We start from the raw sequence: 66,232 nt of genomic DNA on the forward strand, positions 1-66,232 counted from the left end.
TGCCCTGGGAGGGCTCGGGGAGCTGGTCTGGCCTAGATCGGGCTGATCTAGGCTTCCTCATGTTACCTGAGAGGACCTCCTGCCGAAGGTCCGGCGGTGGGGGGCATGGGAGCTGAGCCAGCGTCCACAACGTGTCCAAAGGTTCTCCCTCCGGGGTTTCCGGGAACCAGAGCCCTGGTCAGGCGGGAGAAAGCAGGAGAACATGTTTCTCTATCAAGCGTCTCCAGCCAAGTGAGCTGGCTTTGCGCACGTGGCTGCCTAGTTGCGGGGGTTCCAAGTTCTGTCGGGGCCTGTTGTCAAGGAAGTGACCTCATTTCCTGCAGTGCCCTTACCTGAGTGCCCCCCTCAGATACCACCCATGCAAACAGTCCTCTGGCCATGGCCTTGCTCACCCCCCTTCTCCATGCGACGTCGAATGCGTACCCAGGAACACCAACACACCCGTCTCCCAGGCTCCCTAGAGGGTCTGGGTGCAGCCGAGGTCCCAGCTTGGAGACTGACGCAGAAACAACTCCTCTTTCTTACCTGTTCTGCATCCTGCATAAGCCCTTGTGTCTCTCAGGGCCTGTCGGCCTCCTGTCTGCACACTGGGGAGGACTGGAGCGTGGACTTGCTAGAGATGTCCTCTGGCATGTGTCCTACCTTAGAGGACAACACCTCTCAAACTGGAGGCGTGTGTCACTGGCAGGCAATGCCTCCCACTTCGTGTTTCTTCCTCTTGCAACTTGCCCTGTGTCTACTTCTCTTAGGATCCCACCTTAGAGGCCATTTTTGCATCCAAGGTCAAGGTGTGTGTGCGTGTGTGTGCGTGTGTGTGTGTGTGTGTGTGTGTGTGTGTGCGTTTGTGTGTTTGTGTGCTCAGGTTGTGGAGGCCAAGAAGAAAACAGCTCCCACAATAGGGAGGGATTGGCAAGAGCTTCTCAAGATCTCATGGTTCCTAGTTTCAGAAGCCAACCCTCCGGGTGGGGTTCCAGTCTTGCCCTAGAAGGTCAGAACACACACTTACCCACTGGACTCACCCTGTCATGGGCCGTTCCCTACCCCTCTAGGGGCCTCAGTTTCCCAATTTCCCAGTGAGACATTCAATTCAGGACTGCATAGGCATGAGCTCAGCAGAGAGGTGGCCACCACTCCCTCCACCGTGGGTGTGAGGTGGGCAGAGCTACAGTCAAGGGTGCCCCTGACCCGGGCTCCTCCTCAAACAAGAACTGAGCAAATGCCCATCTACACTGCCGAATGCTCCCCCTCACCCCCACACCATCTCCAGATCTGTATGCACTTCCACCAACACAGCCTTCTCCAGAGCCCCCGGGGAATGCCTGTGTGCAGCCAGAGCCCCAGCCTTGAGGACGCAGAGCTGGCTTCCTCCCTGGCTCCACCTTCTTCGTCATCTGGGATTCTGGGCAAAGCATTGAAGTTCTGGGGTCTTCTCCTTCTCCCCTCACTGGCCACCCGGGATCAGGACTTCCTGGTCTAGACCTCCTGGTATAACCCCTCCTCTTGAGTGGGGACTCAGTTGAGCGATTCCACCGAGGATGGCAAAGCGATGCCAGTTCACTCCTGAGACTTGGATGTGGTCAGTGGCCAATTTCGTGTTTCCTCTGACCAGATGGCCTCTCCCTGTGTCATGGGACTGGGAAGAGGGGGCACCCTCGTCTTGTTCCTGATCTTGGAGGGAGAGCTGGTATCCTTTCAGCATTGTGCATGATGGTGGCTGTGGGCTGGTCACAGGTGGCTCTTAGTCTGTGGAGGTACGTTCTTTCTAGGCTCAATTTGTTGAGTGTTTATGATCAAAACATGCGTACTCTGGGAAATGCTGATTCTGCTTCAATGGAGAAGAGCATGTGACTTTGACCTTTTCCTCCTATGAATGTGGTGCCTGTCATTTACTGACCGAACCATCCTCCCATCCCAGCGATAAATTCCACTTGACCATGGTGGAGGACGTTTGTACTGTTAGTAGCGTTTGGCTGAGGGGGACTGGGTGGGCCCTTCTCTCCTCCATGGGTCGCTGCCTGGTCCTCCGAGGGCCTCCCTTCCGTCCTGTCTACCTCCCCCCTTCGGACATCACGTCCAGTGTCTCGGGACTCTCTCCTTTCCCAAACAAGGCTCCAACTGCATCAACAAAGCGTAGATATTCGAAAAGGCAGCTGACACCTAAAGAGAGTGTCTAAATTGCCTCCAAGAAACTCTGCATCAGGGCATCACTTCTAAAGAGAAATCGAGATGCGTGGACACAGACGGACACTACGGGGCAATTATGAGAGTGAAGAAGGGTCCAATTGTTCACCCCTGGGTTGCCTCGGTGGGTGTGCCGTGTGGCCGCTGAGAACGCGCAAGGGGATAGGTGTGACTACTCATAGCCCACTGTGGGGCATCAGGTACCACGAAGGAACAGCCCCAGGCTCCTTCCCACAACAAACCCTCACACACCCACACACCCACACCGCCCTCACACACACACACACACACACACACACACACTCACACTCCCCCCCCCCGGCACCAGAGCTCAATGAAGAGCACTGAAAAGCTGGTCACCCCTTGTTATGGCCACTCGTTTCTTGGTAGAAAAAGGGCATCGTTTCTTATTACTCATCTTTAAATCATTCTTTGACCAAATTAACATTAATTGTCTATCTAAAAGGTTAAAACTTTTGGTAATATATTTTAGTCCACAATACGCTTCTTATAAACGCCAACGTTTCATATGCGGTGAGAATATTTTTACAATTTGCACATTTTGAAAACGTTACCATGGCCCATCCAGGAAAGGGAAAGATTTGAAAGGGGTCTCCCGGGCCCCGAAATTTCCCTCGTTGTTTCCAGCTCCGGTGTCACACCTCCAGTGGGTCCCCATCCCCAGAAAGTGAAAAGAGGGAATAGCGGGGCATCCTCTTTGAGACAGAATCTTTGATCTCCGGGGGATTTTTCTTCTTAATGAAAACTGTTATTTCAAATTAAAACATCTGGAGTCACCCACCTCACACCAGACCCAGCCAGGCACAGAAGGCCACCTCTGGAAGGCTGGCACTTCCAGGCAAACTCCGGAGGAGGGAAACGCGCGGAGTCCGAGAGAAGGAAACGCAGTGGCTACCAGGGACTTGCGGTGGGAAGAAGGGAGACTGACTGCTTCCCAGGGACAGGGTTTCTCTTGGATAAAAATGGGCGGGAACTAGATGAGGATGACGTTGGTGTGATCTTGTGAGTGTACTTCATGCCACTTCAGCGAACAATTTAAAAACATCCAAGAATTAAACTTTATTGTACTGACGAGATAAAATATAGGGAAAGGTCAAGTAAAGAAAAGCGAAAAACAAAACTTTAAGACCCACGCAATGGATAGGGGAAGGCAAGGATTCTCCGGGGCTGCAGCTCAGGAGCTGAGGGTAGTGGCTGGGATGCTGCAAGTGCTTGTTGAAGGTCTTGAGCCGGCTGTGGCTCGGAAGATGCCTGTGCGGCTCTGAGCTGGGGTGGGCGCGAGAGGGAGAGATGGTGTTCGATCTGCAGGGTCTTCTGGATCTTTCGGTGGAGCTGCAGCTGGAGAGGGAAGAAGAGAAAATGCCACCCACATGAGCGCCTGCCCAAGTCACTCCAAAGGAAGGAAGCCTCTGCCGCCACTGAAGGAGTCTCAGTCCAAGAAGCAAGCCCCCGAAAGGCTTCCCAGAGTGGAGTCCGCGGGAAGAGTGATCTGAGCCCGCCCCTTGCTCCCAGCCGAACCCCAGCCTCTGGAGACTCTGCTCTGGGGGGCGCAGCGCCATCCCCTGTGCACATGCCCACATCACACACCTGAGTCCTCCTCAGCCTCAGTCTCGGCATCAGTGTGCTCAGGGTGCTCCAGCTGGGAAAGAAGAACGCGGGCACGGTGCTCCAGCTCCGAGCCGGGCATATTAAGGCCAACGTAGGCCAAGAGCATTTCCAGGCTGGGAACATCTGGGGGCTGGATAAAATCCTCAGGGTACCGTTGGAGCCAGGTGCCCAGAATGAAGGAGATGGCCCTGAGGACGGACAGGTGGGCAGCAGAGTCAGAGAAGGGTCGTTTCCTTGCACACTGGCCTCCCGCGCATCTCTGTGCGGGCCTGGGCTCCTGGGCCTCCCGCTCCTGGCTGTCCAGGGGCCAGTCCTACTTGGCGTCCACCTCCAATCTGGCAGTCTTGGCAGAGGTGGGCCAGGTCACCATGGAGGGGCTAGGAAAAGGCCTTTGGAAGGGAGAGCCCTGTGCGATGGTGGCGTCACCACTCCTAGTCCTCAGGGAAGCCTGACACACTGCTTGGAGCATCTCTCTGCCCACTGCCCACTGGAACGTCAGCTCCGTGAGGGCAGGGAACGGTGCGGTCCCCTCTTTTCATTGCCCTCCCTGGCACACAGGAGCTGCTCCCAGAATATTTGACCAGGGAGGGAACAGCGGACATTGTCTCCCGCCCAGGCTTCCCAGGGCCCTCCTCTTGCCTCCAGCTTTCCCTCCTGGGCCTACGTGCTGCCCAGTTCACCAAGTGTCCCATGAGGGTCATGCTCCCCCGCCCCGAATCTCTACCAGGGAGGGGCTTATGTGGCCCCGGAGCACTCCCCGAGCCCCCTGAGCAGGAGCTGAGCACCCGCTGTTGAGGTTCTAGCAGATGAGTGAGCGGGACGCTGCAGGGAACTCCCCTCCAAGTGTGGACGCTGGGCGCCCTCCTAGGGATTCCAAAGCCCACTCACTTTTTCAGTTGGTCCAGGGGTCCGCCGTCCTCATCGCAGTGAGGAAGGACGCAACCGTATCTAGAAGACACAGGAGGACGTCACACGGACTGGACTGTGGATCAGGCCTGCCTGAGAAGCCTAGCGGCGCTGTCTGACTCCCGACGAGAATGGAGCCCTGGAGGGCACGGCTGCCGCCCGCTCTGTGCACGGGATTATGGTCGGTGCCTAGAAAACGTTCTGCACCTAGTGGGGACCTCTCTCTGTGTGTGATGAAGGAGGGAGCTCCAACCGGCCCCTCACTCCTGCTTGGGCGGGTCGGGGGCCTCGGCTCAGCCCAGGGATGGCTGCTCTGGCTTCACCCAGGTCAGGGACCTAGAAGGGCTCTCCCGTCTCCTTTTCCAATCGGAAGACGACAACTCAGTCCAATTCCCGGGGCCGGTGAGGGATGAGGCAGAGGCTTCGCCATAGGGAAGAGGAGTATCCTCAATGAGCACAACCACAGCCCCCGCTCCAGTCGACCCTCCCAGAGGGCTAGGCTTCTCGAAAAGCCTTTGCGTGCAGCACCTCCTTGAGTCCCTACAATATCCCCTGGAGGCTGATCCTCTGTTCACCCCGCCTTGCAGAGAGCAAACCGAGGCTCCGAGAGGCTCGGAAGCCTCACAGCTAGTAGGTGGCTGAATGCCCACGGTGCTGCGGAGGGGCACGGCACTCACCTTTGAAACAGAAGCTCCAGCACCTGTTGTGTGGTGGCAAAACCTCTGTACGTGCACAGGAAGCTGCGGACGTAGGCGGTGTCGCCATCCAGGAAGGCGGGCACCAGGTGCTCCACTCGATTCTGCCGCGTTGCAGCCTGCACGGTCCACACCAGGCGGCACGCTTGGCTCTTAGCTCGGGATGGATTTTCAGCCTGGGGTCGGACAGAGGGGGCACTTGCCATCAGAGGCCGCACCACTCCTGGGCCCCAGAAGTGTCGGGGCCTGGAGGTCAGACCGAATGCCCAAGCCCTCGGTGACTTGTGGCCAGAAGTGGGCATCATTGCCCAGGGCAGGGAAGAATTCTCGGGATTCCAAGTAGGATGTGAGGTGGAGAAGGATTCAAGCTCTTGGTCTCCTAGGTCTTTGTGCTGGCAGAGAAGTGACAGCCCCTCCCTGGATGAAGAGCATCATCCCTGGGGTGGCTGACCGACGGCCCATTCTAGAGAGGAGAGCACAGAGGCTTTTCGTGGGCTGGGAGGGATCAGGACAGGAGGACAGGCAGGGTGACCAGGGCGGTGCTGTGGAAATGGCAACAGAAGGTGCCGGTTCAGTGAAGGGCTGAATCACGGGGCTAACGGGTCTCCCTTCTGGAAAGTTGTGCAGCCTGCTGAGGCCCGACGCCCTGACCTCGAGAGGCCACGTGGACGTGTTCCCCTGGACAGCAAAGGCAGAGGAACAGAAAGAACACTGTGAGCCCCATGTCCTTTTGGGCAAAAGCGTGCCTATCCATCAGGAGGCTGCGTCCGACTGGGAGACGGTGGGGAAGGATTGTCAGGCCACGTGGACATATGAGCATGGGAGTTCAAACAGGAAAATCTCTACCAAACACGAAAGTGCTCTTGAATGCCCGTGAGCTGATGTGCTAGAAATGTCTCTTCTCGGCTACACCCCTGTGGACAGGGACGTCTCCTCTGGCCAAGACAGGGGCCGGGCCCGCAGGGGAAGGTTGGGGGAAGAGATGGGGATTCAGATTCCTTTGGGAGCAGGGCTCCAGGCAGGAGCCCCGGGCCTGTCTCGGGGCCTTCGAAGACCTGGGGTCCTCAGCGCTGTCTTGGGGGCCCTGGGGGTTGGGTCTCCCCGGCACCTGCACTCACCCTGAGCCGGCCCTGGCCTCGGTTGGCAGTGTGGGGCACCTTCCTGTCCTGCAGGGTGATGGAGTCGAGGGCGCCGTTGCTCAGCTGCTGGCCCGTCTCCTGAGCGACGCTCTGGAAAGACAGTGCCCGGCAGCCAGGCGGCAAGCCTCAGAGACCCGACTGGCTGTCTTTGCTGGCTCTCACACCTCTGTGACTCTCTCCACTCTGGACACACATAGCCCGCCCCACAGTCCACACAGACCTCCAGCGAGGAGGGCAACACATGGCAGCCTGAGGGCCTGGCATTAGGAGGCCCCTTAGGAGTCCCCTTTCAGTCCTGACAGCCCCGTCCTGGCTTGGGAACGTGACGGGAAAAGCAGCTTATCGACTGCCCACCAACCTTCTCCGGCCAAGGGCAGATGCTGCCCACATGTCCCTCTGGCCCCCACACTCACGAGGACGGGACGAGGGCTGCCCTGGGAGGGCTCGGGGAGCTGGTCTGGCCTAGATCGGGCTGATCTAGGCTTCCTCATGTTACCTGAGAGGACCTCCTGCCGAAGGTCCGGCGGTGGGGGGCATGGGAGCTGAGCCAGCGTCCACAACGTGTCCAAAGGTTCTCCCTCCGGGGTTTCCGGGAACCAGAGCCCTGGTCAGGCGGGAGAAAGCAGGAGAACATGTTTCTCTATCAAGCGTCTCCAGCCAAGTGAGCTGGCTTTGCGCACGTGGCTGCCTAGTTGCGGGGGTTCCAAGTTCTGTCGGGGCCTGTTGTCAAGGAAGTGACCTCATTTCCTGCAGTGCCCTTACCTGAGTGCCCCCCTCAGATACCACCCATGCAAACAGTCCTCTGGCCATGGCCTTGCTCACCCCCCTTCTCCATGCGACGTCGAATGCGTACCCAGGAACACCAACACACCCGTCTCCCAGGCTCCCTAGAGGGTCTGGGTGCAGCCGAGGTCCCAGCTTGGAGACTGACGCAGAAACAACTCCTCTTTCTTACCTGTTCTGCATCCTGCATAAGCCCTTGTGTCTCTCAGGGCCTGTCGGCCTCCTGTCTGCACACTGGGGAGGACTGGAGCGTGGACTTGCTAGAGATGTCCTCTGGCATGTGTCCTACCTTAGAGGACAACACCTCTCAAACTGGAGGCGTGTGTCACTGGCAGGCAATGCCTCCCACTTCGTGTTTCTTCCTCTTGCAACTTGCCCTGTGTCTACTTCTCTTAGGATCCCACCTTAGAGGCCATTTTTGCATCCAAGGTCAAGGTGTGTGTGCGTGTGTGTGCGTGTGTGTGTGTGTGTGTGTGTGTGCGTTTGTGTGTTTGTGTGCTCAGGTTGTGGAGGCCAAGAAGAAAACAGCTCCCACAATAGGGAGGGATTGGCAAGAGCTTCTCAAGATCTCATGGTTCCTAGTTTCAGAAGCCAACCCTCCGGGTGGGGTTCCAGTCTTGCCCTAGAAGGTCAGAACACACACTTACCCACTGGACTCACCCTGTCATGGGCCGTTCCCTACCCCTCTAGGGGCCTCAGTTTCCCAATTTCCCAGTGAGACATTCAATTCAGGACTGCATAGGCATGAGCTCAGCAGAGAGGTGGCCACCACTCCCTCCACCGTGGGTGTGAGGTGGGCAGAGCTACAGTCAAGGGTGCCCCTGACCCGGGCTCCTCCTCAAACAAGAACTGAGCAAATGCCCATCTACACTGCCGAATGCTCCCCCTCACCCCCACACCATCTCCAGATCTGTATGCACTTCCACCAACACAGCCTTCTCCAGAGCCCCCGGGGAATGCCTGTGTGCAGCCAGAGCCCCAGCCTTGAGGACGCAGAGCTGGCTTCCTCCCTGGCTCCACCTTCTTCGTCATCTGGGATTCTGGGCAAAGCATTGAAGTTCTGGGGTCTTCTCCTTCTCCCCTCACTGGCCACCCGGGATCAGGACTTCCTGGTCTAGACCTCCTGGTATAACCCCTCCTCTTGAGTGGGGACTCAGTTGAGCGATTCCACCGAGGATGGCAAAGCGATGCCAGTTCACTCCTGAGACTTGGATGTGGTCAGTGGCCAATTTCGTGTTTCCTCTGACCAGATGGCCTCTCCCTGTGTCATGGGACTGGGAAGAGGGGGCACCCTCGTCTTGTTCCTGATCTTGGAGGGAGAGCTGGTATCCTTTCAGCATTGTGCATGATGGTGGCTGTGGGCTGGTCACAGGTGGCTCTTAGTCTGTGGAGGTACGTTCTTTCTAGGCTCAATTTGTTGAGTGTTTATGATCAAAACATGCGTACTCTGGGAAATGCTGATTCTGCTTCAATGGAGAAGAGCATGTGACTTTGACCTTTTCCTCCTATGAATGTGGTGCCTGTCATTTACTGACCGAACCATCCTCCCATCCCAGCGATAAATTCCACTTGACCATGGTGGAGGACGTTTGTACTGTTAGTAGCGTTTGGCTGAGGGGGACTGGGTGGGCCCTTCTCTCCTCCATGGGTCGCTGCCTGGTCCTCCGAGGGCCTCCCTTCCGTCCTGTCTACCTCCCCCCTTCGGACATCACGTCCAGTGTCTCGGGACTCTCTCCTTTCCCAAACAAGGCTCCAACTGCATCAACAAAGCGTAGATATTCGAAAAGGCAGCTGACACCTAAAGAGAGTGTCTAAATTGCCTCCAAGAAACTCTGCATCAGGGCATCACTTCTAAAGAGAAATCGAGATGCGTGGACACAGACGGACACTACGGGGCAATTATGAGAGTGAAGAAGGGTCCAATTGTTCACCCCTGGGTTGCCTCGGTGGGTGTGCCGTGTGGCCGCTGAGAACGCGCAAGGGGATAGGTGTGACTACTCATAGCCCACTGTGGGGCATCAGGTACCACGAAGGAACAGCCCCAGGCTCCTTCCCACAACAAACCCTCACACACCCACACACCCACACCGCCCTCACACACACACACACACACACACACACACACTCACACTCCCCCCCCCCGGCACCAGAGCTCAATGAAGAGCACTGAAAAGCTGGTCACCCCTTGTTATGGCCACTCGTTTCTTGGTAGAAAAAGGGCATCGTTTCTTATTACTCATCTTTAAATCATTCTTTGACCAAATTAACATTAATTGTCTATCTAAAAGGTTAAAACTTTTGGTAATATATTTTAGTCCACAATACGCTTCTTATAAACGCCAACGTTTCATATGCGGTGAGAATATTTTTACAATTTGCACATTTTGAAAACGTTACCATGGCCCATCCAGGAAAGGGAAAGATTTGAAAGGGGTCTCCCGGGCCCCGAAATTTCCCTCGTTGTTTCCAGCTCCGGTGTCACACCTCCAGTGGGTCCCCATCCCCAGAAAGTGAAAAGAGGGAATAGCGGGGCATCCTCTTTGAGACAGAATCTTTGATCTCCGGGGGATTTTTCTTCTTAATGAAAACTGTTATTTCAAATTAAAACATCTGGAGTCACCCACCTCACACCAGACCCAGCCAGGCACAGAAGGCCACCTCTGGAAGGCTGGCACTTCCAGGCAAACTCCGGAGGAGGGAAACGCGCGGAGTCCGAGAGAAGGAAACGCAGTGGCTACCAGGGACTTGCGGTGGGAAGAAGGGAGACTGACTGCTTCCCAGGGACAGGGTTTCTCTTGGATAAAAATGGGCGGGAACTAGATGAGGATGACGTTGGTGTGATCTTGTGAGTGTACTTCATGCCACTTCAGCGAACAATTTAAAAACATCCAAGAATTAAACTTTATTGTACTGACGAGATAAAATATAGGGAAAGGTCAAGTAAAGAAAAGCGAAAAACAAAACTTTAAGACCCACGCAATGGATAGGGGAAGGCAAGGATTCTCCGGGGCTGCAGCTCAGGAGCTGAGGGTAGTGGCTGGGATGCTGCAAGTGCTTGTTGAAGGTCTTGAGCCGGCTGTGGCTCGGAAGATGCCTGTGCGGCTCTGAGCTGGGGTGGGCGCGAGAGGGAGAGATGGTGTTCGATCTGCAGGGTCTTCTGGATCTTTCGGTGGAGCTGCAGCTGGAGAGGGAAGAAGAGAAAATGCCACCCACATGAGCGCCTGCCCAAGTCACTCCAAAGGAAGGAAGCCTCTGCCGCCACTGAAGGAGTCTCAGTCCAAGAAGCAAGCCCCCGAAAGGCTTCCCAGAGTGGAGTCCGCGGGAAGAGTGATCTGAGCCCGCCCCTTGCTCCCAGCCGAACCCCAGCCTCTGGAGACTCTGCTCTGGGGGGCGCAGCGCCATCCCCTGTGCACATGCCCACATCACACACCTGAGTCCTCCTCAGCCTCAGTCTCGGCATCAGTGTGCTCAGGGTGCTCCAGCTGGGAAAGAAGAACGCGGGCACGGTGCTCCAGCTCCGAGCCGGGCATATTAAGGCCAACGTAGGCCAAGAGCATTTCCAGGCTGGGAACATCTGGGGGCTGGATAAAATCCTCAGGGTACCGTTGGAGCCAGGTGCCCAGAATGAAGGAGATGGCCCTGAGGACGGACAGGTGGGCAGCAGAGTCAGAGAAGGGTCGTTTCCTTGCACACTGGCCTCCCGCGCATCTCTGTGCGGGCCTGGGCTCCTGGGCCTCCCGCTCCTGGCTGTCCAGGGGCCAGTCCTACTTGGCGTCCACCTCCAATCTGGCAGTCTTGGCAGAGGTGGGCCAGGTCACCATGGAGGGGCTAGGAAAAGGCCTTTGGAAGGGAGAGCCCTGTGCGATGGTGGCGTCACCACTCCTAGTCCTCAGGGAAGCCTGACACACTGCTTGGAGCATCTCTCTGCCCACTGCCCACTGGAACGTCAGCTCCATGAGGGCAGGGAACGGTGCGGTCCCCTCTTTTCATTGCCCTCCCTGGCACACAGGAGCTGCTCCCAGAATATTTGACCAGGGAGGGAACAGCGGACATTGTCTCCCGCCCAGGCTTCCCAGGGCCCTCCTCTTGCCTCCAGCTTTCCCTCCTGGGCCTACGTGCTGCCCAGTTCACCAAGTGTCCCATGAGGGTCATGCTCCCCCGCCCCGAATCTCTACCAGGGAGGGGCTTATGTGGCCCCGGAGCACTCCCCGAGCCCCCTGAGCAGGAGCTGAGCACCCGCTGTTGAGGTTCTAGCAGATGAGTGAGCGGGACGCTGCAGGGAACTCCCCTCCAAGTGTGGACGCTGGGCGCCCTCCTAGGGATTCCAAAGCCCACTCACTTTTTCAGTTGGTCCAGGGGTCCGCCGTCCTCATCGCAGTGAGGAAGGACGCAACCGTATCTAGAAGACACAGGAGGACGTCACACGGACTGGACTGTGGATCAGGCCTGCCTGAGAAGCCTAGCGGCGCTGTCTGACTCCCGACGAGAATGGAGCCCTGGAGGGCACGGCTGCCGCCCGCTCTGTGCACGGGATTATGGTCGGTGCCTAGAAAACGTTCTGCACCTAGTGGGGACCTCTCTCTGTGTGTGATGAAGGAGGGAGCTCCAACCGGCCCCTCACTCCTGCTTGGGCGGGTCGGGGGCCTCGGCTCAGCCCAGGGATGGCTGCTCTGGCTTCACCCAGGTCAGGGACCTAGAAGGGCTCTCCCGTCTCCTTTTCCAATCGGAAGACGACAACTCAGTCCAATTCCCGGGGCCGGTGAGGGATGAGGCAGAGGCTTCGCCATAGGGAAGAGGAGTATCCTCAATGAGCACAACCACAGCCCCCGCTCCAGTCGACCCTCCCAGAGGGCTAGGCTTCTCGAAAAGCCTTTGCGTGCAGCACCTCCTTGAGTCCCTACAATATCCCCTGGAGGCTGATCCTCTGTTCACCCCGCCTTGCAGAGAGCAAACCGAGGCTCCGAGAGGCTCGGAAGCCTCACAGCTAGTAGGTGGCTGAATGCCCACGGTGCTGCGGAGGGGCACGGCACTCACCTTTGAAACAGAAGCTCCAGCACCTGTTGTGTGGTGGCAAAACCTCTGTACGTGCACAGGAAGCTGCGGACGTAGGCGGTGTCGCCATCCAGGAAGGCGGGCACCAGGTGCTCCACTCGATTCTGCCGCGTTGCAGCCTGCACGGTCCACACCAGGCGGCACGCTTGGCTCTTAGCTCGGGATGGATTTTCAGCCTGGGGTCGGACAGAGGGGGCACTTGCCATCAGAGGCCGCACCACTCCTGGGCCCCAGAAGTGTCGGGGCCTGGAGGTCAGACCGAATGCCCAAGCCCTCGGTGACTTGTGGCCAGAAGTGGGCATCATTGCCCAGGGCAGGGAAGAATTCTCGGGATTCCAAGTAGGATGTGAGGTGGAGAAGGATTCAAGCTCTTGGTCTCCTAGGTCTTTGTGCTGGCAGAGAAGTGACAGCCCCTCCCTGGATGAAGAGCATCATCCCTGGGGTGGCTGACCGACGGCCCATTCTAGAGAGGAGAGCACAGAGGCTTTTCGTGGGCTGGGAGGGATCAGGACAGGAGGACAGGCAGGGTGACCAGGGCGGTGCTGTGGAAATGGCAACAGAAGGTGCCGGTTCAGTGAAGGGCTGAATCACGGGGCTAACGGGTCTCCCTTCTGGAAAGTTGTGCAGCCTGCTGAGGCCCGACGCCCTGACCTCGAGAGGCCACGTGGACGTGTTCCCCTGGACAGCAAAGGCAGAGGAACAGAAAGAACACTGTGAGCCCCATGTCCTTTTGGGCAAAAGCGTGCCTATCCATCAGGAGGCTGCGTCCGACTGGGAGACGGTGGGGAAGGATTGTCAGGCCACGTGGACATATGAGCATGGGAGTTCAAACAGGAAAATCTCTACCAAACACGAAAGTGCTCTTGAATGCCCGTGAGCTGATGTGCTAGAAATGTCTCTTCTCTGCTACACCCCTGTGGACAGGGACGTCTCCTCTGGCCAAGACAGGGGCCGGGCCCGCAGGGGAAGGTTGGGGGAAGAGATGGGGATTCAGATTCCTTTGGGAGCAGGGCTCCAGGCAGGAGCCCCGGGCCTGTCTCGGGGCCTTCGAAGACCTGGGGTCCTCAGCGCTGTCTTGGGGGCCCTGGGGGTTGGGTCTCCCCGGCACCTGCACTCACCCTGAGCCGGCCCTGGCCTCGGTTGGCAGTGTGGGGCACCTTCCTGTCCTGCAGGGTGATGGAGTCGAGGGCGCCGTTGCTCAGCTGCTGGCCCGTCTCCTGAGCGACGCTCTGGAAAGACAGTGCCCGGCAGCCAGGCGGCAAGCCTCAGAGACCCGACTGGCTGTCTTTGCTGGCTCTCACACCTCTGTGACTCTCTCCACTCTGGACACACATAGCCCGCCCCACAGTCCACACAGACCTCCAGCGAGGAGGGCAACACATGGCAGCCTGAGGGCCTGGCATTAGGAGGCCCCTTAGGAGTCCCCTTTCAGTCCTGACAGCCCCGTCCTGGCTTGGGAACGTGACGGGAAAAGCAGCTTATCGACTGCCCACCAACCTTCTCCGGCCAAGGGCAGATGCTGCCCACATGTCCCTCTGGCCCCCACACTCACGAGGACGGGACGAGGGCTGCCCTGGGAGGGCTCGGGGAGCTGGTCTGGCCTAGATCGGGCTGATCTAGGCTTCCTCATGTTACCTGAGAGGACCTCCTGCCGAAGGTCCGGCGGTGGGGGGCATGGGAGCTGAGCCAGCGTCCACAACGTCTCCAAAGGTTCTCCCTCCGGGGTTTCCGGGAACCAGAGCCCTGGTCAGGCGGGAGAAAGCAGGAGAACATGTTTCTCTATCAAGCGTCTCCAGCCAAGTGAGCTGGCTTTGCGCACGTGGCTGCCTAGTTGCGGGGGTTCCAAGTTCTGTCGGGGCCTGTTGTCAAGGAAGTGACCTCATTTCCTGCAGTGCCCTTACCTGAGTGCCCCCCTCAGATACCACCCATGCAAACAGTCCTCTGGCCATGGCCTTGCTCACCCCCCTTCTCCATGCGACGTCAAATGCGTACCCAGGAACACCAACACACCCGTCTCCCAGGCTCCCTAGAGGGTCTGGGTGCAGCCGAGGTCCCAGCTTGGAGACTGACGCAGAAACAACTCCTCTTTCTTACCTGTTCTGCATCCTGCATAAGCCCTTGTGTCTCTCAGGGCCTGTCGGCCTCCTGTCTGCACACTGGGGAGGACTGGAGCGTGGACTTGCTAGAGATGTCCTCTGGCATGTGTCCTACCTTAGAGGACAACACCTCTCAAACTGGAGGCGTGTGTCACTGGCAGGCAATGCCTCCCACTTCGTGTTTCTTCCTCTTGCAACTTGCCCTGTGTCTACTTCTCTTAGGATCCCACCTTAGAGGCCATTTTTGCATCCAAGGTCAAGGTGTGTGTGCGTGTGTGTGCGTGTGTGTGTGTGTGTGTGTGTGCGTTTGTGTGTTTGTGTGCTCAGGTTGTGGAGGCCAAGAAGAAAACAGCTCCCACAATAGGGAGGGATTGGCAAGAGCTTCTCAAGATCTCATGGTTCCTAGTTTCAGAAGCCAACCCTCCGGGTGGGGTTCCAGTCTTGCCCTAGAAGGTCAGAACACACACTTACCCACTGGACTCACCCTGTCATGGGCCGTTCCCTACCCCTCTAGGGGCCTCAGTTTCCCAATTTCCCAGTGAGACATTCAATTCAGGACTGCATAGGCATGAGCTCAGCAGAGAGGTGGCCACCACTCCCTCCACCGTGGGTGTGAGGTGGGCAGAGCTACAGTCAAGGGTGCCCCTGACCCGGGCTCCTCCTCAAACAAGAACTGAGCAAATGCCCATCTACACTGCCGAATGCTCCCCCTCACCCCCACACCATCTCCAGATCTGTATGCACTTCCACCAACACAGCCTTCTCCAGAGCCCCCGGGGAATGCCTGTGTGCAGCCAGAGCCCCAGCCTTGAGGACGCAGAGCTGGCTTCCTCCCTGGCTCCACCTTCTTCGTCATCTGGGATTCTGGGCAAGGCATTGAAGTTCTGGGGTCTTCTCCTTCTCCCCTCACTGGCCACCCGGGATCAGGACTTCCTGGTCTAGACCTCCTGGTATAACCCCTCCTCTTGAGTGGGGACTCAGTTGAGCGATTCCACCGAGGACGGCAAAGCGATGCCAGTTCACTCCTGAGACTTGGATGTGGTCAGTGGCCAATTTCGTGTTTCCTCTGACCAGATGGCCTCTCCCTGTGTCATGGGACTGGGAAGAGGGGGCACCCTCGTCTTGTTCCTGATCTTGGAGGGAGAGCTGGTATCCTTTCAGCATTGTGCATGATGGTGGCTGTGGGCTGGTCACAGGTGGCTCTTAGTCTGTGGAGGTACGTTCTTTCTAGGCTCAATTTGTTGAGTGTTTATGATCAAAACATGCGTACTCTGGGAAATGCTGATTCTGCTTCAATGGAGAAGAGCATGTGACTTTGACCTTTTCCTCCTATGAATGTGGTGCCTGTCATTTACTGACCGAACCATCCTCCCATCCCAGCGATAAATTCCACTTGACCATGGTGGAGGACGTTTGTACTGTTAGTAGCGTTTGGCTGAGGGGGACTGGGTGGGCCCTTCTCTCCTCCATGGGTCGCTGCCTGGTCCTCCGAGGGCCTCCCTTCCGTCCTGTCTACCTCCCCCCTTCGGACATCACGTCCAGTGTCTCGGGACTCTCTCCTTTCCCAAACAAGGCTCCAACTGCATCAACAAAGCGTAGATATTCGAAAAGGCAGCTGACACCTAAAGAGAGTGTCTAAATTGCCTCCAAGAAACTCTGCATCAGGGCATCACTTCTAAAGAGAAATCGAGATGCGTGGACCCAGACGGACACTACGGGACAATTATGAGAGTGAAGAAGGGTCCAATTGTTCACCCCTGGGTTGCCTCGGTGGGTGTGCCGTGTGGCCGCTGAGAACGCGCAAGGGGATAGGTGTGACTACTCATAGCCCACTGTGGGGCATCAGGTACCACGAAGGAACAGCCCCAGGCTCCTTCCCGCAGCAAACCCTCACACACCCACACACCCACACCGCCCTCACACACACACACACACACACACACACACACTCACACTGCCACCCCCCCCCCCGGCACCAGAGCTCAATGAAGAGCACTGAAAAGCTGGTCACCCCTTGTTATGGCCACTTGTTTCTTGGTAGAAAAAGGGCATCGTTTCTTATTACTCATCTTTAAATCATTCTTTGACCAAATTAACATTAATTGTCTATCTAAAACGTTAAAACTTTTGGTAATATATTTTAGTCCACAATACGCTTCTTATAAACGCCAACGTTTCATATGCGGTGAGAATATTTTTACAATTTGCACATTTTGAAAACGTTACCATGGCCCATCCAGGAAAGGGAAAGATTTGAAAGGGGTCTCCCGGGCCCCGAAATTTCCCTCGTTGTTTCCAGCTCCGGTGTCACACCTCCAGTGGGTCCCCATCCCCAGAAAGTGAAAAGAGGGAATAGCGGGGCATCCTCTTTGAGACAGAATCTTTGATCTCCGGGGGATTTTTCTTCTTAATGAAAACTGTTATTTCAAATTAAAACATCTGGAGTCACCCACCTCACACCAGACCCAGCCAGGCACAGAAGGCCACCTCTGGAAGGCTGGCACTTCCAGGCAAACTCCGGAGGAGGGAAACGCGCGGAGTCCGAGAGAAGGAAACGCAGTGGCTACCAGGGACTTGCGGTGGGAAGAAGGGAGACTGACTGCTTCCCAGGGACAGGGTTTCTCTTGGATAAAAATGGGCGGGAACTAGATGAGGATGACGTTGGTGTGATCTTGTGAGTGTACTTCATGCCACTTCAGCGAACAATTTAAAAACATCCAAGAATTAAACTTTATTGAACTGACGAGATAAAATATAGGGAAAGGTCAAGTAAAGAAAAGCGAAAAACAAAACTTTAAGACCCACGCAATGGATAGGGGAAGGCAAGGATTCTCCGGGGCTGCAGCTCAGGAGCTGAGGGTAGTGGCTGGGATGCTGCAAGTGCTTGTTGAAGGTCTTGAGCCGGCTGTGGCTCGGAAGATGCCTGTGCGGCTCTGAGCTGGGGTGGGCGCGAGAGGGAGAGATGGTGTTCGATCTGCAGGGTCTTCTGGATCTTTCGGTGGAGCTGCAGCTGGAGAGGGAAGAAGAGAAAATGCCACCCACATGAGCGCCTGCCCAAGTCACTCCAAAGGAAGGAAGCCTCTGCCGCCACTGAAGGAGTCTCAGTCCAAGAAGCAAGCCCCCGAAAGGCTTCCCAGAGTGGAGTCCGCGGGAAGAGTGATCTGAGCCCGCCCCTTGCTCCCAGCCGAACCCCAGCCTCTGGAGACTCTGCTCTGGGGGGCGCAGCGCCATCCCCTGTGCACATGCCCACATCACACACCTGAGTCCTCCTCAGCCTCAGTCTCGGCATCAGTGTGCTCAGGGTGCTCCAGCTGGGAAAGAAGAACGCGGGCACGGTGCTCCAGCTCCGAGCCGGGCATATTAAGGCCAACGTAGGCCAAGAGCATTTCCAGGCTGGGAACATCTGGGGGCTGGATAAAATCCTCAGGGTACCGTTGGAGCCAGGTGCCCAGAATGAAGGAGATGGCCCTGAGGACGGACAGGTGGGCAGCAGAGTCAGAGAAGGGTCGTTTCCTTGCACACTGGCCTCCCGCGCATCTCTGTGCGGGCCTGGGCTCCTGGGCCTCCCGCTCCTGGCTGTCCAGGGGCCAGTCCTACTTGGCGTCCACCTCCAATCTGGCAGTCTTGGCAGAGGTGGGCCAGGTCACCATGGAGGGGCTAGGAAAAGGCCTTTGGAAGGGAGAGCCCTGTGCGATGGTGGCGTCACCACTCCTAGTCCTCAGGGAAGCCTGACACACTGCTTGGAGCATCTCTCTGCCCACTGCCCACTGGAACGTCAGCTCCGTGAGGGCAGGGAACGGTGCGGTCCCCTCTTTTCATTGCCCTCCCTGGCACACAGGAGCTGCTCCCAGAATATTTGACCAGGGAGGGAACAGCGGACATTGTCTCCCGCCCAGGCTTCCCAGGGCCCTCCTCTTGCCTCCAGCTTTCCCTCCTGGGCCTACGTGCTGCCCAGTTCACCAAGTGTCCCATGAGGGTCATGCTCCCCCGCCCCGAATCTCTACCAGGGAGGGGCTTATGTGGCCCCGGAGCACTCCCCGAGCCCCCTGAGCAGGAGCTGAGCACCCGCTGTTGAGGTTCTAGCAGATGAGTGAGCGGGACGCTGCAGGGAACTCCCCTCCAAGTGTGGACGCTGGGCGCCCTCCTAGGGATTCCAAAGCCCACTCACTTTTTCAGTTGGTCCAGGGGTCCGCCGTCCTCATCGCAGTGAGGAAGGACGCAACCGTATCTAGAAGACACAGGAGGACGTCACACGGACTGGACTGTGGATCAGGCCTGCCTGAGAAGCCTAGCGGCGCTGTCTGACTCCCGACGAGAATGGAGCCCTGGAGGGCACGGCTGCCGCCCGCTCTGTGCACGGGATTATGGTCGGTGCCTAGAAAACGTTCTGCACCTAGTGGGGACCTCTCTCTGTGTGTGATGAAGGAGGGAGCTCCAACCGGCCCCTCACTCCTGCTTGGGCGGGTCGGGGGCCTCGGCTCAGCCCAGGGATGGCTGCTCTGGCTTCACCCAGGTCAGGGACCTAGAAGGGCTCTCCCGTCTCCTTTTCCAATCGGAAGACGACAACTCAGTCCAATTCCCGGGGCCGGTGAGGGATGAGGCAGAGGCTTCGCCATAGGGAAGAGGAGTATCCTCAATGAGCACAACCACAGCCCCCGCTCCAGTCGACCCTCCCAGAGGGCTAGGCTTCTCGAAAAGCCTTTGCGTGCAGCACCTCCTTGAGTCCCTACAATATCCCCTGGAGGCTGATCCTCTGTTCACCCCGCCTTGCAGAGAGCAAACCGAGGCTCCGAGAGGCTCGGAAGCCTCACAGCTAGTAGGTGGCTGAATGCCCACGGTGCTGCGGAGGGGCACGGCACTCACCTTTGAAACAGAAGCTCCAGCACCTGTTGTGTGGTGGCAAAACCTCTGTACGTGCACAGGAAGCTGCGGACGTAGGCGGTGTCGCCATCCAGGAAGGCGGGCACCAGGTGCTCCACTCGATTCTGCCGCGTTGCAGCCTGCACGGTCCACACCAGGCGGCACGCTTGGCTCTTAGCTCGGGATGGATTTTCAGCCTGGGGTCGGACAGAGGGGGCACTTGCCATCAGAGGCCGCACCACTCCTGGGCCCCAGAAGTGTCGGGGCCTGGAGGTCAGACCGAATGCCCAAGCCCTCGGTGACTTGTGGCCAGAAGTGGGCATCATTGCCCAGGGCAGGGAAGAATTCTCGGGATTCCAAGTAGGATGTGAGGTGGAGAAGGATTCAAGCTCTTGGTCTCCTAGGTCTTTGTGCTGGCAGAGAAGTGACAGCCCCTCCCTGGATGAAGAGCATCATCCCTGGGGTGGCTGACCGACGGCCCATTCTAGAGAGGAGAGCACAGAGGCTTTTCGTGGGCTGGGAGGGATCAGGACAGGAGGACAGGCAGGGTGACCAGGGCGGTGCTGTGGAAATGGCAACAGAAGGTGCCGGTTCAGTGAAGGGCTGAATCACGGGGCTAACGGGTCTCCCTTCTGGAAAGTTGTGCAGCCTGCTGAGGCCTGACGCCCTGACCTCGAGAGGCCACGTGGACGTGTTCCCCTGGACAGCAAAGGCAGAGGAACAGAAAGAACACTGTGAGCCCCATGTCCTTTTGGGCAAAAGCGTGCCTATCCATCAGGAGGCTGCGTCCGACTGGGAGACGGTGGGGAAGGATTGTCAGGCCACGTGGACATATGAGCATGGGAGTTCAAACAGGAAAATCTCTACCAAACACGAAAGTGCTCTTGAATGCCCGTGAGCTGATGTGCTAGAAATGTCTCTTCTCGGCTACACCCCTGTGGACAGGGACGTCTCCTCTGGCCAAGACAGGGGCCGGGCCCGCAGGGGAAGGTTGGGGGAAGAGATGGGGATTCAGATTCCTTTGGGAGCAGGGCTCCAGGCAGGAGCCCCGGGCCTGTCTCGGGGCCTTCGAAGACCTGGGGTCCTCAGCGCTGTCTTGGGGGCCCTGGGGGTTGGGTCTCCCCGGCACCTGCACTCACCCTGAGCCGGCCCTGGCCTCGGTTGGCAGTGTGGGGCACCTTCCTGTCCTGCAGGGTGATGGAGTCGAGGGCGCCGTTGCTCAGCTGCTGGCCCGTCTCCTGAGCGACGCTCTGGAAAGACAGTGCCCGGCAGCCAGGCGGCAAGCCTCAGAGACCCGACTGGCTGTCTTTGCTGGCTCTCACACCTCTGTGACTCTCTCCACTCTGGACACACATAGCCCGCCCCACAGTCCACACAGACCTCCAGCGAGGAGGGGAACACATGGCAGCCTGAGGGCCTGGCATTAGGAGGCCCCTTAGGAGTCCCCTTTCAGTCCTGACAGCCCCGTCCTGGCTTGGGAACGTGACGGGAAAAGCAGCTTATCGACTGCCCACCAACCTTCTCCGGCCAAGGGCAGATGCTGCCCACATGTCCCTCTGGCCCCCACACTCACGAGGACGGGACGAGGGCTGCCCTGGGAGGGCTCGGGGAGCTGGTCTGGCCTAGATCGGGCTGATCTAGGCTTCCTCATGTTACCTGAGAGGACCTCCTGCCGAAGGTCCGGCGGTGGGGGGCATGGGAGCTGAGCCAGCGTCCACAACGTGTCCAAAGGTTCTCCCTCCGGGGTTTCCGGGAACCAGAGCCCTGGTCAGGCGGGAGAAAGCAGGAGAACATGTTTCTCTATCAAGCGTCTCCAGCCAAGTGAGCTGGCTTTGCGCACGTGGCTGCCTAGTTGCGGGGGTTCCAAGTTCTGTCGGGGCCTGTTGTCAAGGAAGTGACCTCATTTCCTGCAGTGCCCTTACCTGAGTGCCCCCCTCAGATACCACCCATGCAAACAGTCCTCTGGCCATGGCCTTGCTCACCCCCCTTCTCCATGCGACGTCAAATGCGTACCCAGGAACACCAACACACCCGTCTCCCAGGCTCCCTAGAGGGTCTGGGTGCAGCCGAGGTCCCAGCTTGGAGACTGACGCAGAAACAACTCCTCTTTCTTACCTGTTCTGCATCCTGCATAAGCCCTTGTGTCTCTCAGGGCCTGTCGGCCTCCTGTCTGCACACTGGGGAGGACTGGAGCGTGGACTTGCTAGAGATGTCCTCTGGCATGTGTCCTACCTTAGAGGACAAGACCTCTCAAACTGGAGGCGTGTGTCACTGGCAGGCAATGCCTCCCACTTCGTGTTTCTTCCTCTTGCAACTTGCCCTGTGTCTACTTCTCTTAGGATCCCACCTTAGAGGCCATTTTTGCATCCAAGGTCAAGGTGTGTGTGCGTGTGTGTGTGTGTGTGTGTGTGTGTGTGTTTGTGTGTTTGTGTGCTCAGGTTGTGGAGGCCAAGAAGAAAACAGCTCCCACAATAGGGAGGGATTGGCAAGAGCTTCTCAAGATCTCATGGTTCCTAGTTTCAGAAGCCAACCCTCCGGGTGGGGTTCCAGTCTTGCCCTAGAAGGTCAGAACACACACTTACCCACTGGACTCACCCTGTCATGGGCCGTTCCCTACCCCTCTAGGGGCCTCAGTTTCCCAATTTCCCAGTGAGACATTCAATTCAGGACTGCATAGGCATGAGCTCAGCAGAGAGGTGGCCACCACTCCCTCCACCGTGGGTGTGAGGTGGGCAGAGCTACAGTCAAGGGTGCCCCTGACCCGGGCTCCTCCTCAAACAAGAACTGAGCAAATGCCCATCTACACTGCCGAATGCTCCCCCTCACCCCCACACCATCTCCAGATCTGTATGCACTTCCACCAACACAGCCTTCTCCAGAGCCCCCGGGGAATGCCTGTGTGCAGCCAGAGCCCCAGCCTTGAGGACGCAGAGCTGGCTTCCTCCCTGGCTCCACCTTCTTCGTCATCTGGGATTCTGGGCAAGGCATTGAAGTTCTGGGGTCTTCTCCTTCTCCCCTCACTGGCCACCCGGGATCAGGACTTCCTGGTCTAGACCTCCTGGTATAACCCCTCCTCTTGAGTGGGGACTCAGTTGAGCGATTCCACCGAGGACGGCAAAGCGATGCCAGTTCACTCCTGAGACTTGGATGTGGTCAGTGGCCAATTTCGTGTTTCCTCTGACCAGATGGCCTCTCCCTGTGTCATGGGACTGGGAAGAGGGGGCACCCTCGTCTTGTTCCTGATCTTGGAGGGAGAGCTGGTATCCTTTCAGCATTGTGCATGATGGTGGCTGTGGGCTGGTCACAGGTGGCTCTTAGTCTGTGGAGGTACGTTCTTTCTAGGCTCAATTTGTTGAGTGTTTATGATCAAAACATGCGTACTCTGGGAAATGCTGATTCTGCTTCAATGGAGAAGAGCATGTGACTTTGACCTTTTCCTCCTATGAATGTGGTGCCTGTCATTTACTGACCGAACCATCCTCCCATCCCAGCGATAAATTCCACTTGACCATGGTGGAGGACGTTTGTACTGTTAGTAGCGTTTGGCTGAGGGGGACTTCTCTCCTCCATGGGTCGCTGCCTGGTCCTCCGAGGGCCTCCCTTCCGTCCTGTCTACCTCCCCCCTTCGGACATCACGTCCAGTGTCTCGGGACTCTCTCCTTTCCCAAACAAGGCTCCAACTGCATCAACAAAGCGTAGATATTCGAAAAGGCAGCTGACACCTAAAGAGAGTGTCTAAATTGCCTCCAAGAAACTCTGCATCAGGGCATCACTTCTAAAGAGAAATCGAGACGCGTGGACCCAGACGGACACTACGGGACAATTATGAGAGTGAAGAAGGGTCCAATTGTTCACCCCTGGGTTGCCTCGGTGGGTGTGCCGTGTGGCCGCTGAGAACGCGCAAGGGGATAGGTGTGACTACTCATAGCCCACTGTGGGGCATCAGGTACCACGAAGGAACAGCCCCAGGCTCCTTCCCGCAGCAAACCCTCACACACCCACACACCCACACCGCCCTCACACACACACACACACACACACACACACACTCACACTGCCACCCCCCCCCCCGGCACCAGAGCTCAATGAAGAGCACTGAAAAGCTGGTCACCCCTTGTTATGGCCACTTGTTTCTTGGTAGAAAAAGGGCATCGTTTCTTATTACTCATCTTTAAATCATTCTTTGACCAAATTAACATTAATTGTCTATCTAAAACGTTAAAACTTTTGGTAATATATTTTAGTCCACAATACGCTTCTTATAAACGCCAACGTTTCATATGCGGTGAGAATATTTTTACAATTTGCACATTTTGAAAACGTTACCATGGCCCATCCAGGAAAGGGAAAGATTTGAAAGGGGTCTCCCGGGCCCCGAAATTTCCCTCGTTGTTTCCAGCTCCGGTGTCACACCTCCAGTGGGTCCCCATCCCCAGAAAGTGAAAAGAGGGAATAGCGGGGCATCCTCTTTGAGACAGAATCTTTGATCTCCGGGGGATTTTTCTTCTTAATGAAAACTGTTATTTCAAATTAAAACATCTGGAGTCACCCACCTCACACCAGACCCAGCCAGGCACAGAAGGCCACCTCTGGAAGGCTGGCACTTCCAGGCAAACTCCGGAGGAGGGAAACGCGCGGAGTCCGAGAGAAGGAAACGCAGTGGCTACCAGGGACTTGCGGTGGGAAGAAGGGAGACTGACTGCTTCCCAGGGACAGGGTTTCTCTTGGATAAAAATGGGCGGGAACTAGATGAGGATGACGTTGGTGTGATCTTGTGAGTGTACTTCATGCCACTTCAGCGAACAATTTAAAAACATCCAAGAATTAAACTTTATTGAACTGACGAGATAAAATATAGGGAAAGGTCAAGTAAAGAAAAGCGAAAAACAAAACTTTAAGACCCACGCAATGGATAGGGGAAGGCAAGGATTCTCCGGGGCTGCAGCTCAGGAGCTGAGGGTAGTGGCTGGGATGCTGCAAGTGCTTGTTGAAGGTCTTGAGCCGGCTGTGGCTCGGAAGATGCCTGTGCGGCTCTGAGCTGGGGTGGGCGCGAGAGGGAGAGATGGTGTTCGATCTGCAGGGTCTTCTGGATCTTTCGGTGGAGCTGCAGCTGGAGAGGGAAGAAGAGAAAATGCCACCCACATGAGCGCCTGCCCAAGTCACTCCAAAGGAAGGAAGCCTCTGCCGCCACTGAAGGAGTCTCAGTCCAAGAAGCAAGCCCCCGAAAGGCTTCCCAGAGTGGAGTCCGCGGGAAGAGTGATCTGAGCCCGCCCCTTGCTCCCAGCCGAACCCCAGCCTCTGGAGACTCTGCTCTGGGGGGCGCAGCGCCATCCCCTGTGCACATGCCCACATCACACACCTGAGTCCTCCTCAGCCTCAGTCTCGGCATCAGTGTGCTCAGGGTGCTCCAGCTGGGAAAGAAGAACGCGGGCACGGTGCTCCAGCTCCGAGCCGGGCATATTAAGGCCAACGTAGGCCAAGAGCATTTCCAGGCTGGGAACATCTGGGGGCTGGATAAAATCCTCAGGGTACCGTTGGAGCCAGGTGCCCAGAATGAAGGAGATGGCCCTGAGGACGGACAGGTGGGCAGCAGAGTCAGAGAAGGGTCGTTTCCTTGCACACTGGCCTCCCGCGCATCTCTGTGCGGGCCTGGGCTCCTGGGCCTCCCGCTCCTGGCTGTCCAGGGGCCAGTCCTACTTGGCGTCCACCTCCAATCTGGCAGTCTTGGCAGAGGTGGGCCAGGTCACCATGGAGGGGCTAGGAAAAGGCCTTTGGAAGGGAGAGCCCTGTGCGATGGTGGCGTCACCACTCCTAGTCCTCAGGGAAGCCTGACACACTGCTTGGAGCATCTCTCTGCCCACTGCCCACTGGAACGTCAGCTCCGTGAGGGCAGGGAACGGTGCGGTCCCCTCTTTTCATTGCCCTCCCTGGCACACAGGAGCTGCTCCCAGAATATTTGACCAGGGAGGGAACAGCGGACATTGTCTCCCGCCCAGGCTTCCCAGGGCCCTCCTCTTGCCTCCAGCTTTCCCTCCTGGGCCTACGTGCTGCCCAGTTCACCAAGTGTCCCATGAGGGTCATGCTCCCCCGCCCCGAATCTCTACCAGGGAGGGGCTTATGTGGCCCCGGAGCACTCCCCGAGCCCCCTGAGCAGGAGCTGAGCACCCGCTGTTGAGGTTCTAGCAGATGAGTGAGCGGGACGCTGCAGGGAACTCCCCTCCAAGTGTGGACGCTGGGCGCCCTCCTAGGGATTCCAAAGCCCACTCACTTTTTCAGTTGGTCCAGGGGTCCGCCGTCCTCATCGCAGTGAGGAAGGACGCAACCGTATCTAGAAGACACAGGAGGACGTCACACGGACTGGACTGTGGATCAGGCCTGCCTGAGAAGCCTAGCGGCGCTGTCTGACTCCCGACGAGAATGGAGCCCTGGAGGGCACGGCTGCCGCCCGCTCTGTGCACGGGATTATGGTCGGTGCCTAGAAAACGTTCTGCACCTAGTGGGGACCTCTCTCTGTGTGTGATGAAGGAGGGAGCTCCAACCGGCCCCTCACTCCTGCTTGGGCGGGTCGGGGGCCTCGGCTCAGCCCAGGGATGGCTGCTCTGGCTTCACCCAGGTCAGGGACCTAGAAGGGCTCTCCCGTCTCCTTTTCCAATCGGAAGACGACAACTCAGTCCAATTCCCGGGGCCGGTGAGGGATGAGGCAGAGGCTTCGCCATAGGGAAGAGGAGTATCCTCAATGAGCACAACCACAGCCCCCGCTCCAGTCGACCCTCCCAGAGGGCTAGGCTTCTCGAAAAGCCTTTGCGTGCAGCACCTCCTTGAGTCCCTACAATATCCCCTGGAGGCTGATCCTCTGTTCACCCCGCCTTGCAGAGAGCAAACCGAGGCTCCGAGAGGCTCGGAAGCCTCACAGCTAGTAGGTGGCTGAATGCCCACGGTGCTGCGGAGGGGCACGGCACTCACCTTTGAAACAGAAGCTCCAGCACCTGTTGTGTGGTGGCAAAACCTCTGTACGTGCACAGGAAGCTGCGGACGTAGGCGGTGTCGCCATCCAGGAAGGCGGGCACCAGGTGCTCCACTCGATTCTGCCGCGTTGCAGCCTGCACGGTCCACACCAGGCGGCACGCTTGGCTCTTAGCTCGGGATGGATTTTCAGCCTGGGGTCGGACAGAGGGGGCACTTGCCATCAGAGGCCGCACCACTCCTGGGCCCCAGAAGTGTCGGGGCCTGGAGGTCAGACCGAATGCCCAAGCCCTCGGTGACTTGTGGCCAGAAGTGGGCATCATTGCCCAGGGCAGGGAAGAATTCTCGGGATTCCAAGTAGGATGTGAGGTGGAGAAGGATTCAAGCTCTTGGTCTCCTAGGTCTTTGTGCTGGCAGAGAAGTGACAGCCCCTCCCTGGATGAAGAGCATCATCCCTGGGGTGGCTGACCGACGGCCCATTCTAGAGAGGAGAGCACAGAGGCTTTTCGTGGGCTGGGAGGGATCAGGACAGGAGGACAGGCAGGGTGACCAGGGCGGTGCTGTGGAAATGGCAACAGAAGGTGCCGGTTCAGTGAAGGGCTGAATCACGGGGCTAACGGGTCTCCCTTCTGGAAAGTTGTGCAGCCTGCTGAGGCCCGACGCCCTGACCTCGAGAGGCCACGTGGACGTGTTCCCCTGGACAGCAAAGGCAGAGGAACAGAAAGAACACTGTGAGCCCCATGTCCTTTTGGGCAAAAGCGTGCCTATCCATCAGGAGGCTGCGTCCGACTGGGAGACGGTGGGGAAGGATTGTCAGGCCACGTGGACATATGAGCATGGGAGTTCAAACAGGAAAATCTCTACCAAACACGAAAGTGCTCTTGAATGCCCGTGAGCTGATGTGCTAGAAATGTCTCTTCTCGGCTACACCCCTGTGGACAGGGACGTCTCCTCTGGCCAAGACAGGGGCCGGGCCCGCAGGGGAAGGTTGGGGGAAGAGATGGGGATTCAGATTCCTTTGGGAGCAGGGCTCCAGGCAGGAGCCCCGGGCCTGTCTCGGGGCCTTCGAAGACCTGGGGTCCTCAGCGCTGTCTTGGGGGCCCTGGGGGTTGGGTCTCCCCGGCACCTGCACTCACCCTGAGCCGGCCCTGGCCTCGGTTGGCAGTGTGGGGCACCTTCCTGTCCTGCAGGGTGATGGAGTCGAGGGCGCCGTTGCTCAGCTGCTGGCCCGTCTCCTGAGCGACGCTCTGGAAAGACAGTGCCCGGCAGCCAGGCGGCAAGCCTCAGAGACCCGACTGGCTGTCTTTGCTGGCTCTCACACCTCTGTGACTCTCTCCACTCTGGACACACATAGCCCGCCCCACAGTCCACACAGACCTCCAGCGAGGAGGGCAACACATGGCAGCCTGAGGGCCTGGCATTAGGAGGCCCCTTAGGAGTCCCCTTTCAGTCCTGACAGCCCCGTCCTGGCTTGGGAACGTGACGGGAAAAGCAGCTTATCGACTGCCCACCAACCTTCTCCGGCCAAGGGCAGATGCTGCCCACATGTCCCTCTGGCCCCCACACTCACGAGGACGGGACGAGGGCTGCCCTGGGAGGGCTCGGGGAGCTGGTCTGGCCTAGATCGGGCTGATCTAGGCTTCCTCATGTTACCTGAGAGGACCTCCTGCCGAAGGTCCGGCGGTGGGGGGCATGGGAGCTGAGCCAGCGTCCACAACGTGTCCAAAGGTTCTCCCTCCGGGGTTTCCGGGAACCAGAGCCCTGGTCAGGCGGGAGAAAGCAGGAGAACATGTTTCTCTATCAAGCGTCTCCAGCCAAGTGAGCTGGCTTTGCGCACGTGGCTGCCTAGTTGCGGGGGTTCCAAGTTCTGTCGGGGCCTGTTGTCAAGGAAGTGACCTCATTTCCTGCAGTGCCCTTACCTGAGTGCCCCCCTCAGATACCACCCATGCAAACAGTCCTCTGGCCATGGCCTTGCTCACCCCCCTTCTCCATGCGACGTCGAATGCGTACCCAGGAACACCAACACACCCGTCTCCCAGGCTCCCTAGAGGGTCTGGGTGCAGCCGAGGTCCCAGCTTGGAGACTGACGCAGAAACAACTCCTCTTTCTTACCTGTTCTGCATCCTGCATAAGCCCTTGTGTCTCTCAGGGCCTGTCGGCCTCCTGTCTGCACACTGGGGAGGACTGGAGCGTGGACTTGCTAGAGATGTCCTCTGGCATGTGTCCTACCTTAGAGGACAACACCTCTCAAACTGGAGGCGTGTGTCACTGGCAGGCAATGCCTCCCACTTCGTGTTTCTTCCTCTTGCAACTTGCCCTGTGTCTACTTCTCTTAGGATCCCACCTTAGAGGCCATTTTTGCATCCAAGGTCAAGGTGTGTGTGCGTGTGTGTGTGTGTGTGTGTGTGTGCGTTTGTGTGTTTGTGTGCTCAGGTTGTGGAGGCCAAGAAGAAAACAGCTCCCACAATAGGGAGGGATTGGCAAGAGCTTCTCAAGATCTCATGGTTCCTAGTTTCAGAAGCCAACCCTCCGGGTGGGGTTCCAGTCTTGCCCTAGAAGGTCAGAACACACACTTACCCACTGGACTCACCCTGTCATGGGCCGTTCCCTACCCCTCTAGGGGCCTCAGTTTCCCAATTTCCCAGTGAGACATTCAATTCAGGACTGCATAGGCATGAGCTCAGCAGAGAGGTGGCCACCACTCCCTCCACCGTGGGTGTGAGGTGGGCAGAGCTACAGTCAAGGGTGCCCCTGACCCGGGCTCCTCCTCAAACAAGAACTGAGCAAATGCCCATCTACACTGCCGAATGCTCCCCCTCACCCCCACACCATCTCCAGATCTGTATGCACTTCCACCAACACAGCCTTCTCCAGAGCCCCCGGGGAATGCCTGTGTGCAGCCAGAGCCCCAGCCTTGAGGACGCAGAGCTGGCTTCCTCCCTGGCTCCACCTTCTTCGTCATCTGGGATTCTGGGCAAGGCATTGAAGTTCTGGGGTCTTCTCCTTCTCCCCTCACTGGCCACCCGGGATCAGGACTTCCTGGTCTAGACCTCCTGGTATAACCCCTCCTCTTGAGTGGGGACTCAGTTGAGCGATTCCACCGAGGACGGCAAAGCGATGCCAGTTCACTCCTGAGACTTGGATGTGGTCAGTGGCCAATTTCGTGTTTCCTCTGACCAGATGGCCTCTCCCTGTGTCATGGGACTGGGAAGAGGGGGCACCCTCGTCTTGTTCCTGATCTTGGAGGGAGAGCTGGTATCCTTTCAGCATTGTGCATGATGGTGGCTGTGGGCTGGTCACAGGTGGCTCTTAGTCTGTGGAGGTACGTTCTTTCTAGGCTCAATTTGTTGAGTGTTTATGATCAAAACATGCGTACTCTGGGAAATGCTGATTCTGCTTCAATGGAGAAGAGCATGTGACTTTGACCTTTTCCTCCTATGAATGTGGTGCCTGTCATTTACTGACCGAACCATCCTCCCATCCCAGCGATAAATTCCACTTGACCATGGTGGAGGACGTTTGTACTGTTAGTAGCGTTTGGCTGAGGGGGACTGGGTGGGCCCTTCTCTCCTCCATGGGTCGCTGCCTGGTCCTCCGAGGGCCTCCCTTCCGTCCTGTCTACCTCCCCCCTTCGGACATCACGTCCAGTGTCTCGGGACTCTCTCCTTTCCCAAACAAGGCTCCAACTGCATCAACAAAGCGTAGATATTCGAAAAGGCAGCTGACACCTAAAGAGAGTGTCTAAATTGCCTCCAAGAAACTCTGCATCAGGGCATCACTTCTAAAGAGAAATCGAGATGCGTGGACCCAGACGGACACTACGGGACAATTATGAGAGTGAAGAAGGGTCCAATTGTTCACCCCTGGGTTGCCTCGGTGGGTGTGCCGTGTGGCCGCTGAGAACGCGCAAGGGGATAGGTGTGACTACTCATAGCCCACTGTGGGGCATCAGGTACCACGAAGGAATAGCCCCAGGCTCCTTCCCGCAGCAAACCCTCACACACCCACACACCCACACCGCCCTCACACACACACACACACACACACACACACACACACTCACACTCCCCCCCCCCGGCACCAGAGCTCAATGAAGAGCACTGAAAAGCTGGTCACCCCTTGTTATGGCCACTTGTTTCTTGGTAGAAAAAGGGCATCGTTTCTTATTACTCATCTTTAAATCATTCTTTGACCAAATTAACATTAATTGTCTATCTAAAAGGTTAAAACTTTTGGTAATATATTTTAGTCCACAATACGCTTCTTATAAACGCCAACGTTTCATATGCGGTGAGAATATTTTTACAATTTGCACATTTTGAAAACGTTACCATGGCCCATCCAGGAAAGGGAAAGATTTGAAAGGGGTCTCCCGGGCCCCGAAATTTCCCTCGTTGTTTCCAGCTCCGGTGTCACACCTCCAGTGGGTCCCCATCCCCAGAAAGTGAAAAGAGGGAATAGCGGGGCATCCTCTTTGAGACAGAATCTTTGATCTCCGGGGGATTTTTCTTCTTAATGAAAACTGTTATTTCAAATTAAAACATCTGGAGTCACCCACCTCACACCAGACCCAGCCAGGCACAGAAGGCCACCTCTGGAAGGCTGGCACTTCCAGGCAAACTCCGGAGGAGGGAAACGCGCGGAGTCCGAGAGAAGGAAACGCAGTGGCTACCAGGGACTTGCGGTGGGAAGAAGGGAGACTGACTGCTTCCCAGGGACAGGGTTTCTCTTGGATAAAAATGGGCGGGAACTAGATGAGGATGACGTTGGTGTGATCTTGTGAGTGTACTTCATGCCACTTCAGCGAACAATTTAAAAACATCCAAGAATTAAACTTTATTGAACTGACGAGATAAAATATAGGGAAAGGTCAAGTAAAGAAAAGCGAAAAACAAAACTTTAAGACCCACGCAATGGATAGGGGAAGGCAAGGATTCTCCGGGGCTGCAGCTCAGGAGCTGAGGGTAGTGGCTGGGATGCTGCAAGTGCTTGTTGAAGGTCTTGAGCCGGCTGTGGCTCGGAAGATGCCTGTGCGGCTCTGAGCTGGGGTGGGCGCGAGAGGGAGAGATGGTGTTCGATCTGCAGGGTCTTCTGGATCTTTCGGTGGAGCTGCAGCTGGAGAGGGAAGAAGAGCAAATGCCACCCACATGAGCGCCTGCCCAAGTCACTCCAAAGGAAGGAAGCCTCTGCCGCCACTGAAGGAGTCTCAGTCCAAGAAGCAAGCCCCCGAAAGGCTTCCCAGAGTGGAGTCCGCGGGAAGAGTGATCTGAGCCCGCCCCTTGCTCCCAGCCGAACCCCAGCCTCTGGAGACTCTGCTCTGGGGGGCGCAGCGCCATCCCCTGTGCACATGCCCACATCACACACCTGAGTCCTCCTCAGCCTCAGTCTCGGCATCAGTGTGCTCAGGGTGCTCCAGCTGGGAAAGAAGAACGCGGGCACGGTGCTCCAGCTCCGAGCCGGGCATATTAAGGCCAACGTAGGCCAAGAGCATTTCCAGGCTGGGAACATCTGGGGGCTGGATAAAATCCTCAGGGTACCGTTGGAGCCAGGTGCCCAGAATGAAGGAGATGGCCCTGAGGACGGACAGGTGGGCAGCAGAGTCAGAGAAGGGTCGTTTCCTTGCACACTGGCCTCCCGCGCATCTCTGTGCGGGCCTGGGCTCCTGGGCCTCCCGCTCCTGGCTGTCCAGGGGCCAGTCCTACTTGGCGTCCACCTCCAATCTGGCAGTCTTGGCAGAGGTGGGCCAGGTCACCATGGAGGGGCTAGGAAAAGGCCTTTGGAAGGGAGAGCCCTGTGCGATGGTGGCGTCACCACTCCTAGTCCTCAGGGAAGCCTGACACACTGCTTGGAGCATCTCTCTGCCCACTGCCCACTGGAACGTCAGCTCCGTGAGGGCAGGGAACGGTGCGGTCCCCTCTTTTCATTGCCCTCCCTGGCACACAGGAGCTGCTCCCAGAATATTTGACCAGGGAGGGAACAGCGGACATTGTCTCCCGCCCAGGCTTCCCAGGGCCCTCCTCTTGCCTCCAGCTTTCCCTCCTGGGCCTACGTGCTGCCCAGTTCACCAAGTGTCCCATGAGGGTCATGCTCCCCCGCCCCGAATCTCTACCAGGGAGGGGCTTATGTGGCCCCGGAGCACTCCCCGAGCCCCCTGAGCAGGAGCTGAGCACCCGCTGTTGAGGTTCTAGCAGATGAGTGAGCGGGACGCTGCAGGGAACTCCCCTCCAAGTGTGGACGCTGGGCGCCCTCCTAGGGATTCCAAAGCCCACTCACTTTTTCAGTTGGTCCAGGGGTCCGCCGTCCTCATCGCAGTGAGGAAGGACGCAACCGTATCTAGAAGACACAGGAGGACGTCACACGGACTGGACTGTGGATCAGGCCTGCCTGAGAAGCCTAGCGGCGCTGTCTGACTCCCGACGAGAATGGAGCCCTGGAGGGCACGGCTGCCGCCCGCTCTGTGCACGGGATTATGGTCGGTGCCTAGAAAACGTTCTGCACCTAGTGGGGACCTCTCTCTGTGTGTGATGAAGGAGGGAGCTCCAACCGGCCCCTCACTCCTGCTTGGGCGGGTCGGGGGCCTCGGCTCAGCCCAGGGATGGCTGCTCTGGCTTCACCCAGGTCAGGGACCTAGAAGGGCTCTCCCGTCTCCTTTTCCAATCGGAAGACGACAACTCAGTCCAATTCCCGGGGCCGGTGAGGGATGAGGCAGAGGCTTCGCCATAGGGAAGAGGAGTATCCTCAATGAGCACAACCACAGCCCCCGCTCCAGTCGACCCTCCCAGAGGGCTAGGCTTCTCGAAAAGCCTTTGCGTGCAGCACCTCCTTGAGTCCCTACAATATCCCCTGGAGGCTGATCCTCTGTTCACCCCGCCTTGCAGAGAGCAAACCGAGGCTCCGAGAGGCTCGGAAGCCTCACAGCTAGTAGGTGGCTGAATGCCCACGGTGCTGCGGAGGGGCACGGCACTCACCTTTGAAACAGAAGCTCCAGCACCTGTTGTGTGGTGGCAAAACCTCTGTACGTGCACAGGAAGCTGCGGACGTAGGCGGTGTCGCCATCCAGGAAGGCGGGCACCAGGTGCTCCACTCGATTCTGCCGCGTTGCAGCCTGCACGGTCCACACCAGGCGGCACGCTTGGCTCTTAGCTCGGGATGGATTTTCAGCCTGGGGTCGGACAGAGGGGGCACTTGCCATCAGAGGCCGCACCACTCCTGGGCCCCAGAAGTGTCGGGGCCTGGAGGTCAGACCGAATGCCCAAGCCCTCGGTGACTTGTGGCCAGAAGTGGGCATCATTGCCCAGGGCAGGGAAGAATTCTCGGGATTCCAAGTAGGATGTGAGGTGGAGAAGGATTCAAGCTCTTGGTCTCCTAGGTCTTTGTGCTGGCAGAGAAGTGACAGCCCCTCCCTGGATGAAGAGCATCATCCCTGGGGTGGCTGACCGACGGCCCATTCTAGAGAGGAGAGCACAGAGGCTTTTCGTGGGCTGGGAGGGATCAGGACAGGAGGACAGGCAGGGTGACCAGGGCGGTGCTGTGGAAATGGCAACAGAAGGTGCCGGTTCAGTGAAGGGCTGAATCACGGGGCTAACGGGTCTCCCTTCTGGAAAGTTGTGCAGCCTGCTGAGGCCCGACGCCCTGACCTCGAGAGGCCACGTGGACGTGTTCCCCTGGACAGCAAAGGCAGAGGAACAGAAAGAACACTGTGAGCCCCATGTCCTTTTGGGCAAAAGCGTGCCTATCCATCAGGAGGCTGCGTCCGACTGGGAGACGGTGGGGAAGGATTGTCAGGCCACGTGGACATATGAGCATGGGAGTTCAAACAGGAAAATCTCTACCAAACACGAAAGTGCTCTTGAATGCCCGTGAGCTGATGTGCTAGAAATGTCTCTTCTCGGCTACACCCCTGTGGACAGGGACGTCTCCTCTGGCCAAGACAGGGGCCGGGCCCGCAGGGGAAGGTTGGGGGAAGAGATGGGGATTCAGATTCCTTTGGGAGCAGGGCTCCAGGCAGGAGCCCCGGGCCTGTCTCGGGGCCTTCGAAGACCTGGGGTCCTCAGCGCTGTCTTGGGGGCCCTGGGGGTTGGGTCTCCCCGGCACCTGCACTCACCCTGAGCCGGCCCTGGCCTCGGTTGGCAGTGTGGGGCACCTTCCTGTCCTGCAGGGTGATGGAGTCGAGGGCGCCGTTGCTCAGCTGCTGGCCCGTCTCCTGAGCGACGCTCTGGAAAGACAGTGCCCGGCAGCCAGGCGGCAAGCCTCAGAGACCCGACTGGCTGTCTTTGCTGGCTCTCACACCTCTGTGACTCTCTCCACTCTGGACACACATAGCCCGCCCCACAGTCCACACAGACCTCCAGCGAGGAGGGGAACACATGGCAGCCTGAGGGCCTGGCATTAGGAGGCCCCTTAGGAGTCCCCTTTCAGTCCTGACAGCCCCGTCCTGGCTTGGGAACGTGACGGGAAAAGCAGCTTATCGACTGCCCACCAACCTTCTCCGGCCAAGGGCAGATGCTGCCCACATGTCCCTCTGGCCCCCACACTCACGAGGACGGGACGAGGGCTGCCCTGGGAGGGCTCGGGGAGCTGGTCTGGCCTAGATCGGGCTGATCTAGGCTTCCTCATGTTACCTGAGAGGACCTCCTGCCGAAGGTCCGGCGGTGGGGGGCATGGGAGCTGAGCCAGCGTCCACAACGTGTCCAAAGGTTCTCCCTCCGGGGTTTCCGGGAACCAGAGCCCTGGTCAGGCGGGAGAAAGCAGGAGAACATGTTTCTCTATCAAGCGTCTCCAGCCAAGTGAGCTGGCTTTGCGCACGTGGCTGCCTAGTTGCGGGGGTTCCAAGTTCTGTCGGGGCCTGTTGTCAAGGAAGTGACCTCATTTCCTGCAGTGCCCTTACCTGAGTGCCCCCCTCAGATACCACCCATGCAAACAGTCCTCTGGCCATGGCCTTGCTCACCCCCCTTCTCCATGCGACGTCGAATGCGTACCCAGGAACACCAACACACCCGTCTCCCAGGCTCCCTAGAGGGTCTGGGTGCAGCCGAGGTCCCAGCTTGGAGACTGACGCAGAAACAACTCCTCTTTCTTACCTGTTCTGCATCCTGCATAAGCCCTTGTGTCTCTCAGGGCCTGTCGGCCTCCTGTCTGCACACTGGGGAGGACTGGAGCGTGGACTTGCTAGAGATGTCCTCTGGCATGTGTCCTACCTTAGAGGACAACACCTCTCAAACTGGAGGCGTGTGTCACTGGCAGGCAATGCCTCCCACTTCGTGTTTCTTCCTCTTGCAACTTGCCCTGTGTCTACTTCTCTTAGGATCCCACCTTAGAGGCCATTTTTGCATCCAAGGTCAAGGTGTGTGTGCGTGTGTGTGTGTGTGTGTGTGTGTGTGTTTGTGTGTTTGTGTGCTCAGGTTGTGGAGGCCAAGAAGAAAACAGCTCCCACAATAGGGAGGGATTGGCAAGAGCTTCTCAAGATCTCATGGTTCCTAGTTTCAGAAGCCAACCCTCCGGGTGGGGTTCCAGTCTTGCCCTAGAAGGTCAGAACACACACTTACCCACTGGACTCACCCTGTCATGGGCCGTTCCCTACCCCTCTAGGGGCCTCAGTTTCCCAATTTCCCAGTGAGACATTCAATTCAGGACTGCATAGGCATGAGCTCAGCAGAGAGGTGGCCACCACTCCCTCCACCGTGGGTGTGAGGTGGGCAGAGCTACAGTCAAGGGTGCCCCTGACCCGGGCTCCTCCTCAAACAAGAACTGAGCAAATGCCCATCTACACTGCCGAATGCTCCCCCTCACCCCCACACCATCTCCAGATCTGTATGCACTTCCACCAACACAGCCTTCTCCAGAGCCCCCGGGGAATGCCTGTGTGCAGCCAGAGCCCCAGCCTTGAGGACGCAGAGCTGGCTTCCTCCCTGGCTCCACCTTCTTCGTCATCTGGGATTCTGGGCAAGGCATTGAAGTTCTGGGGTCTTCTCCTTCTCCCCTCACTGGCCACCCGGGATCAGGACTTCCTGGTCTAGACCTCCTGGTATAACCCCTCCTCTTGAGTGGGGACTCAGTTGAGCGATTCCACCGAGGACGGCAAAGCGATGCCAGTTCACTCCTGAGACTTGGATGTGGTCAGTGGCCAATTTCGTGTTTCCTCTGACCAGATGGCCTCTCCCTGTGTCATGGGACTGGGAAGAGGGGGCACCCTCGTCTTGTTCCTGATCTTGGAGGGAGAGCTGGTATCCTTTCAGCATTGTGCATGATGGTGGCTGTGGGCTGGTCACAGGTGGCTCTTAGTCTGTGGAGGTACGTTCTTTCTAGGCTCAATTTGTTGAGTGTTTATGATCAAAACATGCGTACTCTGGGAAATGCTGATTCTGCTTCAATGGAGAAGAGCATGTGACTTTGACCTTTTCCTCCTATGAATGTGGTGCCTGTCATTTACTGACCGAACCATCCTCCCATCCCAGCGATAAATTCCACTTGACCATGGTGGAGGACGTTTGTACTGTTAGTAGCGTTTGGCTGAGGGGGACTTCTCTCCTCCATGGGTCGCTGCCTGGTCCTCCGAGGGCCTCCCTTCCGTCCTGTCTACCTCCCCCCTTCGGACATCACGTCCAGTGTCTCGGGACTCTCTCCTTTCCCAAACAAGGCTCCAACTGCATCAACAAAGCGTAGATATTCGAAAAGGCAGCTGACACCTAAAGAGAGTGTCTAAATTGCCTCCAAGAAACTCTGCATCAGGGCATCACTTCTAAAGAGAAATCGAGACGCGTGGACCCAGACAGACACTACGGGACAATTATGAGAGTGAAGAAGGGTCCAATTGTTCACCCCTGGGTTGCCTCGGTGGGTGTGCCGTGTGGCCGCTGAGAACGCGCAAGGGGATAGGTGTGACTACTCATAGCCCACTGTGGGGCATCAGGTACCACGAAGGAACAGCCCCAGGCTCCTTCCCGCAGCAAACCCTCACACACCCACACACCCACACCGCCCTCACACACACACACACACACACACACACACACTCACACTGCCACCCCCCCCCCCGGCACCAGAGCTCAATGAAGAGCACTGAAAAGCTGGTCACCCCTTGTTATGGCCACTTGTTTCTTGGTAGAAAAAGGGCATCGTTTCTTATTACTCATCTTTAAATCATTCTTTGACCAAATTAACATTAATTGTCTATCTAAAACGTTAAAACTTTTGGTAATATATTTTAGTCCACAATACGCTTCTTATAAACGCCAACGTTTCATATGCGGTGAGAATATTTTTACAATTTGCACATTTTGAAAACGTTACCATGGCCCATCCAGGAAAGGGAAAGATTTGAAAGGGGTCTCCCGGGCCCCGAAATTTCCCTCGTTGTTTCCAGCTCCGGTGTCACACCTCCAGTGGGTCCCCATCCCCAGAAAGTGAAAAGAGGGAATAGCGGGGCATCCTCTTTGAGACAGAATCTTTGATCTCCGGGGGATTTTTCTTCTTAATGAAAACTGTTATTTCAAATTAAAACATCTGGAGTCACCCACCTCACACCAGACCCAGCCAGGCACAGAAGGCCACCTCTGGAAGGCTGGCACTTCCAGGCAAACTCCGGAGGAGGGAAACGCGCGGAGTCCGAGAGAAGGAAACGCAGTGGCTACCAGGGACTTGCGGTGGGAAGAAGGGAGACTGACTGCTTCCCAGGGACAGGGTTTCTCTTGGATAAAAATGGGCGGGAACTAGATGAGGATGACGTTGGTGTGATCTTGTGAGTGTACTTCATGCCACTTCAGCGAACAATTTAAAAACATCCAAGAATTAAACTTTATTGAACTGACGAGATAAAATATAGGGAAAGGTCAAGTAAAGAAAAGCGAAAAACAAAACTTTAAGACCCACGCAATGGATAGGGGAAGGCAAGGATTCTCCGGGGCTGCAGCTCAGGAGCTGAGGGTAGTGGCTGGGATGCTGCAAGTGCTTGTTGAAGGTCTTGAGCCGGCTGTGGCTCGGAAGATGCCTGTGCGGCTCTGAGCTGGGGTGGGCGCGAGAGGGAGAGATGGTGTTCGATCTGCAGGGTCTTCTGGATCTTTCGGTGGAGCTGCAGCTGGAGAGGGAAGAAGAGAAAATGCCACCCACATGAGCGCCTGCCCAAGTCACTCCAAAGGAAGGAAGCCTCTGCCGCCACTGAAGGAGTCTCAGTCCAAGAAGCAAGCCCCCGAAAGGCTTCCCAGAGTGGAGTCCGCGGGAAGAGTGATCTGAGCCCGCCCCTTGCTCCCAGCCGAACCCCAGCCTCTGGAGACTCTGCTCTGGGGGGCGCAGCGCCATCCCCTGTGCACATGCCCACATCACACACCTGAGTCCTCCTCAGCCTCAGTCTCGGCATCAGTGTGCTCAGGGTGCTCCAGCTGGGAAAGAAGAACGCGGGCACGGTGCTCCAGCTCCGAGCCGGGCATATTAAGGCCAACGTAGGCCAAGAGCATTTCCAGGCTGGGAACATCTGGGGGCTGGATAAAATCCTCAGGGTACCGTTGGAGCCAGGTGCCCAGAATGAAGGAGATGGCCCTGAGGACGGACAGGTGGGCAGCAGAGTCAGAGAAGGGTCGTTTCCTTGCACACTGGCCTCCCGCGCATCTCTGTGCGGGCCTGGGCTCCTGGGCCTCCCGCTCCTGGCTGTCCAGGGGCCAGTCCTACTTGGCGTCCACCTCCAATCTGGCAGTCTTGGCAGAGGTGGGCCAGGTCACCATGGAGGGGCTAGGAAAAGGCCTTTGGAAGGGAGAGCCCTGTGCGATGGTGGCGTCACCACTCCTAGTCCTCAGGGAAGCCTGACACACTGCTTGGAGCATCTCTCTGCCCACTGCCCACTGGAACGTCAGCTCCGTGAGGGCAGGGAACGGTGCGGTCCCCTCTTTTCATTGCCCTCCCTGGCACACAGGAGCTGCTCCCAGAATATTTGACCAGGGAGGGAACAGCGGACATTGTCTCCCGCCCAGGCTTCCCAGGGCCCTCCTCTTGCCTCCAGCTTTCCCTCCTGGGCCTACGTGCTGCCCAGTTCACCAAGTGTCCCATGAGGGTCATGCTCCCCCGCCCCGAATCTCTACCAGGGAGGGGCTTATGTGGCCCCGGAGCACTCCCCGAGCCCCCTGAGCAGGAGCTGAGCACCCGCTGTTGAGGTTCTAGCAGATGAGTGAGCGGGACGCTGCAGGGAACTCCCCTCCAAGTGTGGACGCTGGGCGCCCTCCTAGGGATTCCAAAGCCCACTCACTTTTTCAGTTGGTCCAGGGGTCCGCCGTCCTCATCGCAGTGAGGAAGGACGCAACCGTATCTAGAAGACACAGGAGGACGTCACACGGACTGGACTGTGGATCAGGCCTGCCTGAGAAGCCTAGCGGCGCTGTCTGACTCCCGACGAGAATGGAGCCCTGGAGGGCACGGCTGCCGCCCGCTCTGTGCACGGGATTATGGTCGGTGCCTAGAAAACGTTCTGCACCTAGTGGGGACCTCTCTCTGTGTGTGATGAAGGAGGGAGCTCCAACCGGCCCCTCACTCCTGCTTGGGCGGGTCGGGGGCCTCGGCTCAGCCCAGGGATGGCTGCTCTGGCTTCACCCAGGTCAGGGACCTAGAAGGGCTCTCCCGTCTCCTTTTCCAATCGGAAGACGACAACTCAGTCCAATTCCCGGGGCCGGTGAGGGATGAGGCAGAGGCTTCGCCATAGGGAAGAGGAGTATCCTCAATGAGCACAACCACAGCCCCCGCTCCAGTCGACCCTCCCAGAGGGCTAGGCTTCTCGAAAAGCCTTTGCGTGCAGCACCTCCTTGAGTCCCTACAATATCCCCTGGAGGCTGATCCTCTGTTCACCCCGCCTTGCAGAGAGCAAACCGAGGCTCCGAGAGGCTCGGAAGCCTCACAGCTAGTAGGTGGCTGAATGCCCACGGTGCTGCGGAGGGGCACGGCACTCACCTTTGAAACAGAAGCTCCAGCACCTGTTGTGTGGTGGCAAAACCTCTGTACGTGCACAGGAAGCTGCGGACGTAGGCGGTGTCGCCATCCAGGAAGGCGGGCACCAGGTGCTCCACTCGATTCTGCCGCGTTGCAGCCTGCACGGTCCACACCAGGCGGCACGCTTGGCTCTTAGCTCGGGATGGATTTTCAGCCTGGGGTCGGACAGAGGGGGCACTTGCCATCAGAGGCCGCACCACTCCTGGGCCCCAGAAGTGTCGGGGCCTGGAGGTCAGACCGAATGCCCAAGCCCTCGGTGACTTGTGGCCAGAAGTGGGCATCATTGCCCAGGGCAGGGAAGAATTCTCGGGATTCCAAGTAGGATGTGAGGTGGAGAAGGATTCAAGCTCTTGGTCTCCTAGGTCTTTGTGCTGGCAGAGAAGTGACAGCCCCTCCCTGGATGAAGAGCATCATCCCTGGGGTGGCTGACCGACGGCCCATTCTAGAGAGGAGAGCACAGAGGCTTTTCGTGGGCTGGGAGGGATCAGGACAGGAGGACAGGCAGGGTGACCAGGGCGGTGCTGTGGAAATGGCAACAGAAGGTGCCGGTTCAGTGAAGGGCTGAATCACGGGGCTAACGGGTCTCCCTTCTGGAAAGTTGTGCAGCCTGCTGAGGCCCGACGCCCTGACCTCGAGAGGCCACGTGGACGTGTTCCCCTGGACAGCAAAGGCAGAGGAACAGAAAGAACACTGTGAGCCCCATGTCCTTTTGGGCAAAAGCGTGCCTATCCATCAGGAGGCTGCGTCCGACTGGGAGACGGTGGGGAAGGATTGTCAGGCCACGTGGACATATGAGCATGGGAGTTCAAACAGGAAAATCTCTACCAAACACGAAAGTGCTCTTGAATGCCCGTGAGCTGATGTGCTAGAAATGTCTCTTCTCGGCTACACCCCTGTGGACAGGGACGTCTCCTCTGGCCAAGACAGGGGCCGGGCCCGCAGGGGAAGGTTGGGGGAAGAGATGGGGATTCAGATTCCTTTGGGAGCAGGGCTCCAGGCAGGAGCCCCGGGCCTGTCTCGGGGCCTTCGAAGACCTGGGGTCCTCAGCGCTGTCTTGGGGGCCCTGGGGGTTGGGTCTCCCCGGCACCTGCACTCACCCTGAGCCGGCCCTGGCCTCGGTTGGCAGTGTGGGGCACCTTCCTGTCCTGCAGGGTGATGGAGTCGAGGGCGCCGTTGCTCAGCTGCTGGCCCGTCTCCTGAGCGACGCTCTGGAAAGACAGTGCCCGGCAGCCAGGCGGCAAGCCTCAGAGACCCGACTGGCTGTCTTTGCTGGCTCTCACACCTCTGTGACTCTCTCTACTCTGGACACACATAGCCCGCCCCACAGTCCACACAGACCTCCAGCGAGGAGGGGAACACATGGCAGCCTGAGGGCCTGGCATTAGGAGGCCCCTTAGGAGTCCCCTTTCAGTCCTGACAGCCCCGTCCTGGCTTGGGAACGTGACGGGAAAAGCAGCTTATCGACTGCCCACCAACCTTCTCCGGCCAAGGGCAGATGCTGCCCACATGTCCCTCTGGCCCCCACACTCACGAGGACGGGACGAGGGCTGCCCTGGGAGGGCTCGGGGAGCTGGTCTGGCCTAGATCGGGCTGATCTAGGCTTCCTCATGTTACCTGAGAGGACCTCCTGCCGAAGGTCCGGCGGTGGGGGGCATGGGAGCTGAGCCAGCGTCCACAACGTGTCCAAAGGTTCTCCCTCCGGGGTTTCCGGGAACCAGAGCCCTGGTCAGGCGGGAGAAAGCAGGAGAACATGTTTCTCTATCAAGCGTCTCCAGCCAAGTGAGCTGGCTTTGCGCACGTGGCTGCCTAGTTGCGGGGGTTCCAAGTTCTGTCGGGGCCTGTTGTCAAGGAAGTGACCTCATTTCCTGCAGTGCCCTTACCTGAGTGCCCCCCTCAGATACCACCCATGCAAACAGTCCTCTGGCCATGGCCTTGCTCACCCCCCTTCTCCATGCGACGTCGAATGCGTACCCAGGAACACCAACACACCCGTCTCCCAGGCTCCCTAGAGGGTCTGGGTGCAGCCGAGGTCCCAGCTTGGAGACTGACGCAGAAACAACTCCTCTTTCTTACCTGTTCTGCATCCTGCATAAGCCCTTGTGTCTCTCAGGGCCTGTCGGCCTCCTGTCTGCACACTGGGGAGGACTGGAGCGTGGACTTGCTAGAGATGTCCTCTGGCATGTGTCCTACCTTAGAGGACAACACCTCTCAAACTGGAGGCGTGTGTCACTGGCAGGCAATGCCTCCCACTTCGTGTTTCTTCCTCTTGCAACTTGCCCTGTGTCTACTTCTCTTAGGATCCCACCTTAGAGGCCATTTTTGCATCCAAGGTCAAGGTGTGTGTGCGTGTGTGTGTGTGTGTGTGTGTGTGTGTTTGTGTGTTTGTGTGCTCAGGTTGTGGAGGCCAAGAAGAAAACAGCTCCCACAATAGGGAGGGATTGGCAAGAGCTTCTCAAGATCTCATGGTTCCTAGTTTCAGAAGCCAACCCTCCGGGTGGGGTTCCAGTCTTGCCCTAGAAGGTCAGAACACACACTTACCCACTGGACTCACCCTGTCATGGGCCGTTCCCTACCCCTCTAGGGGCCTCAGTTTCCCAATTTCCCAGTGAGACATTCAATTCAGGACTGCATAGGCATGAGCTCAGCAGAGAGGTGGCCACCACTCCCTCCACCGTGGGTGTGAGGTGGGCAGAGCTACAGTCAAGGGTGCCCCTGACCCGGGCTCCTCCTCAAACAAGAACTGAGCAAATGCCCATCTACACTGCCGAATGCTCCCCCTCACCCCCACACCATCTCCAGATCTGTATGCACTTCCACCAACACAGCCTTCTCCAGAGCCCCCGGGGAATGCCTGTGTGCAGCCAGAGCCCCAGCCTTGAGGACGCAGAGCTGGCTTCCTCCCTGGCTCCACCTTCTTCGTCATCTGGGATTCTGGGCAAGGCATTGAAGTTCTGGGGTCTTCTCCTTCTCCCCTCACTGGCCACCCGGGATCAGGACTTCCTGGTCTAGACCTCCTGGTATAACCCCTCCTCTTGAGTGGGGACTCAGTTGAGCGATTCCACCGAGGACGGCAAAGCGATGCCAGTTCACTCCTGAGACTTGGATGTGGTCAGTGGCCAATTTCGTGTTTCCTCTGACCAGATGGCCTCTCCCTGTGTCATGGGACTGGGAAGAGGGGGCACCCTCGTCTTGTTCCTGATCTTGGAGGGAGAGCTGGTATCCTTTCAGCATTGTGCATGATGGTGGCTGTGGGCTGGTCACAGGTGGCTCTTAGTCTGTGGAGGTACGTTCTTTCTAGGCTCAATTTGTTGAGTGTTTATGATCAAAACATGCGTACTCTGGGAAATGCTGATTCTGCTTCAATGGAGAAGAGCATGTGACTTTGACCTTTTCCTCCTATGAATGTGGTGCCTGTCATTTACTGACCGAACCATCCTCCCATCCCAGCGATAAATTCCACTTGACCATGGTGGAGGACGTTTGTACTGTTAGTAGCGTTTGGCTGAGGGGGACTGGGTGGGCCCTTCTCTCCTCCATGGGTCGCTGCCTGGTCCTCCGAGGGCCTCCCTTCCGTCCTGTCTACCTCCCCCCTTCGGACATCACGTCCAGTGTCTCGGGACTCTCTCCTTTCCCAAACAAGGCTCCAACTGCATCAACAAAGCGTAGATATTCGAAAAGGCAGCTGACACCTAAAGAGAGTGTCTAAATTGCCTCCAAGAAACTCTGCATCAGGGCATCACTTCTAAAGAGAAATCGAGATGCGTGGACCCAGACGGACACTACGGGACAATTATGAGAGTGAAGAAGGGTCCAATTGTTCACCCCTGGGTTGCCTCGGTGGGTGTGCCGTGTGGCCGCTGAGAACGCGCAAGGGGATAGGTGTGACTACTCATAGCCCACTGTGGGGCATCAGGTACCACGAAGGAACAGCCCCAGGCTCCTTCCCGCAGCAAACCCTCACACACCCACACACCCACACCGCCCTCACACACACACACACACACACACACACACACACACTCACACTCCCCCCCCCCGGCACCAGAGCTCAATGAAGAGCACTGAAAAGCTGGTCACCCCTTGTTATGGCCACTTGTTTCTTGGTAGAAAAAGGGCATCGTTTCTTATTACTCATCTTTAAATCATTCTTTGACCAAATTAACATTAATTGTCTATCTAAAAGGTTAAAACTTTTGGTAATATATTTTAGTCCACAATACGCTTCTTATAAACGCCAACGTTTCATATGCGGTGAGAATATTTTTACAATTTGCACATTTTGAAAACGTTACCATGGCCCATCCAGGAAAGGGAAAGATTTGAAAGGGGTCTCCCGGGCCCCGAAATTTCCCTCGTTGTTTCCAGCTCCGGTGTCACACCTCCAGTGGGTCCCCATCCCCAGAAAGTGAAAAGAGGGAATAGCGGGGCATCCTCTTTGAGACAGAATCTTTGATCTCCGGGGGATTTTTCTTCTTAATGAAAACTGTTATTTCAAATTAAAACATCTGGAGTCACCCACCTCACACCAGACCCAGCCAGGCACAGAAGGCCACCTCTGGAAGGCTGGCACTTCCAGGCAAACTCCGGAGGAGGGAAACGCGCGGAGTCCGAGAGAAGGAAACGCAGTGGCTACCAGGGACTTGCGGTGGGAAGAAGGGAGACTGACTGCTTCCCAGGGACAGGGTTTCTCTTGGATAAAAATGGGCGGGAACTAGATGAGGATGACGTTGGTGTGATCTTGTGAGTGTACTTCATGCCACTTCAGCGAACAATTTAAAAACATCCAAGAATTAAACTTTATTGAACTGACGAGATAAAATATAGGGAAAGGTCAAGTAAAGAAAAGCGAAAAACAAAACTTTAAGACCCACGCAATGGATAGGGGAAGGCAAGGATTCTCCGGGGCTGCAGCTCAGGAGCTGAGGGTAGTGGCTGGGATGCTGCAAGTGCTTGTTGAAGGTCTTGAGCCGGCTGTGGCTCGGAAGATGCCTGTGCGGCTCTGAGCTGGGGTGGGCGCGAGAGGGAGAGATGGTGTTCGATCTGCAGGGTCTTCTGGATCTTTCGGTGGAGCTGCAGCTGGAGAGGGAAGAAGAGAAAATGCCACCCACATGAGCGCCTGCCCAAGTCACTCCAAAGGAAGGAAGCCTCTGCCGCCACTGAAGGAGTCTCAGTCCAAGAAGCAAGCCCCCGAAAGGCTTCCCAGAGTGGAGTCCGCGGGAAGAGTGATCTGAGCCCGCCCCTTGCTCCCAGCCGAACCCCAGCCTCTGGAGACTCTGCTCTGGGGGGCGCAGCGCCATCCCCTGTGCACATGCCCACATCACACACCTGAGTCCTCCTCAGCCTCAGTCTCGGCATCAGTGTGCTCAGGGTGCTCCAGCTGGGAAAGAAGAACGCGGGCACGGTGCTCCAGCTCCGAGCCGGGCATATTAAGGCCAACGTAGGCCAAGAGCATTTCCAGGCTGGGAACATCTGGGGGCTGGATAAAATCCTCAGGGTACCGTTGGAGCCAGGTGCCCAGAATGAAGGAGATGGCCCTGAGGACGGACAGGTGGGCAGCAGAGTCAGAGAAGGGTCGTTTCCTTGCACACTGGCCTCCCGCGCATCTCTGTGCGGGCCTGGGCTCCTGGGCCTCCCGCTCCTGGCTGTCCAGGGGCCAGTCCTACTTGGCGTCCACCTCCAATCTGGCAGTCTTGGCAGAGGTGGGCCAGGTCACCATGGAGGGGCTAGGAAAAGGCCTTTGGAAGGGAGAGCCCTGTGCGATGGTGGCGTCACCACTCCTAGTCCTCAGGGAAGCCTGACACACTGCTTGGAGCATCTCTCTGCCCACTGCCCACTGGAACGTCAGCTCCGTGAGGGCAGGGAACGGTGCGGTCCCCTCTTTTCATTGCCCTCCCTGGCACACAGGAGCTGCTCCCAGAATATTTGACCAGGGAGGGAACAGCGGACATTGTCTCCCGCCCAGGCTTCCCAGGGCCCTCCTCTTGCCTCCAGCTTTCCCTCCTGGGCCTACGTGCTGCCCAGTTCACCAAGTGTCCCATGAGGGTCATGCTCCCCCGCCCCGAATCTCTACCAGGGAGGGGCTTATGTGGCCCCGGAGCACTCCCCGAGCCCCCTGAGCAGGAGCTGAGCACCCGCTGTTGAGGTTCTAGCAGATGAGTGAGCGGGACGCTGCAGGGAACTCCCCTCCAAGTGTGGACGCTGGGCGCCCTCCTAGGGATTCCAAAGCCCACTCACTTTTTCAGTTGGTCCAGGGGTCCGCCGTCCTCATCGCAGTGAGGAAGGACGCAACCGTATCTAGAAGACACAGGAGGACGTCACACGGACTGGACTGTGGATCAGGCCTGCCTGAGAAGCCTAGCGGCGCTGTCTGACTCCCGACGAGAATGGAGCCCTGGAGGGCACGGCTGCCGCCCGCTCTGTGCACGGGATTATGGTCGGTGCCTAGAAAACGTTCTGCACCTAGTGGGGACCTCTCTCTGTGTGTGATGAAGGAGGGAGCTCCAACCGGCCCCTCACTCCTGCTTGGGCGGGTCGGGGGCCTCGGCTCAGCCCAGGGATGGCTGCTCTGGCTTCACCCAGGTCAGGGACCTAGAAGGGCTCTCCCGTCTCCTTTTCCAATCGGAAGACGACAACTCAGTCCAATTCCCGGGGCCGGTGAGGGATGAGGCAGAGGCTTCGCCATAGGGAAGAGGAGTATCCTCAATGAGCACAACCACAGCCCCCGCTCCAGTCGACCCTCCCAGAGGGCTAGGCTTCTCGAAAAGCCTTTGCGTGCAGCACCTCCTTGAGTCCCTACAATATCCCCTGGAGGCTGATCCTCTGTTCACCCCGCCTTGCAGAGAGCAAACCGAGGCTCCGAGAGGCTCGGAAGCCTCACAGCTAGTAGGTGGCTGAATGCCCACGGTGCTGCGGAGGGGCACGGCACTCACCTTTGAAACAGAAGCTCCAGCACCTGTTGTGTGGTGGCAAAACCTCTGTACGTGCACAGGAAGCTGCGGACGTAGGCGGTGTCGCCATCCAGGAAGGCGGGCACCAGGTGCTCCACTCGATTCTGCCGCGTTGCAGCCTGCACGGTCCACACCAGGCGGCACGCTTGGCTCTTAGCTCGGGATGGATTTTCAGCCTGGGGTCGGACAGAGGGGGCACTTGCCATCAGAGGCCGCACCACTCCTGGGCCCCAGAAGTGTCGGGGCCTGGAGGTCAGACCGAATGCCCAAGCCCTCGGTGACTTGTGGCCAGAAGTGGGCATCATTGCCCAGGGCAGGGAAGAATTCTCGGGATTCCAAGTAGGATGTGAGGTGGAGAAGGATTCAAGCTCTTGGTCTCCTAGGTCTTTGTGCTGGCAGAGAAGTGACAGCCCCTCCCTGGATGAAGAGCATCATCCCTGGGGTGGCTGACCGACGGCCCATTCTAGAGAGGAGAGCACAGAGGCTTTTCGTGGGCTGGGAGGGATCAGGACAGGAGGACAGGCAGGGTGACCAGGGCGGTGCTGTGGAAATGGCAACAGAAGGTGCCGGTTCAGTGAAGGGCTGAATCACGGGGCTAACGGGTCTCCCTTCTGGAAAGTTGTGCAGCCTGCTGAGGCCCGACGCCCTGACCTCGAGAGGCCACGTGGACGTGTTCCCCTGGACAGCAAAGGCAGAGGAACAGAAAGAACACTGTGAGCCCCATGTCCTTTTGGGCAAAAGCGTGCCTATCCATCAGGAGGCTGCGTCCGACTGGGAGACGGTGGGGAAGGATTGTCAGGCCACGTGGACATATGAGCATGGGAGTTCAAACAGGAAAATCTCTACCAAACACGAAAGTGCTCTTGAATGCCCGTGAGCTGATGTGCTAGAAATGTCTCTTCTCGGCTACACCCCTGTGGACAGGGACGTCTCCTCTGGCCAAGACAGGGGCCGGGCCCGCAGGGGAAGGTTGGGGGAAGAGATGGGGATTCAGATTCCTTTGGGAGCAGGGCTCCAGGCAGGAGCCCCGGGCCTGTCTCGGGGCCTTCGAAGACCTGGGGTCCTCAGCGCTGTCTTGGGGGCCCTGGGGGTTGGGTCTCCCCGGCACCTGCACTCACCCTGAGCCGGCCCTGGCCTCGGTTGGCAGTGTGGGGCACCTTCCTGTCCTGCAGGGTGATGGAGTCGAGGGCGCCGTTGCTCAGCTGCTGGCCCGTCTCCTGAGCGACGCTCTGGAAAGACAGTGCCCGGCAGCCAGGCGGCAAGCCTCAGAGACCCGACTGGCTGTCTTTGCTGGCTCTCACACCTCTGTGACTCTCTCCACTCTGGACACACATAGCCCGCCCCACAGTCCACACAGACCTCCAGCGAGGAGGGCAACACATGGCAGCCTGAGGGCCTGGCATTAGGAGGCCCCTTAGGAGTCCCCTTTCAGTCCTGACAGCCCCGTCCTGGCTTGGGAACGTGACGGGAAAAGCAGCTTATCGACTGCCCACCAACCTTCTCCGGCCAAGGGCAGATGCTGCCCACATGTCCCTCTGGCCCCCACACTCACGAGGACGGGACGAGGGCTGCCCTGGGAGGGCTCGGGGAGCTGGTCTGGCCTAGATCGGGCTGATCTAGGCTTCCTCATGTTACCTGAGAGGACCTCCTGCCGAAGGTCCGGCGGTGGGGGGCATGGGAGCTGAGCCAGCGTCCACAACGTGTCCAAAGGTTCTCCCTCCGGGGTTTCCGGGAACCAGAGCCCTGGTCAGGCGGGAGAAAGCAGGAGAACATGTTTCTCTATCAAGCGTCTCCAGCCAAGTGAGCTGGCTTTGCGCACGTGGCTGCCTAGTTGCGGGGGTTCCAAGTTCTGTCGGGGCCTGTTGTCAAGGAAGTGACCTCATTTCCTGCAGTGCCCTTACCTGAGTGCCCCCCTCAGATACCACCCATGCAAACAGTCCTCTGGCCATGGCCTTGCTCACCCCCCTTCTCCATGCGACGTCGAATGCGTACCCAGGAACACCAACACACCCGTCTCCCAGGCTCCCTAGAGGGTCTGGGTGCAGCCGAGGTCCCAGCTTGGAGACTGACGCAGAAACAACTCCTCTTTCTTACCTGTTCTGCATCCTGCATAAGCCCTTGTGTCTCTCAGGGCCTGTCGGCCTCCTGTCTGCACACTGGGGAGGACTGGAGCGTGGACTTGCTAGAGATGTCCTCTGGCATGTGTCCTACCTTAGAGGACAACACCTCTCAAACTGGAGGCGTGTGTCACTGGCAGGCAATGCCTCCCACTTCGTGTTTCTTCCTCTTGCAACTTGCCCTGTGTCTACTTCTCTTAGGATCCCACCTTAGAGGCCATTTTTGCATCCAAGGTCAAGGTGTGTGTGCGTGTGTGTGTGTGTGTGTGTGTGTGTGTTTGTGTGTTTGTGTGCTCAGGTTGTGGAGGCCAAGAAGAAAACAGCTCCCACAATAGGGAGGGATTGGCAAGAGCTTCTCAAGATCTCATGGTTCCTAGTTTCAGAAGCCAACCCTCCGGGTGGGGTTCCAGTCTTGCCCTAGAAGGTCAGAACACACACTTACCCACTGGACTCACCCTGTCATGGGCCGTTCCCTACCCCTCTAGGGGCCTCAGTTTCCCAATTTCCCAGTGAGACATTCAATTCAGGACTGCATAGGCATGAGCTCAGCAGAGAGGTGGCCACCACTCCCTCCACCGTGGGTGTGAGGTGGGCAGAGCTACAGTCAAGGGTGCCCCTGACCCGGGCTCCTCCTCAAACAAGAACTGAGCAAATGCCCATCTACACTGCCGAATGCTCCCCCTCACCCCCACACCATCTCCAGATCTGTATGCACTTCCACCAACACAGCCTTCTCCAGAGCCCCCGGGGAATGCCTGTGTGCAGCCAGAGCCCCAGCCTTGAGGACGCAGAGCTGGCTTCCTCCCTGGCTCCACCTTCTTCGTCATCTGGGATTCTGGGCAAGGCATTGAAGTTCTGGGGTCTTCTCCTTCTCCCCTCACTGGCCACCCGGGATCAGGACTTCCTGGTCTAGACCTCCTGGTATAACCCCTCCTCTTGAGTGGGGACTCAGTTGAGCGATTCCACCGAGGACGGCAAAGCGATGCCAGTTCACTCCTGAGACTTGGATGTGGTCAGTGGCCAATTTCGTGTTTCCTCTGACCAGATGGCCTCTCCCTGTGTCATGGGACTGGGAAGAGGGGGCACCCTCGTCTTGTTCCTGATCTTGGAGGGAGAGCTGGTATCCTTTCAGCATTGTGCATGATGGTGGCTGTGGGCTGGTCACAGGTGGCTCTTAGTCTGTGGAGGTACGTTCTTTCTAGGCTCAATTTGTTGAGTGTTTATGATCAAAACATGCGTACTCTGGGAAATGCTGATTCTGCTTCAATGGAGAAGAGCATGTGACTTTGACCTTTTCCTCCTATGAATGTGGTGCCTGTCATTTACTGACCGAACCATCCTCCCATCCCAGCGATAAATTCCACTTGACCATGGTGGAGGACGTTTGTACTGTTAGTAGCGTTTGGCTGAGGGGGACTGGGTGGGCCCTTCTCTCCTCCATGGGTCGCTGCCTGGTCCTCCGAGGGCCTCCCTTCCGTCCTGTCTACCTCCCCCCTTCGGACATCACGTCCAGTGTCTCGGGACTCTCTCCTTTCCCAAACAAGGCTCCAACTGCATCAACAAAGCGTAGATATTCGAAAAGGCAGCTGACACCTAAAGAGAGTGTCTAAATTGCCTCCAAGAAACTCTGCATCAGGGCATCACTTCTAAAGAGAAATCGAGATGCGTGGACCCAGACGGACACTACGGGACAATTATGAGAGTGAAGAAGGGTCCAATTGTTCACCCCTGGGTTGCCTCGGTGGGTGTGCCGTGTGGCCGCTGAGAACGCGCAAGGGGATAGGTGTGACTACTCATAGCCCACTGTGGGGCATCAGGTACCACGAAGGAACAGCCCCAGGCTCCTTCCCGCAGCAAACCCTCACACACCCACACACCCACACCGCCCTCACACACACACACACACACACACACACACACACACTCACACTCCCCCCCCCCGGCACCAGAGCTCAATGAAGAGCACTGAAAAGCTGGTCACCCCTTGTTATGGCCACTTGTTTCTTGGTAGAAAAAGGGCATCGTTTCTTATTACTCATCTTTAAATCATTCTTTGACCAAATTAACATTAATTGTCTATCTAAAAGGTTAAAACTTTTGGTAATATATTTTAGTCCACAATACGCTTCTTATAAACGCCAACGTTTCATATGCGGTGAGAATATTTTTACAATTTGCACATTTTGAAAACGTTACCATGGCCCATCCAGGAAAGGGAAAGATTTGAAAGGGGTCTCCCGGGCCCCGAAATTTCCCTCGTTGTTTCCAGCTCCGGTGTCACACCTCCAGTGGGTCCCCATCCCCAGAAAGTGAAAAGAGGGAATAGCGGGGCATCCTCTTTGAGACAGAATCTTTGATCTCCGGGGGATTTTTCTTCTTAATGAAAACTGTTATTTCAAATTAAAACATCTGGAGTCACCCACCTCACACCAGACCCAGCCAGGCACAGAAGGCCACCTCTGGAAGGCTGGCACTTCCAGGCAAACTCCGGAGGAGGGAAACGCGCGGAGTCCGAGAGAAGGAAACGCAGTGGCTACCAGGGACTTGCGGTGGGAAGAAGGGAGACTGACTGCTTCCCAGGGACAGGGTTTCTCTTGGATAAAAATGGGCGGGAACTAGATGAGGATGACGTTGGTGTGATCTTGTGAGTGTACTTCATGCCACTTCAGCGAACAATTTAAAAACATCCAAGAATTAAACTTTATTGAACTGACGAGATAAAATATAGGGAAAGGTCAAGTAAAGAAAAGCGAAAAACAAAACTTTAAGACCCACGCAATGGATAGGGGAAGGCAAGGATTCTCCGGGGCTGCAGCTCAGGAGCTGAGGGTAGTGGCTGGGATGCTGCAAGTGCTTGTTGAAGGTCTTGAGCCGGCTGTGGCTCGGAAGATGCCTGTGCGGCTCTGAGCTGGGGTGGGCGCGAGAGGGAGAGATGGTGTTCGATCTGCAGGGTCTTCTGGATCTTTCGGTGGAGCTGCAGCTGGAGAGGGAAGAAGAGAAAATGCCACCCACATGAGCGCCTGCCCAAGTCACTCCAAAGGAAGGAAGCCTCTGCCGCCACTGAAGGAGTCTCAGTCCAAGAAGCAAGCCCCCGAAAGGCTTCCCAGAGTGGAGTCCGCGGGAAGAGTGATCTGAGCCCGCCCCTTGCTCCCAGCCGAACCCCAGCCTCTGGAGACTCTGCTCTGGGGGGCGCAGCGCCATCCCCTGTGCACATGCCCACATCACACACCTGAGTCCTCCTCAGCCTCAGTCTCGGCATCAGTGTGCTCAGGGTGCTCCAGCTGGGAAAGAAGAACGCGGGCACGGTGCTCCAGCTCCGAGCCGGGCATATTAAGGCCAACGTAGGCCAAGAGCATTTCCAGGCTGGGAACATCTGGGGGCTGGATAAAATCCTCAGGGTACCGTTGGAGCCAGGTGCCCAGAATGAAGGAGATGGCCCTGAGGACGGACAGGTGGGCAGCAGAGTCAGAGAAGGGTCGTTTCCTTGCACACTGGCCTCCCGCGCATCTCTGTGCGGGCCTGGGCTCCTGGGCCTCCCGCTCCTGGCTGTCCAGGGGCCAGTCCTACTTGGCGTCCACCTCCAATCTGGCAGTCTTGGCAGAGGTGGGCCAGGTCACCATGGAGGGGCTAGGAAAAGGCCTTTGGAAGGGAGAGCCCTGTGCGATGGTGGCGTCACCACTCCTAGTCCTCAGGGAAGCCTGACACACTGCTTGGAGCATCTCTCTGCCCACTGCCCACTGGAACGTCAGCTCCGTGAGGGCAGGGAACGGTGCGGTCCCCTCTTTTCATTGCCCTCCCTGGCACACAGGAGCTGCTCCCAGAATATTTGACCAGGGAGGGAACAGCGGACATTGTCTCCCGCCCAGGCTTCCCAGGGCCCTCCTCTTGCCTCCAGCTTTCCCTCCTGGGCCTACGTGCTGCCCAGTTCACCAAGTGTCCCATGAGGGTCATGCTCCCCCGCCCCGAATCTCTACCAGGGAGGGGCTTATGTGGCCCCGGAGCACTCCCCGAGCCCCCTGAGCAGGAGCTGAGCACCCGCTGTTGAGGTTCTAGCAGATGAGTGAGCGGGACGCTGCAGGGAACTCCCCTCCAAGTGTGGACGCTGGGCGCCCTCCTAGGGATTCCAAAGCCCACTCACTTTTTCAGTTGGTCCAGGGGTCCGCCGTCCTCATCGCAGTGAGGAAGGACGCAACCGTATCTAGAAGACACAGGAGGACGTCACACGGACTGGACTGTGGATCAGGCCTGCCTGAGAAGCCTAGCGGCGCTGTCTGACTCCCGACGAGAATGGAGCCCTGGAGGGCACGGCTGCCGCCCGCTCTGTGCACGGGATTATGGTCGGTGCCTAGAAAACGTTCTGCACCTAGTGGGGACCTCTCTCTGTGTGTGATGAAGGAGGGAGCTCCAACCGGCCCCTCACTCCTGCTTGGGCGGGTCGGGGGCCTCGGCTCAGCCCAGGGATGGCTGCTCTGGCTTCACCCAGGTCAGGGACCTAGAAGGGCTCTCCCGTCTCCTTTTCCAATCGGAAGACGACAACTCAGTCCAATTCCCGGGGCCGGTGAGGGATGAGGCAGAGGCTTCGCCATAGGGAAGAGGAGTATCCTCAATGAGCACAACCACAGCCCCCGCTCCAGTCGACCCTCCCAGAGGGCTAGGCTTCTCGAAAAGCCTTTGCGTGCAGCACCTCCTTGAGTCCCTACAATATCCCCTGGAGGCTGATCCTCTGTTCACCCCGCCTTGCAGAGAGCAAACCGAGGCTCCGAGAGGCTCGGAAGCCTCACAGCTAGTAGGTGGCTGAATGCCCACGGTGCTGCGGAGGGGCACGGCACTCACCTTTGAAACAGAAGCTCCAGCACCTGTTGTGTGGTGGCAAAACCTCTGTACGTGCACAGGAAGCTGCGGACGTAGGCGGTGTCGCCATCCAGGAAGGCGGGCACCAGGTGCTCCACTCGATTCTGCCGCGTTGCAGCCTGCACGGTCCACACCAGGCGGCACGCTTGGCTCTTAGCTCGGGATGGATTTTCAGCCTGGGGTCGGACAGAGGGGGCACTTGCCATCAGAGGCCGCACCACTCCTGGGCCCCAGAAGTGTCGGGGCCTGGAGGTCAGACCGAATGCCCAAGCCCTCGGTGACTTGTGGCCAGAAGTGGGCATCATTGCCCAGGGCAGGGAAGAATTCTCGGGATTCCAAGTAGGATGTGAGGTGGAGAAGGATTCAAGCTCTTGGTCTCCTAGGTCTTTGTGCTGGCAGAGAAGTGACAGCCCCTCCCTGGATGAAGAGCATCATCCCTGGGGTGGCTGACCGACGGCCCATTCTAGAGAGGAGAGCACAGAGGCTTTTCGTGGGCTGGGAGGGATCAGGACAGGAGGACAGGCAGGGTGACCAGGGCGGTGCTGTGGAAATGGCAACAGAAGGTGCCGGTTCAGTGAAGGGCTGAATCACGGGGCTAACGGGTCTCCCTTCTGGAAAGTTGTGCAGCCTGCTGAGGCCCGACGCCCTGACCTCGAGAGGCCACGTGGACGTGTTCCCCTGGACAGCAAAGGCAGAGGAACAGAAAGAACACTGTGAGCCCCATGTCCTTTTGGGCAAAAGCGTGCCTATCCATCAGGAGGCTGCGTCCGACTGGGAGACGGTGGGGAAGGATTGTCAGGCCACGTGGACATATGAGCATGGGAGTTCAAACAGGAAAATCTCTACCAAACACGAAAGTGCTCTTGAATGCCCGTGAGCTGATGTGCTAGAAATGTCTCTTCTCGGCTACACCCCTGTGGACAGGGACGTCTCCTCTGGCCAAGACAGGGGCCGGGCCCGCAGGGGAAGGTTGGGGGAAGAGATGGGGATTCAGATTCCTTTGGGAGCAGGGCTCCAGGCAGGAGCCCCGGGCCTGTCTCGGGGCCTTCGAAGACCTGGGGTCCTCAGCGCTGTCTTGGGGGCCCTGGGGGTTGGGTCTCCCCGGCACCTGCACTCACCCTGAGCCGGCCCTGGCCTCGGTTGGCAGTGTGGGGCACCTTCCTGTCCTGCAGGGTGATGGAGTCGAGGGCGCCGTTGCTCAGCTGCTGGCCCGTCTCCTGAGCGACGCTCTGGAAAGACAGTGCCCGGCAGCCAGGCGGCAAGCCTCAGAGACCCGACTGGCTGTCTTTGCTGGCTCTCACACCTCTGTGACTCTCTCCACTCTGGACACACATAGCCCGCCCCACAGTCCACACAGACCTCCAGCGAGGAGGGCAACACATGGCAGCCTGAGGGCCTGGCATTAGGAGGCCCCTTAGGAGTCCCCTTTCAGTCCTGACAGCCCCGTCCTGGCTTGGGAACGTGACGGGAAAAGCAGCTTATCGACTGCCCACCAACCTTCTCCGGCCAAGGGCAGATGCTGCCCACATGTCCCTCTGGCCCCCACACTCACGAGGACGGGACGAGGGCTGCCCTGGGAGGGCTCGGGGAGCTGGTCTGGCCTAGATCGGGCTGATCTAGGCTTCCTCATGTTACCTGAGAGGACCTCCTGCCGAAGGTCCGGCGGTGGGGGGCATGGGAGCTGAGCCAGCGTCCACAACGTGTCCAAAGGTTCTCCCTCCGGGGTTTCCGGGAACCAGAGCCCTGGTCAGGCGGGAGAAAGCAGGAGAACATGTTTCTCTATCAAGCGTCTCCAGCCAAGTGAGCTGGCTTTGCGCACGTGGCTGCCTAGTTGCGGGGGTTCCAAGTTCTGTCGGGGCCTGTTGTCAAGGAAGTGACCTCATTTCCTGCAGTGCCCTTACCTGAGTGCCCCCCTCAGATACCACCCATGCAAACAGTCCTCTGGCCATGGCCTTGCTCACCCCCCTTCTCCATGCGACGTCGAATGCGTACCCAGGAACACCAACACACCCGTCTCCCAGGCTCCCTAGAGGGTCTGGGTGCAGCCGAGGTCCCAGCTTGGAGACTGACGCAGAAACAACTCCTCTTTCTTACCTGTTCTGCATCCTGCATAAGCCCTTGTGTCTCTCAGGGCCTGTCGGCCTCCTGTCTGCACACTGGGGAGGACTGGAGCGTGGACTTGCTAGAGATGTCCTCTGGCATGTGTCCTACCTTAGAGGACAACACCTCTCAAACTGGAGGCGTGTGTCACTGGCAGGCAATGCCTCCCACTTCGTGTTTCTTCCTCTTGCAACTTGCCCTGTGTCTACTTCTCTTAGGATCCCACCTTAGAGGCCATTTTTGCATCCAAGGTCAAGGTGTGTGTGCGTATGTGTGTGTGTGTGTGTGTGTGTGTTTGTGTGTTTGTGTGCTCAGGTTGTGGAGGCCAAGAAGAAAACAGCTCCCACAATAGGGAGGGATTGGCAAGAGCTTCTCAAGATCTCATGGTTCCTAGTTTCAGAAGCCAACCCTCCGGGTGGGGTTCCAGTCTTGCCCTAGAAGGTCAGAACACACACTTACCCACTGGACTCACCCTGTCATGGGCCGTTCCCTACCCCTCTAGGGGCCTCAGTTTCCCAATTTCCCAGTGAGACATTCAATTCAGGACTGCATAGGCATGAGCTCAGCAGAGAGGTGGCCACCACTCCCTCCACCGTGGGTGTGAGGTGGGCAGAGCTACAGTCAAGGGTGCCCCTGACCCGGGCTCCTCCTCAAACAAGAACTGAGCAAATGCCCATCTACACTGCCGAATGCTCCCCCTCACCCCCACACCATCTCCAGATCTGTATGCACTTCCACCAACACAGCCTTCTCCAGAGCCCCCGGGGAATGCCTGTGTGCAGCCAGAGCCCCAGCCTTGAGGACGCAGAGCTGGCTTCCTCCCTGGCTCCACCTTCTTCGTCATCTGGGATTCTGGGCAAGGCATTGAAGTTCTGGGGTCTTCTCCTTCTCCCCTCACTGGCCACCCGGGATCAGGACTTCCTGGTCTAGACCTCCTGGTATAACCCCTCCTCTTGAGTGGGGACTCAGTTGAGCGATTCCACCGAGGACGGCAAAGCGATGCCAGTTCACTCCTGAGACTTGGATGTGGTCAGTGGCCAATTTCGTGTTTCCTCTGACCAGATGGCCTCTCCCTGTGTCATGGGACTGGGAAGAGGGGGCACCCTCGTCTTGTTCCTGATCTTGGAGGGAGAGCTGGTATCCTTTCAGCATTGTGCATGATGGTGGCTGTGGGCTGGTCACAGGTGGCTCTTAGTCTGTGGAGGTACGTTCTTTCTAGGCTCAATTTGTTGAGTGTTTATGATCAAAACATGCGTACTCTGGGAAATGCTGATTCTGCTTCAATGGAGAAGAGCATGTGACTTTGACCTTTTCCTCCTATGAATGTGGTGCCTGTCATTTACTGACCGAACCATCCTCCCATCCCAGCGATAAATTCCACTTGACCATGGTGGAGGACGTTTGTACTGTTAGTAGCGTTTGGCTGAGGGGGACTGGGTGGGCCCTTCTCTCCTCCATGGGTCGCTGCCTGGTCCTCCGAGGGCCTCCCTTCCGTCCTGTCTACCTCCCCCCTTCGGACATCACGTCCAGTGTCTCGGGACTCTCTCCTTTCCCAAACAAGGCTCCAACTGCATCAACAAAGCGTAGATATTCGAAAAGGCAGCTGACACCTAAAGAGAGTGTCTAAATTGCCTCCAAGAAACTCTGCATCAGGGCATCACTTCTAAAGAGAAATCGAGATGCGTGGACCCAGACGGACACTACGGGACAATTATGAGAGTGAAGAAGGGTCCAATTGTTCACCCCTGGGTTGCCTCGGTGGGTGTGCCGTGTGGCCGCTGAGAACGCGCAAGGGGATAGGTGTGACTACTCATAGCCCACTGTGGGGCATCAGGTACCACGAAGGAACAGCCCCAGGCTCCTTCCCGCAGCAAACCCTCACACACCCACACACCCACACCGCCCTCACACACACACACACACACACACACTCACACTCCCCCCCCCCCGGCACCAGAGCTCAATGAAGAGCACTGAAAAGCTGGTCACCCCTTGTTATGGCCACTTGTTTCTTGGTAGAAAAAGGGCATCGTTTCTTATTACTCATCTTTAAATCATTCTTTGACCAAATTAACATTAATTGTCTATCTAAAAGGTTAAAACTTTTGGTAATATATTTTAGTCCACAATACGCTTCTTATAAACGCCAACGTTTCATATGCGGTGAGAATATTTTTACAATTTGCACAATTTGAAAACGTTACCATGGCCCATCCAGGAAAGGGAAAGATTTGAAAGGGGTCTCCCGGGCCCCGAAATTTCCCTCGTTGTTTCCAGCTCCGGTGTCACACCTCCAGTGGGTCCCCATCCCCAGAAAGTGAAAAGAGGGAATAGCGGGGCATCCTCTTTGAGACAGAATCTTTGATCTCCGGGGGATTTTTCTTCTTAATGAAAACTGTTATTTCAAATTAAAACATCTGGAGTCACCCACCTCACACCAGACCCAGCCAGGCACAGAAGGCCACCTCTGGAAGGCTGGCACTTCCAGGCAAACTCCGGAGGAGGGAAACGCGCGGAGTCCGAGAGAAGGAAACGCAGTGGCTACCAGGGACTTGCGGTGGGAAGAAGGGAGACTGACTGCTTCCCAGGGACAGGGTTTCTCTTGGATAAAAATGGGCGGGAACTAGATGAGGATGACGTTGGTGTGATCTTGTGAGTGTACTTCATGCCACTTCAGCGAACAATTTAAAAACATCCAAGAATTAAACTTTATTGAACTGACGAGATAAAATATAGGGAAAGGTCAAGTAAAGAAAAGCGAAAAACAAAACTTTAAGACCCACGCAATGGATAGGGGAAGGCAAGGATTCTCCGGGGCTGCAGCTCAGGAGCTGAGGGTAGTGGCTGGGATGCTGCAAGTGCTTGTTGAAGGTCTTGAGCCGGCTGTGGCTCGGAAGATGCCTGTGCGGCTCTGAGCTGGGGTGGGCGCGAGAGGGAGAGATGGTGTTCGATCTGCAGGGTCTTCTGGATCTTTCGGTGGAGCTGCAGCTGGAGAGGGAAGAAGAGAAAATGCCACCCACATGAGCGCCTGCCCAAGTCACTCCAAAGGAAGGAAGCCTCTGCCGCCACTGAAGGAGTCTCAGTCCAAGAAGCAAGCCCCCGAAAGGCTTCCCAGAGTGGAGTCCGCGGGAAGAGTGATCTGAGCCCGCCCCTTGCTCCCAGCCGAACCCCAGCCTCTGGAGACTCTGCTCTGGGGGGCGCAGCGCCATCCCCTGTGCACATGCCCACATCACACACCTGAGTCCTCCTCAGCCTCAGTCTCGGCATCAGTGTGCTCAGGGTGCTCCAGCTGGGAAAGAAGAACGCGGGCACGGTGCTCCAGCTCCGAGCCGGGCATATTAAGGCCAACGTAGGCCAAGAGCATTTCCAGGCTGGGAACATCTGGGGGCTGGATAAAATCCTCAGGGTACCGTTGGAGCCAGGTGCCCAGAATGAAGGAGATGGCCCTGAGGACGGACAGGTGGGCAGCAGAGTCAGAGAAGGGTCGTTTCCTTGCACACTGGCCTCCCGCGCATCTCTGTGCGGGCCTGGGCTCCTGGGCCTCCCGCTCCTGGCTGTCCAGGGGCCAGTCCTACTTGGCGTCCACCTCCAATCTGGCAGTCTTGGCAGAGGTGGGCCAGGTCACCATGGAGGGGCTAGGAAAAGGCCTTTGGAAGGGAGAGCCCTGTGCGATGGTGGCGTCACCACTCCTAGTCCTCAGGGAAGCCTGACACACTGCTTGGAGCATCTCTCTGCCCACTGCCCACTGGAACGTCAGCTCCGTGAGGGCAGGGAACGGTGCGGTCCCCTCTTTTCATTGCCCTCCCTGGCACACAGGAGCTGCTCCCAGAATATTTGACCAGGGAGGGAACAGCGGACATTGTCTCCCGCCCAGGCTTCCCAGGGCCCTCCTCTTGCCTCCAGCTTTCCCTCCTGGGCCTACGTGCTGCCCAGTTCACCAAGTGTCCCATGAGGGTCATGCTCCCCCGCCCCGAATCTCTACCAGGGAGGGGCTTATGTGGCCCCGGAGCACTCCCCGAGCCCCCTGAGCAGGAGCTGAGCACCCGCTGTTGAGGTTCTAGCAGATGAGTGAGCGGGACGCTGCAGGGAACTCCCCTCCAAGTGTGGACGCTGGGCGCCCTCCTAGGGATTCCAAAGCCCACTCACTTTTTCAGTTGGTCCAGGGGTCCGCCGTCCTCATCGCAGTGAGGAAGGACGCAACCGTATCTAGAAGACACAGGAGGACGTCACACGGACTGGACTGTGGATCAGGCCTGCCTGAGAAGCCTAGCGGCGCTGTCTGACTCCCGACGAGAATGGAGCCCTGGAGGGCACGGCTGCCGCCCGCTCTGTGCACGGGATTATGGTCGGTGCCTAGAAAACGTTCTGCACCTAGTGGGGACCTCTCTCTGTGTGTGATGAAGGAGGGAGCTCCAACCGGCCCCTCACTCCTGCTTGGGCGGGTCGGGGGCCTCGGCTCAGCCCAGGGATGGCTGCTCTGGCTTCACCCAGGTCAGGGACCTAGAAGGGCTCTCCCGTCTCCTTTTCCAATCGGAAGACGACAACTCAGTCCAATTCCCGGGGCCGGTGAGGGATGAGGCAGAGGCTTCGCCATAGGGAAGAGGAGTATCCTCAATGAGCACAACCACAGCCCCCGCTCCAGTCGACCCTCCCAGAGGGCTAGGCTTCTCGAAAAGCCTTTGCGTGCAGCACCTCCTTGAGTCCCTACAATATCCCCTGGAGGCTGATCCTCTGTTCACCCCGCCTTGCAGAGAGCAAACCGAGGCTCCGAGAGGCTCGGAAGCCTCACAGCTAGTAGGTGGCTGAATGCCCACGGTGCTGCGGAGGGGCACGGCACTCACCTTTGAAACAGAAGCTCCAGCACCTGTTGTGTGGTGGCAAAACCTCTGTACGTGCACAGGAAGCTGCGGACGTAGGCGGTGTCGCCATCCAGGAAGGCGGGCACCAGGTGCTCCACTCGATTCTGCCGCGTTGCAGCCTGCACGGTCCACACCAGGCGGCACGCTTGGCTCTTAGCTCGGGATGGATTTTCAGCCTGGGGTCGGACAGAGGGGGCACTTGCCATCAGAGGCCGCACCACTCCTGGGCCCCAGAAGTGTCGGGGCCTGGAGGTCAGACCGAATGCCCAAGCCCTCGGTGACTTGTGGCCAGAAGTGGGCATCATTGCCCAGGGCAGGGAAGAATTCTCGGGATTCCAAGTAGGATGTGAGGTGGAGAAGGATTCAAGCTCTTGGTCTCCTAGGTCTTTGTGCTGGCAGAGAAGTGACAGCCCCTCCCTGGATGAAGAGCATCATCCCTGGGGTGGCTGACCGACGGCCCATTCTAGAGAGGAGAGCACAGAGGCTTTTCGTGGGCTGGGAGGGATCAGGACAGGAGGACAGGCAGGGTGACCAGGGCGGTGCTGTGGAAATGGCAACAGAAGGTGCCGGTTCAGTGAAGGGCTGAATCACGGGGCTAACGGGTCTCCCTTCTGGAAAGTTGTGCAGCCTGCTGAGGCCCGACGCCCTGACCTCGAGAGGCCACGTGGACGTGTTCCCCTGGACAGCAAAGGCAGAGGAACAGAAAGAACACTGTGAGCCCCATGTCCTTTTGGGCAAAAGCGTGCCTATCCATCAGGAGGCTGCGTCCGACTGGGAGACGGTGGGGAAGGATTGTCAGGCCACGTGGACATATGAGCATGGGAGTTCAAACAGGAAAATCTCTACCAAACACGAAAGTGCTCTTGAATGCCCGTGAGCTGATGTGCTAGAAATGTCTCTTCTCGGCTACACCCCTGTGGACAGGGACGTCTCCTCTGGCCAAGACAGGGGCCGGGCCCGCAGGGGAAGGTTGGGGGAAGAGATGGGGATTCAGATTCCTTTGGGAGCAGGGCTCCAGGCAGGAGCCCCGGGCCTGTCTCGGGGCCTTCGAAGACCTGGGGTCCTCAGCGCTGTCTTGGGGGCCCTGGGGGTTGGGTCTCCCCGGCACCTGCACTCACCCTGAGCCGGCCCTGGCCTCGGTTGGCAGTGTGGGGCACCTTCCTGTCCTGCAGGGTGATGGAGTCGAGGGCGCCGTTGCTCAGCTGCTGGCCCGTCTCCTGAGCGACGCTCTGGAAAGACAGTGCCCGGCAGCCAGGCGGCAAGCCTCAGAGACCCGACTGGCTGTCTTTGCTGGCTCTCACACCTCTGTGACTCTCTCCACTCTGGACACACATAGCCCGCCCCACAGTCCACACAGACCTCCAGCGAGGAGGGCAACACATGGCAGCCTGAGGGCCTGGCATTAGGAGGCCCCTTAGGAGTCCCCTTTCAGTCCTGACAGCCCCGTCCTGGCTTGGGAACGTGACGGGAAAAGCAGCTTATCGACTGCCCACCAACCTTCTCCGGCCAAGGGCAGATGCTGCCCACATGTCCCTCTGGCCCCCACACTCACGAGGACGGGACGAGGGCTGCCCTGGGAGGGCTCGGGGAGCTGGTCTGGCCTAGATCGGGCTGATCTAGGCTTCCTCATGTTACCTGAGAGGACCTCCTGCCGAAGGTCCGGCGGTGGGGGGCATGGGAGCTGAGCCAGCGTCCACAACGTGTCCAAAGGTTCTCCCTCCGGGGTTTCCGGGAACCAGAGCCCTGGTCAGGCGGGAGAAAGCAGGAGAACATGTTTCTCTATCAAGCGTCTCCAGCCAAGTGAGCTGGCTTTGCGCACGTGGCTGCCTAGTTGCGGGGGTTCCAAGTTCTGTCGGGGCCTGTTGTCAAGGAAGTGACCTCATTTCCTGCAGTGCCCTTACCTGAGTGCCCCCCTCAGATACCACCCATGCAAACAGTCCTCTGGCCATGGCCTTGCTCACCCCCCTTCTCCATGCGACGTCGAATGCGTACCCAGGAACACCAACACACCCGTCTCCCAGGCTCCCTAGAGGGTCTGGGTGCAGCCGAGGTCCCAGCTTGGAGACTGACGCAGAAACAACTCCTCTTTCTTACCTGTTCTGCATCCTGCATAAGCCCTTGTGTCTCTCAGGGCCTGTCGGCCTCCTGTCTGCACACTGGGGAGGACTGGAGCGTGGACTTGCTAGAGATGTCCTCTGGCATGTGTCCTACCTTAGAGGACAACACCTCTCAAACTGGAGGCGTGTGTCACTGGCAGGCAATGCCTCCCACTTCGTGTTTCTTCCTCTTGCAACTTGCCCTGTGTCTACTTCTCTTAGGATCCCACCTTAGAGGCCATTTTTGCATCCAAGGTCAAGGTGTGTGTGCGTGTGTGTGCGTGTGTGTGTGTGTGTGTGTGTGTGTGTGTGCGTTTGTGTGTTTGTGTGCTCAGGTTGTGGAGGCCAAGAAGAAAACAGCTCCCACAATAGGGAGGGATTGGCAAGAGCTTCTCAAGATCTCATGGTTCCTAGTTTCAGAAGCCAACCCTCCGGGTGGGGTTCCAGTCTTGCCCTAGAAGGTCAGAACACACACTTACCCACTGGACTCACCCTGTCATGGGCCGTTCCCTACCCCTCTAGGGGCCTCAGTTTCCCAATTTCCCAGTGAGACATTCAATTCAGGACTGCATAGGCATGAGCTCAGCAGAGAGGTGGCCACCACTCCCTCCACCGTGGGTGTGAGGTGGGCAGAGCTACAGTCAAGGGTGCCCCTGACCCGGGCTCCTCCTCAAACAAGAACTGAGCAAATGCCCATCTACACTGCCGAATGCTCCCCCTCACCCCCACACCATCTCCAGATCTGTATGCACTTCCACCAACACAGCCTTCTCCAGAGCCCCCGGGGAATGCCTGTGTGCAGCCAGAGCCCCAGCCTTGAGGACGCAGAGCTGGCTTCCTCCCTGGCTCCACCTTCTTCGTCATCTGGGATTCTGGGCAAGGCATTGAAGTTCTGGGGTCTTCTCCTTCTCCCCTCACTGGCCACCCGGGATCAGGACTTCCTGGTCTAGACCTCCTGGTATAACCCCTCCTCTTGAGTGGGGACTCAGTTGAGCGATTCCACCGAGGACGGCAAAGCGATGCCAGTTCACTCCTGAGACTTGGATGTGGTCAGTGGCCAATTTTGTGTTTCCTCTGACCAGATGGCCTCTCCCTGTGTCATGGGACTGGGAAGAGGGGGCACCCTCGTCTTGTTCCTGATCTTGGAGGGAGAGCTGGTATCCTTTCAGCATTGTGCATGATGGTGGCTGTGGGCTGGTCACAGGTGGCTCTTAGTCTGTGGAGGTACGTTCTTTCTAGGCTCAATTTGTTGAGTGTTTATGATCAAAACATGCGTACTCTGGGAAATGCTGATTCTGCTTCAATGGAGAAGAGCATGTGACTTTGACCTTTTCCTCCTATGAATGTGGTGCCTGTCATTTACTGACCGAACCATCCTCCCATCCCAGCGATAAATTCCACTTGACCATGGTGGAGGACGTTTGTACTGTTAGTAGCGTTTGGCTGAGGGGGACTGGGTGGGCCCTTCTCTCCTCCATGGGTCGCTGCCTGGTCCTCCGAGGGCCTCCCTTCCGTCCTGTCTACCTCCCCCCTTCGGACATCACGTCCAGTGTCTCGGGACTCTCTCCTTTCCCAAACAAGGCTCCAACTGCATCAACAAAGCGTAGATATTCGAAAAGGCAGCTGACACCTAAAGAGAGTGTCTAAATTGCCTCCAAGAAACTCTGCATCAGGGCATCACTTCTAAAGAGAAATCGAGATGCGTGGACCCAGACGGACACTACGGGACAATTATGAGAGTGAAGAAGGGTCCAATTGTTCACCCCTGGGTTGCCTCGGTGGGTGTGCCGTGTGGCCGCTGAGAACGCGCAAGGGGATAGGTGTGACTACTCATAGCCCACTGTGGGGCATCAGGTACCACGAAGGAACAGCCCCAGGCTCCTTCCCGCAGCAAACCCTCACACACCCACACACCCACACCGCCCTCACACACACACACACACACACACACACACACTCACACTGCCACCCCCCCCCCCGGCACCAGAGCTCAATGAAGAGCACTGAAAAGCTGGTCACCCCTTGTTATGGCCACTTGTTTCTTGGTAGAAAAAGGGCATCGTTTCTTATTACTCATCTTTAAATCATTCTTTGACCAAATTAACATTAATTGTCTATCTAAAACGTTAAAACTTTTGGTAATATATTTTAGTCCACAATACGCTTCTTATAAACGCCAACGTTTCATATGCGGTGAGAATATTTTTACAATTTGCACATTTTGAAAACGTTACCATGGCCCATCCAGGAAAGGGAAAGATTTGAAAGGGGTCTCCCGGGCCCCGAAATTTCCCTCGTTGTTTCCAGCTCCGGTGTCACACCTCCAGTGGGTCCCCATCCCCAGAAAGTGAAAAGAGGGAATAGCGGGGCATCCTCTTTGAGACAGAATCTTTGATCTCCGGGGGATTTTTCTTCTTAATGAAAACTGTTATTTCAAATTAAAACATCTGGAGTCACCCACCTCACACCAGACCCAGCCAGGCACAGAAGGCCACCTCTGGAAGGCTGGCACTTCCAGGCAAACTCCGGAGGAGGGAAACGCGCGGAGTCCGAGAGAAGGAAACGCAGTGGCTACCAGGGACTTGCGGTGGGAAGAAGGGAGACTGACTGCTTCCCAGGGACAGGGTTTCTCTTGGATAAAAATGGGCGGGAACTAGATGAGGATGACGTTGGTGTGATCTTGTGAGTGTACTTCATGCCACTTCAGCGAACAATTTAAAAACATCCAAGAATTAAACTTTATTGAACTGACGAGATAAAATATAGGGAAAGGTCAAGTAAAGAAAAGCGAAAAACAAAACTTTAAGACCCACGCAATGGATAGGGGAAGGCAAGGATTCTCCGGGGCTGCAGCTCAGGAGCTGAGGGTAGTGGCTGGGATGCTGCAAGTGCTTGTTGAAGGTCTTGAGCCGGCTGTGGCTCGGAAGATGCCTGTGCGGCTCTGAGCTGGGGTGGGCGCGAGAGGGAGAGATGGTGTTCGATCTGCAGGGTCT

The 66,232-nt window shown here is 57.5% G+C and overlaps 8 protein-coding genes across 8 annotated transcripts in view; all 8 read right to left on the bottom strand.

Moving 5' to 3' along the window:
- Nucleotides 1-17,187: 17,187 nt before the first annotated feature.
- Nucleotides 17,188-22,616, bottom strand: LOC138915137 (ral guanine nucleotide dissociation stimulator-like). The gene is made up of 7 exons (XM_070246285.1): nt 22,448-22,616; nt 20,915-21,105; nt 20,481-20,591; nt 19,345-19,538; nt 18,650-18,709; nt 17,741-17,949; nt 17,188-17,491 (listed from the first exon to the last, which is right to left on the bottom strand). The coding sequence occupies exons 1-7, from the start codon at nt 22,614-22,616 to the stop codon at nt 17,328-17,330; spliced, it is 1,098 nt and encodes a 365-aa protein (XP_070102386.1). The 3' UTR covers nt 17,188-17,327.
- A 1,531-nt stretch (nt 22,617-24,147) lies between these two features.
- LOC138919804 (ral guanine nucleotide dissociation stimulator-like) lies at nt 24,148-28,434 on the bottom strand. Its single transcript, XM_070246286.1, has 6 exons — nt 28,417-28,434; nt 27,441-27,551; nt 26,305-26,498; nt 25,610-25,669; nt 24,701-24,909; nt 24,148-24,451 (listed from the first exon to the last, which is right to left on the bottom strand). Exons 1-6 carry the CDS (start codon nt 28,432-28,434, stop codon nt 24,288-24,290), a joined length of 756 nt encoding a protein of 251 aa, XP_070102387.1. The 3' UTR covers nt 24,148-24,287.
- A 2,681-nt stretch (nt 28,435-31,115) lies between these two features.
- LOC106782364 (ral guanine nucleotide dissociation stimulator) lies at nt 31,116-35,402 on the bottom strand. Its single transcript, XM_070246287.1, has 6 exons — nt 35,385-35,402; nt 34,409-34,519; nt 33,273-33,466; nt 32,578-32,637; nt 31,669-31,877; nt 31,116-31,419 (listed from the first exon to the last, which is right to left on the bottom strand). Exons 1-6 carry the CDS (start codon nt 35,400-35,402, stop codon nt 31,256-31,258), a joined length of 756 nt encoding a protein of 251 aa, XP_070102388.1. The 3' UTR covers nt 31,116-31,255.
- Nucleotides 35,403-38,073: 2,671 nt separating this feature from the next.
- LOC138919805 (ral guanine nucleotide dissociation stimulator-like) lies at nt 38,074-42,360 on the bottom strand. Its single transcript, XM_070246288.1, has 6 exons — nt 42,343-42,360; nt 41,367-41,477; nt 40,231-40,424; nt 39,536-39,595; nt 38,627-38,835; nt 38,074-38,377 (listed from the first exon to the last, which is right to left on the bottom strand). The coding sequence occupies exons 1-6, from the start codon at nt 42,358-42,360 to the stop codon at nt 38,214-38,216; spliced, it is 756 nt and encodes a 251-aa protein (XP_070102389.1). The 3' UTR covers nt 38,074-38,213.
- Nucleotides 42,361-45,041: 2,681 nt separating this feature from the next.
- On the bottom strand, nt 45,042-49,328 carry LOC138919806 (ral guanine nucleotide dissociation stimulator-like). Its single transcript, XM_070246289.1, has 6 exons — nt 49,311-49,328; nt 48,335-48,445; nt 47,199-47,392; nt 46,504-46,563; nt 45,595-45,803; nt 45,042-45,345 (listed from the first exon to the last, which is right to left on the bottom strand). Exons 1-6 carry the CDS (start codon nt 49,326-49,328, stop codon nt 45,182-45,184), a joined length of 756 nt encoding a protein of 251 aa, XP_070102390.1. The 3' UTR covers nt 45,042-45,181.
- A 2,681-nt stretch (nt 49,329-52,009) lies between these two features.
- LOC138919807 (ral guanine nucleotide dissociation stimulator-like) lies at nt 52,010-56,296 on the bottom strand. Its single transcript, XM_070246290.1, has 6 exons — nt 56,279-56,296; nt 55,303-55,413; nt 54,167-54,360; nt 53,472-53,531; nt 52,563-52,771; nt 52,010-52,313 (listed from the first exon to the last, which is right to left on the bottom strand). Exons 1-6 carry the CDS (start codon nt 56,294-56,296, stop codon nt 52,150-52,152), a joined length of 756 nt encoding a protein of 251 aa, XP_070102391.1. The 3' UTR covers nt 52,010-52,149.
- Nucleotides 56,297-58,968: 2,672 nt separating this feature from the next.
- On the bottom strand, nt 58,969-63,255 carry LOC138919808 (ral guanine nucleotide dissociation stimulator-like). The gene is made up of 6 exons (XM_070246292.1): nt 63,238-63,255; nt 62,262-62,372; nt 61,126-61,319; nt 60,431-60,490; nt 59,522-59,730; nt 58,969-59,272 (listed from the first exon to the last, which is right to left on the bottom strand). The coding sequence occupies exons 1-6, from the start codon at nt 63,253-63,255 to the stop codon at nt 59,109-59,111; spliced, it is 756 nt and encodes a 251-aa protein (XP_070102393.1). The 3' UTR covers nt 58,969-59,108.
- Nucleotides 63,256-65,953: 2,698 nt separating this feature from the next.
- The window catches only part of LOC138919809 (ral guanine nucleotide dissociation stimulator-like), a 4,287-nt gene continuing 4,008 nt past the window's right edge, over nt 65,954-66,232 (bottom strand). Inside the window, exon 6 of the mRNA XM_070246293.1 lies at nt 65,954-66,232. This exon is cut by the window's right edge and continues 25 nt beyond it. Within this exon, the coding sequence (XP_070102394.1) occupies nt 66,094-66,232 (139 nt within the window). The 3' untranslated portion in view covers nt 65,954-66,093.

This window comes from Equus caballus, chromosome 21, assembly GCF_041296265.1.
Source record: "Equus caballus isolate H_3958 breed thoroughbred chromosome 21, TB-T2T, whole genome shotgun sequence".
NCBI lineage: Eukaryota > Metazoa > Chordata > Mammalia > Perissodactyla > Equidae > Equus > Equus caballus.

Coding starts and splice junctions, on each gene's coding strand:
- LOC138915137 (XM_070246285.1), bottom strand. CDS start 22,616: ATGCTGAAAGGATACCAGCTCTCCCTCCAAGATCAGGAACAAGACGAG. Junction 20,592..20,914: donor GCAGCCCTCGTCCCGTCCTC/GTGAGTGTGGGG, acceptor CTGTCTTTCCAG/AGCGTCGCTCAGGAGACGGG. Junction 17,950..18,649: donor CCCCTGGACCAACTGAAAAA/GTGAGTGGGCTT, acceptor GTCCGTCCTCAG/GGCCATCTCCTTCATTCTGG.
- LOC138919804 (XM_070246286.1), bottom strand. Junction 25,670..26,304: donor CTGGAGCTTCTGTTTCAAAG/GTGAGTGCCGTG, acceptor TGTGTCTTCTAG/ATACGGTTGCGTCCTTCCTC. Junction 24,910..25,609: donor CCCCTGGACCAACTGAAAAA/GTGAGTGGGCTT, acceptor GTCCGTCCTCAG/GGCCATCTCCTTCATTCTGG.
- LOC106782364 (XM_070246287.1), bottom strand. Junction 31,878..32,577: donor CCCCTGGACCAACTGAAAAA/GTGAGTGGGCTT, acceptor GTCCGTCCTCAG/GGCCATCTCCTTCATTCTGG. Junction 31,420..31,668: donor TGAGGCTGAGGAGGACTCAG/GTGTGTGATGTG, acceptor TTCCCTCTCCAG/CTGCAGCTCCACCGAAAGAT.
- LOC138919805 (XM_070246288.1), bottom strand. Junction 40,425..41,366: donor GAGGCCAGGGCCGGCTCAGG/GTGAGTGCAGGT, acceptor GTCCGACCCCAG/GCTGAAAATCCATCCCGAGC. Junction 38,378..38,626: donor TGAGGCTGAGGAGGACTCAG/GTGTGTGATGTG, acceptor TTCCCTCTCCAG/CTGCAGCTCCACCGAAAGAT.
- LOC138919806 (XM_070246289.1), bottom strand. Junction 47,393..48,334: donor GAGGCCAGGGCCGGCTCAGG/GTGAGTGCAGGT, acceptor GTCCGACCCCAG/GCTGAAAATCCATCCCGAGC. Junction 45,804..46,503: donor CCCCTGGACCAACTGAAAAA/GTGAGTGGGCTT, acceptor GTCCGTCCTCAG/GGCCATCTCCTTCATTCTGG.
- LOC138919807 (XM_070246290.1), bottom strand. Junction 54,361..55,302: donor GAGGCCAGGGCCGGCTCAGG/GTGAGTGCAGGT, acceptor GTCCGACCCCAG/GCTGAAAATCCATCCCGAGC. Junction 52,314..52,562: donor TGAGGCTGAGGAGGACTCAG/GTGTGTGATGTG, acceptor TTCCCTCTCCAG/CTGCAGCTCCACCGAAAGAT.
- LOC138919808 (XM_070246292.1), bottom strand. Junction 61,320..62,261: donor GAGGCCAGGGCCGGCTCAGG/GTGAGTGCAGGT, acceptor GTCCGACCCCAG/GCTGAAAATCCATCCCGAGC. Junction 60,491..61,125: donor CTGGAGCTTCTGTTTCAAAG/GTGAGTGCCGTG, acceptor TGTGTCTTCTAG/ATACGGTTGCGTCCTTCCTC.